We start from the raw sequence: 72,089 nt of genomic DNA, 5'->3' as shown, positions 1-72,089 counted from the left end.
TCTATTAACATAGAACTGCAATTGGTCAGTTAAGGGATAATAGTTAATTGGTTAAAGTACTGGTCACTTACCTGTAATTGGTCAGAAAAGGTAAATTTGGATACCTTGAAGTTTGCAGTTTGCCTATAAAGGAAGAAGAGGATGTGAGCCCCGTTCAGTCAGCGGGAGCAGAGGAAGAAGATTTTTGAAGATTTTCTCTTACCGGTGATGGAGTCGTTATTGCAGCAGCTGCTGGAGAGGGTGAACAGCACTGGTGGGGAAAACTGGTTGAAGCAATGCCTGTCGATTCTGCCTGAATCACTGGTTACTGGGACATCGGAACCGCCATCTTCGTCGCCTGCTAATGACGCTCTTCTGGCCCCCGTTAACCTGGGAAGTGACGCATCTTCGATCCGGCAAATCGGCGCAGTTGGAGGACTTGACCTCGGTGACGACTTCCGTGGTCGTCATTTCCGCTCGACGGCTGATGAGGGAAGCGTCAGTATAAGATCGATGAGGGTCTCTAAACGTCCAAGGAGATTCGGTCCGGTCCCGGTTCCCCTTTCTGTTGCGAGAGGAGCAGCGAAGAAGGGGAGGGATGATGTTCCGGTGGACGGTCTGCGGACGGCAGTTGCTTCCTGTTCAACATCGGTCCTCCCAGCTCCTTCTTCGTCCACGGTGATTCCGGTTGTTCAACGGTCGCCTTCTCCTGGTCCTGTGGTCACTGGTGGCGCAGGTCTTGAAGGTGAGCAACGGTCAAGTGTGGTGATGTTAGAAAATGCTTAACATGTTAAAGTCTTTTTGTGATAAATTGTTGCCTAACTGTAATGTTGCTAATAATGCTTGTTTGGCTAACAATGTTGATATTATGGTTCCTAATTTACAGAAAGTATGGGGTGATTGTCATGAGGTGTTGGTTCCTGTTAGGGAGGAGGCTGGTTTTAGTGGTGAGGTAGCGGGTGTTTCTGTCCCTTTACCTTCTATGGCTGTTCCTGCACATTATTTTAAGGAGGCTTTACCATGTGGGTTTCCATCTGAAGGATAGTGTGAAAGAAAAGATTTGGAGTGGAGTGGGGATTATGTTGATGTTTTGTCCTTATTGCCTAACTTTAAGCCTTCTAAATTTGACAGTGAAAAGAAGCCTGAACTGTGCAGCGGTTTGTTCCAACATTTGGAAATTATTTTAGAGGCTTATAAGAGTTTTCCTGGTTTAGGTTGGTATGGATATGACGAGTCTTTCCGTCAAAAACTCTCTATTTATAAGTCTCTTAATTGGGGAGTTAAGGACGTTGGGCTATGGATTAATCTTTTGTTGCCACAAAAGCCTGTTTCTTTTCCTAAGTCTGGGTCTATGGGACAACATCGTAAAGGTGTATGTTTCAGTTTTAATGATGGCCAATGTAAATGGCCTCATAACTGCAGGTTTAGGCACGAATGCTCTTTTTGTGCTGGGTCTCATCCTGCTAATAAATGTTTTAAAAAGACTTCGGGTGTTGTAGTTCAAAATCCTAAAGATAGTCTTTTTCTCAAAAGCGAAAACTCGGATGAGCTTGGTAAGAATGTTACCATGGCTACGCCTCTACCCAGACAGTAACAATGCTCTTTTGCTCTTTCTTTCAGGGCTTTGATTCAGGGTTTGTTCTCCCTTCTTTTAATGGTCCGGGTTGCTCTATACAAGCTAACCTGCCTTCTGTTGCTTCTTTTCAAGAAGTAGTAAGTCAAAAAATTAACAAGGAAATTGATTTAGGTAGGGTGGCTGGCCCGTTTGCTGATCCACCTTTTGTAGATTTTCGTATATCCCCATTGGGCATTATAGCTAAAAAAGAGCCTGGGGAATTTAGGGTAATACATCATTCCGGATGGTATATCATTAAATGATGACATTAGCCCTTATTTATGCACGGTTACCTATGCAACTTTTGAAGAGGCGTTGGATAAGACCACAATGGTGGGACATGTGGCTTTATTGGCTAAAGCGGATGTGAAGTCTGCTTTTAGGCTGTTGCCCATACACCCCAGTGCATTTAACTCTTTGGGTTTCTTTTTTGATGGTTTTTTACTACTTTGACAAATGTCTGCCGATGGGGTGCTCCCTGTCCTGCGCTTACTTCGAGAAATTTTCTACCTTTTTGGAATGGGTGGTATCTTATCGCTGCAATTCAAGTGCCATTTTGCACTATTTGGATGATTTTCTCTTTATAGGTTCTTCTGGGTCGTCCGATTGTTTACGTATGTTTGAGGATTTTCAGGTTGTTTGTTCTGAATTTAATGTTCCTTTAGCTGAAGGGAAGTCTGTTGCTCCTACGACTTGCCTTGAATTTTTAGGCATTGTCATAGATACAGTTCACATGGAATTTCGTTTACCTTTAGAAAAAAATTCAAAATTGAAATTACTTTTGAGTTATATTTTAAGTAAATATAAAGTGAGACTTTAGACTGTTCAGTCTCTTCTAGGTTTGTTGAATTTTACGTGTAGAGTGATACTTATGGGTAGGGTTTTTTTCTATAAGATTGTATAGGGCCATTTCTGGTTTAGTTGGGCCCCATCGTTTTATACGTGTTACTGCTGATATTAGGGAAGATCTGATAATTTGGATTAAATTTTTGGATGTTTTTAATGGTTCTTCCATGTGGCAAGAAAGTTTTTGTTCTTCTGTTGCACTTAATTTGTTTACTGATGCTGCTGGTTCCCATGGATTTGGAGCAATCTGGGATGGGCATTGGTCTGCGAGTGAATGGCATCCTGCCTGGGTTGCTAGTGGACTTACCTCTAGTATTGTCTTGTTGGAACTATTTCTGGTTGTTGTTTCATTGGAGTTGTGGGGCCCTTATTTTAACCACTTTACCACCGGAGGATTTTCCTGCTAAAAGACCAGGGGTTATTTTGCGATTTTTTACTGCGTGACTTTAACGGATAATCGCGCGGTCGTGCGACGCTGTACCTAAACGAATTTCCCGTCCTTTTTTTCCCACAAACAGAGCTTTCTTTTGGTGGTATTTGATCACCTGTTCGATTTTTTGATCACGCGCTATAAACAAAAAAAGAGCGTAATTTTTGCAAAAACAACAATATTTTTCACTTTTTTTTATATGAAATTCCCCCAAAAAAAAATGTAAAAATCAAAATTTTTTAAAATTTTCGGCCAATTTGTTTTACGCTACCTATGTTTGGTAAAAAAAATCGCAAAAAGCGTATTTTGATTGGTTTGCGCAAAAGTTATCGCGTTTACTAACAAAGGGAAAGATTTTTGTCATTTTTGGTGTTTTTTTTTTTTAACGAGTAATGGCGGCGATCTGCGATTTTTTTTTCGGTACTGCGACATTGCGGCGGACAGATCGGACCCTTGACTGACATTTTTGACACTTTTGGGGGTACCAGTGACATTACTGCAGTAATCAGTGCTATATATATGCACTGTTACTGCAAAAATGACACTGGCAGGGAAGGGGTTAACAGTATTGGACAGGGAGGGGTTAAGTGTGTCCTAGGGGCGTGATTCTAACTGTGCAGGGACAGGTCTACTAGTGTAAAAACAAAGATCAACAGTTCTACATAGTAGAACTGTTTGATCTTCACTTTTACACAGGGAGAACTGACAGGTGGCTTGTTTACACAAGCCGCTCTGTCTTTCTCCCGCTGTACCGGCGATCGTAGTGTGACCGGCGGACATCGGGTCCGCCAGTCACACTCCCGCACTCCTCCGTGAACGAGCCGAGGCGGGTGCGCGCCTCAGCGGGCGCGCGCCCGCCAGCTATTGGCTCTGGAAGGAGTGACAGGCGAACGACGTAGACCTACGTCACTCTGCCTGGCCGGGGCCGACTGCCGCAGTAAATATACTGTGCGCAGTCGGCAAGCGGTTAAGAACAAGCATATTAGTTTGCATTCGGACAACAAAGGTGTTGTATTTGCTGTGAATTGTCTGGCTTCTCGTTCTCTCACAGTGATATCTTTGTTGAGATATATAGTTTTGTTATGCTTGCGTTTTAATATTTGGCTTAAAGCTAAATATGTTCCTGGGTTATCTAATGATGTTGCTGATGCCCTTTCTTGTCAGTAGATGGACCGTTTCCATGCTTTGGTGCCAGGAGCGGATGTTGTGGGCCTACCTTGCCCTCCTCACCTTGGGAGCCTGGTATGAGTGCAGTTGATTCTGCTATTGTTAATGCGTTAGCTCCTTCTACATGGCGTGCTTACCATTCTTCTTGGGAATTGTGGCGTTCATTTCTGCTTGAAATGGATTTTGCCCCTAATTCCTTTCATGAGAAGGTTGTGCTACAATTCTTGAATTATATGATGCAGAAAAAATACTCCTACTCTCATATTTTGAAATCTATGTCTGGTATTTCCTTTTTTGCTAAATTAAATGGTGGTCCTTCTTTTATGGACTTTTTCTCTTTCAAAACTGCGTTGAAGGGATATCGTAGGTCTTTTGTTGCCCCTGATCAAAGGTTTGCGATATAGCTTTCCCTTTGGGTCAGCTTTGCTCAGCTGTTGATTCAGTTTGTTTTTCAGCATACGAAACTTTGTTGTTTAAATGCGCATTTTGTGTTTGTTATTTCGGCGCATTCCGAATTTCTGAGCTGTTGGCTTCTGCTACTCATGCTGCTAATGGCTTGTTTTTCTCGGATGTGTCTATTTTAGGCGACACCTTGCGCATTTTTCTTAGGCGCAGTAAAACTGATAGATTGGGTAAAGGCAATTGGGTGCCTCTTCGCAAATGTTCTTCAGAGAATATTTGTCCTGTTTTCTGGGCAACTTCCCTCAGTTTTTTGTGCATATTTCAGGTTCCCCTTTAACTGTTTATCAGTTTAACGCAGTTTTAAATCGCTGTCTGTCTTTTTTGCACTTAAGAGACCTGCCAATATCTGCACACTCTTTCCGCATGGGTGCTGCTACTACTCCAGCTAAATTTGGGTTCTCTTCCGGTGCTATTAAAGATATTGGCAGATGGCAATCGGATGCTTTTAAATCATATATCAAGCATGCGTTTAATTTCAGGTGCTCCTAAAGTGGTGTGGTTGATTGGCCACTCATACATTTATTGGGCCTACAGACGTGCTGAGATTCGTCCTTATGGAGTGCAATTGGGATTTTCTTCTTCTACAATTCAACTTTTTTGGTTCAGCAATAGGGGAATGTCGTGTAGGTGTCTAGCTGCCATTTTTAGGAACCTTTGTCAGAAGTGGCCTACCCCAGATATTTTTATTGTACATTTGGGGGGCAATGACTTAGGTTTTAGGAAATCAGTTGATCTTCTTTTGAATATTAAGGCTGATTTTTTGTTTTTTCATTCTATATTTCCTCAGTGTCGATTTGTTTTTTCTGAAATCATTCCCCGTCTCTTATGGTTTTCCAATGACTATTTGTTTTTGGAAAAAAGTAGGAAACGCATTAATAGAGCTATTTCCAAATTTTTACCTTCAATTTCTGTTTTTTCTTTTCGACACTCTGATCTTGAAGGTGGTCTTTTGGGATTTTACAGGTCTGATATGATCCATTTATCTGATATAGCTAATGACATTTTCAACCTGAATATACAGACTTGCATTGAGAAGGCCGCAGGCTTGGTGGTGGTGCCAAACACATGAATCATGTGTTTGGCTGGTGGAATGGTTTTTTGTTTGGTATTGGTGATGGGTAGTTTGAGCTCTTTGGCTAAACTACAATACATTTATGTGTGGAGTATGGTTGGTTCGAGCTCCTTGGCTGAACCATGTTAAACATGTTGTATTTAAAATTTTAAATAAATGGCCCGGCCAATCAACCAGCAAGTCTGTAGTCAGGTCTTTTTAATTAAAAAAAAAAAAAAATGTGTGTTATTGTATTGACGTTCAAGCCTACAGCACCATGAAAATGCAGATGGGGTCCAGAAGTACCCAATCAGCATATATGGGGCTGTGGCTTGACACTAGTTAATTAAAATTTGTCAGTTTTTTAAGGTAAACAATTGATTGGTCTAACATAGAACTGCAATTGGTCAGTTAAGGGATAATAGTTAATTGGTTAAAGTACTGGTCACTTACCTGTAATTGGTCAGAAAAGGTAAATTTGGATACCTTGAAGTTTACAGTTTGCCTATAAAGGAAGAAGAGGATGTGAGCCCTGTTCAGTCAGCGGGAGCAGAGGAAGAAGATTTTCCCTCCCTCCCACCCTGAATTCGTCGCAGTCATTTATGTTTCCGGAGTTTCAAGTGTTGAGAATGGTTTTTAGTTTGGTTTTGGTGATGGGTAGTTTGAGCTCTTTGGCTAAACTACAATACATTTATGTGTGGAGTATGGTTGGTTCGAGCTCCTTGGCTGAACCAAGTTAAACATGTTATATTTAAAATTTTAAATAAATGGCCGTCGCCAATCAACCAGCAAGTCTGTAGTCAGGTCTTTTTAATTAAAAAAAAAAAAAATGTATGTTATTGTATTGACGTTCAAGCCTACAGCACCATAAATCAAGTGCTTGTAAACGCTCCTCATAAATTAGGTCCTCCAACCCCCTAATTAGCTTAGTTGCCCTTCTTTGAACTTTTTCCAGCTCCAGCACATCCTTTCTGAGGATTGGTGACCAGAACTGGGCAGAATACTGCAGATGTGGCTGGACCAGCGTTTTATAAATTGATAGGATTATAGTTTTATCTCTGGAATTTATCCCCTTCCTTATGCATGTTGCCGCACCTTTCTGGGAGAGGCTTCTGACCAGGCAGACTGGCAACTTTCAGCCCAGGGGGCAAGTACAAACCAGAGGCCCATGGTGCAGCGACTCCGCCCCTCCCACTCTCTCTCTCTTCCCGGCCTCCTCCTGACCCCCATTCCAGGCTGAAGCTCCTCTCCAGGTACTTTCTATTCACCCGCAGGCTGAATCCGGGTTCCTGACCTGGCCAGCAGGGGGCGACTGGGAGGAGCTGGGACAGCTCGGTTGGGGCTGGCCAGGGGAGAAGAGTCTCAAGTGGGGCATGGAAGCGGCCTCTGCTCAGACACAGTTTACACCATCCATGCTGGGGGGTGGGGGAGGTCTGCGCTCTGTCCTTGTCTTCATCCCGCTTGAGTAGGTCAGCGGTGGGGAATCTTTACTTCTCTTCACCAGGAATCCTTTAGGCATGTCTGTGGCAGAAGCGGTGCAGCCTTTTTACAGGACATTAGAGCGGCCCAGGGGGCAATTGCCCCCCTGCCCCCTGGCCCAGTCCTCCCCTGCTTCTGACGTCAGCGAGATAGGGGGGATATCCGGCCTTTTTGCTGGAGTACCAGGAAGTCAATCAATCCGTGGCTGCAGGTATTTATATGAATGCCTTGTCTGAAAGAGTGAGGGTTTTTTGTATCTGTGACATTCGATCTGGGGGTAAACTACTTCCCATATTTCCAGCTGCCTTTCCCTCCATATAGACTTGAAGTAGCCAAAGGATCAGTAATGCCTGGTTGTTTGTTTATTGCACATTGAGAGTTCAACAGAATGACTACATTTAAATGAGCAGCGTTTTTGAGTGCCATCCAGTGGATGTTGTGGGCCCCTTCAGTCTGTTTTATCTTGATATATGTAAGTAAACTCAAGTAGCTAATTTATGATAATCTGTGAGCCAATTTGCCAAAAAATGCCTCTGGGCCCTATTTGATATGATGCCATAAACAATACAGGTTTAACCTTTAGTTTGTTGGCCTCTTACCTCGTCTGCAGGGGACCTGGTATATGGACTTTTCTCCTGGTGTGCGCGGTCCCACTGGTGTGCGCGGTCCCAGGTGACAAACTCACTTTCACCACCAGATTGACCTCAGTGCTCTCTACAGTCTACAGGTATGGAGATATTATCTAGGAATCTCTGCATGGTTAATTAAGCTCAGCCTTTTGCTCCGTGTATTTGGAATTGCTATACACTGTATCTATGTATATGTTGATCTTCCTTGTATTCATTGTAGTTAAAACCCATTCGGTGACTTACCACGGTGCTGGTTCAGGCTCCACCTACTTTCCTTAGCCATGCATGTGCATTAGGTCGCGCACTCGAATTAGACCTCCCCATAGGAAATCATTGAATAATATGGGGATTTCGGCGATGCTGGAGCCCTCACATAGTGTGGCTTACTGTAGCGCTCAGGCGGGGCACAGCATGAGGAGTGCCGCACGGGCCGGCGGTCCTTTACTGATTCCGGATGCTGGATGCCTGCGCCCCCTGTTAAGTTGTGCCCTAGGTGGCTGCCTAGGTCGCCTTACAGGTAGTGCCGGCTCTGACTGCATTTCTGTTTGTTCAATAGTAAAATTCCTCACACGTTTCCCTGAAGAAGCCGAAACAGCGAAACCGGTTGGAAACAAAAGCGCAGTGAATGATACAATGTTTGCACATTAAACCTTTGGATGTATAGAATATTTTTATACTGCTTTTGATAAATAAATGTTTATATATTTTTTTAAAAATCTTTTGACATTGTGTCTGAGCACCTTAAAAGTCCTGCACCCCATACCTTTTTGATCCATATCCCTGACTAAGGCCCTTCTCCCCCAATCACTCAGGTTGGCCGGGCGGCACACTCTAGGAATGGTCCTGGTGGTTCCAAACATCTTCCATTCACGGATTATGGAGGCCACTGTGCTCCTTGGGACCTTCAATGCAGAAACTTTTCGGTACCCTTCCCTAGATCTGTGCCTCGATACAATCCTGTCTTGGAGGTCTACAGACAAATCCTTGGACTTCATGGCTTGGTTTGTTCTCGGACATGCACTGTTAACTGTGGGACCTTATATAGACAGGTGTGTGGCTTTCAAAATCATGTCCAATCAACTGAATTTACCACAGGTGGACTCCAAACAAGTTGTAAAACATCTCCAGGATGATTAGTGGAAACAGGATGCACGTGAGCTCAATTTTGAGTGTTGTGGAAAAGGCTGTGAATACCTATGTACTTGTAATTTTTTCATTTTTTATTTTTAATAAATTTGAAAAGTTTTCAAACAAACTTCTTTCATGTTGTCATTATGGGGTATTGTTTGCTTAATTTTGAGAATAATAATACATTTAATCCATTTTGGAATAAGGCTGTAACATAACAAAATGAGAAAAAAAAATGAAGTGCTGTAAATACATTCCAGATGCACTGTATTGCGTTGTAGTTTTTACCTTGTTTACAAGGTTGCTCTCTTCTTTTTATATTTTTCTTTTTTCTCATTCCTTTTCTTTTTTCTCCTTATTGTTGGGGAACATTAAAAGGGGCATGGGCTATAACTATGTCACATTTACACCTTTGGTGAAGTATTTTCATTCCTGCTTTATTGTGTAATATGCAACATGCTTATAACAAGAGAGTGCGTATGTTGTCTATTGATCCATCCAACTATACTGATATTTGCCAGAAACAGTCCTACTCCTTGGTTTTATACTGTGCCTTTTTTACATTGCATGTATAGCTTTGAACACATGTGTAGGCCATTTCCTTTATTTTGGTATTTTTTTTGCTCTGTATGAAAACTTTAATAAAAATAATCTGACTCAAAAATATAGAGATGTGAAGATTGACCACCAGAGGGAGCTCTACAGTTAACTCATTCAACTTCCCTGTTTAACCAACCGCTGTTCTAAAATATTAGTCATACAGGGAGTGTTCAGTTGCTCCGAGAATTAATACAGCATGTGTTTGCAAATTATATTTTGGCCTGCTTTTATTTTAACTTTTATTTAATCAAAGATTATTTATTATCTGACAATTTAAGCATTTCTCTTGTTTTTACTCTTCAAAAACAAATGCATTAAAGTTTGCACATGGTAATTAATGTCCAGATTTATTAATTTGGTTTAGGTGTTAAAGTGAGTGTGTAAATGTGAAGTTTAGCCTCAAGACAGCCCAGTTTCTTTTGCTGAAAGCAGGTGATATTTAGCTCCTGAGAAGGGTAGATAAAGTCTTCTTATGAAGACAGTGGCGGCTGGGGGGGGGGGGGGGGCGCAAACAGAAAAATGTAATAGGCATTGCTTTGTGGCAAAAAACGCTGTCAAAAATTGCGTGACTTTGAGGTCGCAAAAGTGTGAAAGGGGCCTTCAGTAATTAAGGTATAGTGTGCCCCCTTTTAATGCAGAGAGACCAGCGTGCCCCCTTTCAATGCACAGTGACCAGCGTGCCCCCTTTCAATGCACAGTGACCAGCGTGCCCCCTTCAATGCAGAGATCAGTGTACATGCCCCCAATGCAGAGACCAGCATACATGCCCCCTTCAATGCAGTGACCAGCATACCATTCCCCCCCCAATGCAGAGATCAGCGTACATGCCCCCAATGCAGTGACCAGCGTACATGCCACCAATGCAGTGACCAGCGTACATGCCCCCAATGCAGTGACCAGCATACATGCCCCCAATGCAGTGGCCAGCGTACATGCCCCCAATGCAGTGGCCAGCGTACATGCCCCCAATGTAGTGACCAGCATACATGCCCCCAATGCAGTGACCAGCATACATGCCCCCAATGCAGAGATCAGCGTACATGCCCCCAATGCAGTGACCAGCATACATGCCCCCAATGCAGTGACCAGCGTACATGCCCCCAATGTAGTGACCAGCATACATGCCCCCAATGTAGTGACCAGCGTACATGCCCCCCATGTAGTGACCAGCATACATGCCCCCCATGTAGTGACCAGCATACATGCCCCCCATGTAGTGACCAGCATACATGCCCCCAATATAGTGACCAGCATACATGCCCCCAATGCAGAGATCAGCGTGTGTGCCCCCAATATAGTGACCAGCATACATGCCCCCAATGCAGAGATCAGCGTGCATGCCCCCAATGTAGTGACCAGCATTCATGCCCCCAATGCAGAGATCAGCGTGTGTGCCCCCAATGTAGTGACCAGCATACATGCCCCCAACGCAGAGATCAGCGTGCATGCCCCCTTACTTACCTGGAGCAGCAGCGGCGGCGATCGGCTTCTCCTCAGTCCCCCAAACGGCGGCTTCTCCTCGGTCCCAGTGGCGCGTCTCCTCCAGTCCTTCCGCTCCCGCCTCCTCCTCGGCCAATGGCATGGCGTATCTGATGCGCTTCCTGATTGGCCAGGAGGAGGATCGATGTGACAATAGCAAATTTTCATTCGCTATTGTCACACAATGGGTGGGCACGGGACGCACTGCTCTGCGCCCCGGGTCCACCCTTTGCATCGCCCTATTAGAGCCTCTGGCTCTAATCAGGTGATGCAAAAAAAAAATCCCCATTGAACTTCATGTGTTCAGGGCCCCTGCATGCAGATTAGGGGGCCGGACGCATGGATGGGGGCGGCGCCCCTGCGCCCCTAACAAACCGGCCGCCACTGTATGAAGACCTGGCCTACCAGACTAGAACATCAATAAGTTAATCCTATTTATCAACTCAAGTTTACTATTATGTTAAATCCCTGAAATGTGTGTGTAAATTTAGTTATCCAAGATGAAGTCAGTATTTGAGTGCTTTAGGTTTTGGGGCTCCTAGGTGTGCTCTGCAATATTTCTGATGATATATACACTATATTGTCAAAAATATTGTGACGCACGCACATATACCTTATACCGTGAGGTCAGGCACTGATGTGGACGAAAAGGCCTGGCTCACAGTCTCCACTCTAATTCATCCCAAAGGTGTTCTATTGGGTTGAGGTCAGGACTCTGTGCAGGCCAGTCAAGATCCTCCACCCCAGACTCGCTCATTTATGTCTTTCTGGACTTTGCTTTGTACACTGGTGCACAGTCATGTTAGAACAGGACAGGGCCATCCCCAAACTGTTCTCAGAAAGTTGGGAGCATGAAATTGTCCAAAATGTTTTGATATGCAGAAGTCTTAAGAGTTCCCTTCACTGGAAATAAGGGGCCAAGCCTAACCCCTGAAAAAAAAAACAATCCCCCCTTCACCAAATTATTTGGACCAGTGCACAAAGCAAGATCCGTAAAGACATGGATGAGCAAGTTTCTCTTCCAACATCAGTGCCTGACCTCACAAATTCGCTTCTAGAAGAATGGGCAAACATTCCCATAGACACACTCCTAAACCTTGTGGACAGCCTTCCCAGAAGAGTTGAAGCTATTATAGCTGCAAAGGGTGGGCCAACTCAATATTGAACCCTACGGACTAAGACTGGGATGCCATTAAAGTTCATGTGCTTGTAAAGGCAGGTGTCCTAATACTTTTGACAATATTGTGTGTATATATATATATATATATATATATATATGGTATCTTACAAAAGTGAGTACACCCCTCACATTTTTGTAAATATTTTATTATAACTTTTCATGTGACAACACTGAAGAAATGACACTTTGCTACAATGTAAAGTAGTGAGTGTACAGCTTGTATAACAGTGTACATTTTCTGTCCCCTCAAAATAATTAAACATACAGCCATTATTGTCTAAACTGCTGGCAACAAAAGTGAGTATACCCCTAAGTGAAAATGTCCAAATTGGGCCCAACGTGCCTCCCCATTGGATCAGCTGGGGACACTCCCTGAGACTAGATGAATCACACACTGGGCAAACTGAGTAGACCTAACTACAAATCCTGCTCCCTGATAAGCAGAGTGCATGAATAATTTGCCTGCTGCTCTTCTGGTAAGCAGAGAGAGCCAAAAATACACTCTCTACCTAGCACCTGACTAGGAGGGTGCTACATATGTATGTATGTATGTATGTGTGTGTGTGTGTGTGTGTGTGTGTGTGTATGTATGTATGTATGTATGTATGTATGTATGTATGTATGTATGTATGTATGTATATATATATATATATATATATATATATATATATATATATATATATATATATATATATATATTGTATTCTGATAAGGCTTTGTTTGTGCTGACTCCCATCCTGTGTGCGGGCTTCTTTTGTTATTGCGACTGCATCCACCCCAGACTGGGCAACCTATATAGGTGCATGTAGCTGCACGGACACAGCTGCATGTAGTTGCATATCAAAATTTGACATGCAGGTGAGAGCGGATGCACAGCTCCAAGCGCAGACAGTGTACGTTGGGATCCATGCACACATTTCTGCCTGCATGTCAAAGCCTTAAAAGGCATGTTTATGCTGCTGGGAGGCACTTAAAATCTGCGCAAATCTGAGCATCTGAATGTGTGGAGAGATGGATGAGTGGCCCTGGACATAGACAATTTGCCTCCAGGCCTGCTCATCTGTCCCTGTATACATGCAAACACCCAGATGTGTAGTAACACATGTCACTGTCACTGATTTATGCAGTGTAGGACCTGTTGGCTAGGGACACAGATAAGAACAGCCCTTTCACGATATACAGGCCTTGGAGCCAGTATGAACAAGGCCTAAACTTATTCTATGAAGTGATTACACCTACAGCAGATGCCATTTAGAATGTGAAAAATAATTTGAAAACTTGAAAAATGTCCTTACCCCTCTGTACCAGTAAGCAGTGTTTCGGGCCTCTTTTCAAACAATTATCCTCCAGAACTGTATTTTCAGCTTTCTGCACAGCACCTGGCACTGTAGATCATTGCCCAGTGCTCAAAAAAACATGTACCAACCATAAGCCTGTATAGGAAGGTGGGCAAGGCATGAACATGTGATTAGATTTTATATTTTGTTTTACCTCCTCAATGTTCCATCAACCCTAAATTAATTTCAAGGTCGTGGCGATTACATTGACTGCGACTTTGATGATCAGGCAAAGCAGAAGGTGCAGCTGACCTACAGACAGGAGATTTAAGTGATGAAAGATTTCTCAACAGCACACTGATTTATTATCTACTTGGGCCCCATATGATGCACAGGATGTTTATTGTAAAGGTGAACTAACCCTTAAATGTTTTGCTGCAGCCACTAATAGTTCTTCTGTCTTCTGTGGCTGCTCTAAGAAATTCTGATCCAGGAAATTGAGCCAACTGAGCTTAAAGGTTCATGAAGGATTTTTCTTTTTCCTGTAAGGCAAAATTGGCAATAGTTGTATAGTTGTCTTCCTCCAGCCCAAATCCGCAGGCCTTGAGAGGTTTAACTTGACTGATGTAACACTAACTGTACGCATACATTATTTAAATCGTTTATGAAAGTTTGGTTCATCTGTAAAAATACTTATCTTCTGTAGTCAGAAGGGAAAGTGACCAGTGGATGTTAAATCTTCATTTTATTCAGTCTCAAGTTAAAGCATCTCTCTGTTTTTCCAGGTTTGCTACAGATTCATTCTACTTCACTGTGCAGTACCCAAAGGGTTTTGTTATAACTGATATCACTCTCACTGCTGTTGGAGGAAGAGGCCCCTTGTGGCCTTGAAACATTGCTTCCTTCTGTTGGTGACATTATAGTAACCTGTTTGTTCATCCAAATACAGTGTGCTGGTGATATGAAAATTTGGCTTATGGTTATAGTGATTGTAAAGGCTAAACTTTTTTTTTTTTTTTAAATAAAATAATAAACATGTTAAGGTTAAAAAAAAAAACCTTTTGCCTTTAGAACCACTTTAAAGTGGAGTTCCACCCTAAAATTTGACTTTGGTCCATCTTCTTGCTCCGGGTCACCTGAAAAACAAATGGATAAGGATAATCGCAATTCTTTTTTTTTTTTACTTACCTTGTTTTAGAAGATAATATACTTACCTTACTTCCTCTTCCTCCCTCTGCGGCCACGGCCCGTCGTCACTTCCTGGCTTGCAATGATTCCTGGGAGCTGAACGTCATCGCTCCCAGGAATCAATGCGCCCGCACCGGCCCCGACGTCAGTTCCGGTGCAGGCGCGTCATACGTTGCTAAACAGCTTCTGGGCATGCCCAGAAACTGTGCAGGGATGACGCTGCAGCCCCGGAAGTGACGGCGGGGCTGGTGCAGTGCATCGTGGGACCGAAGAGGATGGAAGAGGACGCTTCAGCTGCCCACACCTGAGATGGCAGCGCTGGACAATACATTTTCAAGGTAAGTATTTCTTCTAAAAGGTAAGTGCAACCTGGGAGAGTTCAGAGGCTATCCATTGTGGAATGCACTATCCCTGACTGTCCCAGGGGTATTTTTATGTTGTTTTTTTTTTGTTTTAGGTGGAACTCCGCTTTAAGCTTTGGTGGCACCATCCATCATTTCACCACAGCACGGCACACTCCTATGACTGGAGCTCTTTTGATTTACAGTTTGGGGCTTCTTTAATAGCTGAATCCAGTGACATGAAGGGTCTCTTCCTGTAGAAGGCATTAATTATTGTGTGACAACTGATTTTAGGACTCTGAAAGCCAAGTCCTAGTGATTTCAAAGGTTAGAATTGAGCACCAAGGGAGGAAACTCTACTCATTTCATCTACCTCCACTGATTTGATTTTCCCAACCACCTCCAGGGCAGTTGCATACAGCTCCTCTCTTCCTTCTTTAGCTTTCTTTTGTATTGCTCCTCTCTTCTGCCTCCAGCACTTACCAGTACTGGTCCTCTTATCCATTTCCTAAGCTTTTCTGGACTACATCCCTAGTGCTCCACCAATAGCCTCCATCTGTACTACTCCTGCCCCCTACCTACAGCATGGCTCCTCTATTACTTCGCTTCTCCCCATGCTACTGAATGGGTCTTTACTTTTGGTAAGGTTTCATAGGCTTTTTGTTTACGTTAGGGTTCAGAAAGCGCATTTGTTACTTGTGGCAAATATACTTTAAAGCACGTTGCTTTAAAGAATACTTATAATGAGAAAAATATAGACTGACATTCCTGCCCACCTTTTGATACAGCTAGTTTCTGGCTGTATTCTTATTTGAATTCCCTCCTCTCCCAGAAAAAGTATACAGAAAATAACTTTATGACCAGAACAGGATCATGTGACTTTCTGTTTTACAGTATATAAAATGCCCTCCAAGGTTTGAGCAAATTTAATGAAATGATATTTAATCTTATAAACTTGAAACATAACTAAAGGCAACTTTGTTTTTGTTTTTTTTAGTTATGTATAGGCTGGGAGGGATTATAACACCTGTCCTGATTACCATTATCATCAAAAGTAATTCAAAATTTTAAGCACAGAGCAAGGCCCATAAAGACATGGATGAGCGAGTTTGGGGTGGAGGAACTTTACTGGCCTGCACATAGTCCTGACCTCAACCCGATAGAACACCTTTGGGATGAATTAGAGTGCAGACTGTGAGCCAGGCCTTCTCATCAGTGTCTGACCTCAGAAATGCACTTCCGGAGGGCGTGGCCGAGCAGCGGATGTAGCCGGACGTGTGTAGCTCCCGCTCCGCCGAACATCCTGTATTATCATCCTTCTGGACACCCGATCGGCTTGCATTTTCCTCGCATCCGCACCTCTGTGACCCCCGGAGCACCCGGAATACCCGGTGAGTCATCCTGCCCGCTGCACCATGTCATCTCGGCAGACGACAGGCCGCCATGCTCCGGACCGCCAGGCCCAAGATGGCGCCCAGCCGCAGCGAGGCTCACAGAAGCCTTCCTATAAAGAAGCTGCCCAGAAGCTCTTCTCAAAGCCTGCCACGAAATCTACTCCTAGTGTGGCGACCGCTCCTGCTGCCTCCTCTGCCCCGCAGTCGGATGCCGATGACACTGCCCCGCTGGGGGACATTTCTGCACAACTCTCTGCCTGGGACAATGCAGGTAACCCTCAGTCTCCCTCCCCTGTGCTTGATGCTAAGCCCACCCTGAGGGACATAATGGCCGCAGTTACAACCTGCAACACCTCTATTGTGGCTCTCACTGTGGAGCTGAAGGGAGTTAAGACTGAAATCACTTTTATAAGACACAACATGCAGAAGCTCAGGGAGCGTACTGCGGCTGTGGAAGGCAGGGTCAGCTCCATTGAGGATGATTTACCCCCCCTTCAGAGGGAGGTTAAAAATACTGCGCTCCTGGCTGCTCAGCAGGCAGCCAGGTTGGAAGACCTTGAGAATCGGATGAGACGTAACAATGTGAGGGCTATTGGCATTCCGGAGCGGGCTGAGGGGAAGAACCCTGTTACATTTATTGAAAATTGGCTGCTGGAAACTTTTGGCCAGGAATCTTTTACTCCCATGTTCTCAGTGGAAAGAGCGCATCAAGTCCCCATGCGCCCCCTCCCTCCTGGAGCACCGCCCCGCACTTTCATCTTTAAACTGCTTAATTACAAGGACAGAGATGCTATCCTGACCAAGGCCCGTGGCCTACAAGACAAGTTGGTGATGGACAATTCCAAAATTTCTCTTTTCCCGGACTACTCGGCGGAGGTGCAGAGGCATTGGGCGAAGTTTGGGGAGGTGAAGATGAGATTGAGAGCGCTGAACCTGCAATACGCCATGCTTTATCCTGCTAAGCTGCGAGTGGTGGCGCGGGACGGAGTGAAATTCTTTGATAGCCCAGCGGCTGCGGCACAGTGGGTGGAGTTGGAGGGAGGAGCGCATCGCCCTGACCGGTCTCCACGTCCGGGGGCTCCTTGAAGTCTGCCTTGGGGCCTAGCTGCGACCTGTTTTTACTGTTGCTGATCGGGTGGTCCCTGCGATACCCTTCTATGGGCGGAAGCTGCCCTATATGCACGGATTATCACCTTTGTTGGTTTTGAATGCTGTTCTTGTGGAGACTGCTATGACAGCTGCGTCTCCCACCGTTCTCCCCCCTATGGGTCCTGGTTGGATGGACTTTGCTGATGACCGACGCTCACCAAGCCATGTTGGCGGTGGGCGCTCTGAGGATCCCCGACCTTCTGTTGACTGTTACCCCTTGGCACCCCTGTTTTTTCCTGATCTTCACCACCTTCCTCACCACTGGAGATGACTGTTGCAACCTTGCTGTCCTGGGGTGGGCCTCCTGCCCTAATGCCTGGAATATTATCTGTGCCTACTGGAGACTTGGACTGCCCCTCCCTTTTCGAAGTGCCTGGCTGATGCCCCCCTTTTTTTGAACATGCCTTTTTGCCCCTTTTTGATGTCCTAAGATGCGGTGTACTACATTACTCTGAACTCCTTCCATGTCCATTCTGCCACTTGCTATACAATGACTGATACTTTATGCTTTGTTTCCTGGAATGTGCGTGGCCTGAACAACCCGCTGAAGAGAACTGCTGTTCTACGAAACCTGAAAAGACTGCAAGCGGACGTGGTTTGCTTACAGGAGACCCACTTAGCTGCTGATCCCCCCCCCCCCAGTGTGGCCCCTGGCTTATATCCCCATCAGTACCATTCTAGTTTCTCTACGTATTCTAGAGGTGTGAGTCTGTTGATACGGTGGGGGGTTAATTTTGCCTGCTCCTCGGCCTATGTTGATCCAGAGGGTAGATTTGTGTTGTTAGTGTGTACTATTGGAGGACTGTCATGTGCAATAATTGCAGTGTATGTGCTCCCGCCGTTTTCGGCTGGGGTAATTGGTTTCCTGGCGGAGAGGATTGCTGGTATTCCGGCGGTCCCTCTGCTAGTAATTGGTGACTTTAACGCCACCCTGGATCCCCATTGGGACAGGTTCACCCCTCGCTCTGAGCCCCCTCAGTCGACCGGTAATGGGTCTCCCTTTGCTCGGTTGATGGGGGAGTTGGGACTGACGGATGTTTGGCGGATGGGGCATCCGGGTGACCAGGTGTACTCTTGCTACTCGGCTGCAAGGTCTGGCCTCTCCCGCATTGACCTGGGGTTTGGCAATCCGGCCCTCTTGCCTCTGGTGGTTGGGGCTGAGTATGGGCCGAGATTGGTTTCGGACCATGCTTCGCTCCGAATCAGCCTGTCCCTGCCGTCTAGGTCGGGGAGACCCCTTTGGAAACTGAACCCTTTCTGGCTCACGCTTTTTCCTAGTCCTGACCCCATACCTGATTTACTAACTTCCTTTCTGGCAACTAATTTGGACACGGCTGAACTGGGGGTGGTGTGGGATTCTGCGAAGGCCTTTCTGCAAGGGCAGTTTAGTTACCTGATAAATAACATTAAATCCTCTACTAAGGCATGGGAGACTACCGTACTGGATGAGGTGACTAAGGCGGAGGCGGCTTATGTTAATGACCCTTCGGAGGAGTCTCAACGCTCCTGGCTAGCAGCTCAGTCCCTCTCTAAGACGGTGGCTTTACAGCGGGCTGAAAACAAGCGTTTTTTTCTACAGCAGAAACATTTTGAGGAGGGGGAGAGTACTGGTCATGTGTTGGCTATGCTGGTTCGTTCCCAACAGCCGGCGGCTTTTATTACCGCTCTGAGGGACCCTTCGGGTGTCCTGTTGAGTTCCACTCCTGAGATCTCTAGGACCCTGCAAGAGTTCTACTCGGATCTATACTCTTCTAAGGTGTCGGCCCCCCAGCAAGTGGTGGAGGACTTCTTGGACGCTTGCGACTTGCCGGCGCTCTCTGCCCGGGAAGCGGAGGGCCTGGATGCTCCTTTAACTGCAGATGAGCTCCTCATGGCACTGAAGGCCGCTCCACGGGGCAAATCTCCGGGCGTGGATGGCCTGCCATCTGAGGTGTATGGGCGGTATTCTGAACAGCTGGTCCCCGTGCTCTTGAGGGTGTTCAATGACTCTATGTGCGAGGCTATTGTGGTCTTGATTCCCAAACCTGGTAAGGATCAAATGCTAGCTGACTCTTATAGGCCCATCTCCCTATTAACCTCGGACGTTAAACTCCTAGCTAAAATACTGGCCACTAGACTGTCTGCGGTTGTGCAGAGCATTATCCACAGGGACCAATCGGGCTTTATCCCCACGAGAGCTACGGCTTTGAACCTGCGGCGCCTGTTTCTTAACCTCCAGCTCCCTGTGGATAATCCTGGCAATAGAGCAATCTTTTCACTAGACGCAGCTAAGGCCTTCGACAGTGTCGAATGGCCTTACCTCTGGGCGGTGCTGAGGCGTTTTGGTGTGGGGGACACCTTCATTAATTGGGTTAAATTGTTGTATGCCAATCCTAGAGCCAGACTTAGGGTCAATGGGGACCTGTCGGAACCCTTCTGCTTGTTCCGGGGCACTCGGCAGGGGTGTCCGCTTTCGCCCCTGTTGTTTGCCATGGCATTGGAGCCGCTTGCGGCTCGTATCCGGACTCACCCGGAGATTATTGGCTTCCGACGGGGCCCTCATGTGGATGTTGTCTCTTTATACGCCGACGATACCTTACTTTATTTGGGGGACACGGGGAGGTTGCTGAGCGAGGTCATGAATTTGATTTACTTTTTCGGTTCCTTCTCCGGGTTCTCTATAAACTGGGATAAGTTGGTTCTTCTGCCTCTGGACCCTATCACGGCCCCCCTGCCAGAGAGTGCTAGGGATGTACGTGTGGTTGACCAGTTTAGATACCTGGGTGTCCAGGTGACCCCAGATGTCGGCCATTACTTAGAACTTAACCTAGTGCCCCTGCTTCATAAATTTCAACTTAAATGTACAGCTTGGTGTAAACTCCCTCTGTCGGTGGCGGGAAGGGTCAATCTGGTTAAAATGATTCGGGCTCCTCAGCTCCTCTATGTACTCCACAATGCCCCTCTCTGGATTCCGAGGCGCTGGTTTCTTCGCGTGGAATCCTTGTTTCATGATCTAATCTGGAAAAAAAGGGTGGCCCGTATTAGACTTACTACACTTCAGATGAGTAAAGACTGTGGGGGCCTGGCGGTCCCTAACCCCAGGGTGTACTTTCTCGCCTCCCAGGTTCAGCACCTGGGTGGTTGGGAATTGCCTGATCCTTCTGATCCCATCCGTGCTCTCCTGGTTCCCCCTGACTCACCGTACACTGCATTTGCGCATTTGGAAGCAGGTTTCACGCACTTGCGGGCCTCGCTCCCGACTATCAGACTTCTCCTCACTTTATGGCACTGTGTGCAAAAAATGCGGCGAATACAGGGGTTCTTCCATGGTACTTTACTGTGGCGGAACTCCAACTATCGGGAGTTGTCTGGGTTGGAGGGAGTGGGGTGCTGGGAGTCACGGGGCCTGGTATTCTTTGCACAGATTTACCGCAGGGACGGGGTGTTGAAGTCTTTTCAGGAACTTCAGCATGAGTTTGACATCCCTAGGCAGTTATTTTTTAGATATCTTCAGTTGTGACATGCTATAGATATCCAGTCACGGACGGTCCCCCTTAGACTAGCGGAACACACTCTGATGACGGATGTTTTCAGGTCTACTGACAGACGAGGTATGATCTCTCGGGTTTACCTTACTTTGTTGGCTGCCATACAGGACCCGGCCTCTCTTCCGGCCCGAGTCGGGTGGGAGAGGGACTTGGGCCCTATTGATGGGGAGACATGGGACCTGTGTCTCGCCTCGATACCATTGGTCTCAGTGTCGGCATCGCAGAAGGTTTCCCACTTATTTTTGTTTCATAGGGCATACTGCACTCCGGTTCAGCTGTTCAAATGGGGGCGTAGGGGCAGTGATACCTGCCCCAAATGTAACAGGGACCAGGGAACGCTGATCCATATGCTTTGGAGGTGTTCCAAACTGTTTAGATATTGGGGCGAGGTTATTGACTCTATATCCAGAGTTTATCATTTTACATTGGCCAGAGATCCGATTGTGTGTCTACTTGGGGCGCTGGAGGATGAAACGTTAACCCCTCATGCCCATACGGCGGTCCTTAGACTGCTCTATGTGGCGCGCAAGCTGATTGGTAGATATTGGATTACCTCCAGGGTCCAAACGACGGCGCAATGGATTGAACAAGTTAATAATTTGTTGATTAGAGAAAAAGTTACCTACCAGCATCATAGGGCACATAAAAAGTTTTCCTCCTTGTGGCAACCATGGTTGGATGATCCTACCCGGGCCCCACCCCAGCTGGTGATGGAAAGGCTCTTGATGGGATAAGTACGGTGTATCTATTGCTTGTGATATGTTCTGTTTTACTTTGCTCTCCAGTGGTGCTGTCTTCCCCTTCCCTTTCCCACCCTTAGTTTCTTTGTTTGTTAGTTTACTACTCCTGATCCTACACATTGTGTTTACCTACCTGTAAGTGTTATGGTTACCTCAACAGTTTTGATGTGATTGAGCCACGATATTTGCAATGTGTTCACTCTACTACTATCGCACTTTTTGGTACCTGTGCCCTGCCTGTATGTATTGATCGATATTTTGAACCTTTCTGCATTGGTTGTATATCTTGTATACCAGTTATACTTTGTACCTTCTTCTGTTACTGTTTGCACTTTGGAATCATTTATGTGCTCAATAAAAGTTTATTTTCTTGGGAAAAAAAAATGCACTTCCGGAAGAATGGTCAAACATTCCCATAGACACAAACCTTGTGGACAGCCTTCCCAGAAGAGTTGAAGCTGTTATAGCTGCAAAGGGTGGGCCAACTCAATATATACCTGTGTGTGTGTGTGTGTGTGTGTGTGTGTGTGTGTGTATGTGTATATATATATATATATATATATATATATATAATATTTTATTGTATCTTTTCATGTGACAACACTGAAGAAATGACACTTTGCTACAATGTAAAGTAGTGAGTGTACAGCTTGTATAATAGTGTAAATTTGCTGTCCCCTCATAACTCAACACACAGCCATTAATGTCTAAAAAAAGTGAGTATACCCTACGTGAAAATGTCCAAATTGGGCCCAATTAGCCATTTGCCCTCCCGGATGTCATGTGACTCGTTAGTGTTACAAGGTCTCAGGTATGAATGGGGAGCAGGTGTGTTAATTTTGGTGTTATCGCTCTCTCTCCCTCATACTGGCACCTCATTGGAAAGAACTCTCTGAGGATCTGAAAAAAAATAATTGTTGTTCTACATTAGGATGGCCCAGGCTATAAAAAGATTGCTGAGACCCTGAAACTGAACTGCAGCGCGGTAACCAAGACCATACATCGGTTTACCAGGACAGGTTCCACTCAGAACAGGCCTCGCTTTGGTCGACCAAAGAAGTTGAGTGCAAGTGTCCAGTGTCATATCCAGAGGTTGTCTTTGGGGAAATAGACGTATGAGTGCTGCCAGCATTGCTGCAGAGGTTAAAGGGGTGGGGGTCAGCCTGAGAGTGCTCAGACCATATACCATACACTACATCAAATTGGTCTGCATCGTTGTCGTTCCAGAAGGAAATAGTTTCCAAAGGCGATGCAAAAGAAAGCCTGCAAACAGTTTGCCGAAGACAAGTAGACTAAGGACATAGATTACTGGAACCATGTACTGTGGTCTGATGAGACCAAGATAAACTTATTGGGTTCAGATGGTGTCAAGCGTGTGTGGTGGGAGGTGAGGAGTACAAAGACAAGTGTGTCTTGCCTACAGTCAAGCATGGTGGTGGGAGTGTCATGGTCTGGAACTGCACTGGGAAGCTACAGTTCTTTGAGGGAACCATCAATGCCAACATGTGCTGGGACATACTGAAGCAGAGCATGATCCCCTCACTTCAGGGACTGGGCTGCAGGTTAATATTCCAACATAATAACGACTCCAAACACACCTCCAAGATGACCACTGCCTTGCTAAAGAAGCTAAGGGTAAAGGTGATGGACTGGCCAAGCATGTCTCCAGACCTAAACCCTAGTGACCATCTGTGGGGTATCCTCAAATGGAAGGTGGATGAACGCAAGGTCTCTAACATCCACCAGCTTCAGGCAGGCCCATGCAGTGCTGGTAGAGTGAAGGATAGCCCCACTTCTATGGCTAAGTGGGGTTTACCCATGATACATGTCTTATAAAGTACCCTGGATTTGTTTTGGGACAGTCTACTATGCTAAGGCTGACTTCTCATCGCTACAGAATGTGAGAGTGATGTCCCCATAATATGAATATACTAAGCTGTATGCTAGCTATTGATATCCAAAGAATAAATGGAATGTTATAGTTCATATCGGTGTAGCTATTCCAGTCTGGAGCTGCTTCCATCTATTGGCCTCTGGTGTCTGCATTTCAGCACATGTGGTCCATCTGGTCTTTGATGCAGTGGGAAATATCAGTCTGTTTTGGTCTCTGGCCCTGAGGAAGCCTTGCTGCGAAACGCATCGGCTTGCTGAGGACCCCTAGACCATGCAATTATAGAGACCACTACCATCTATTGATACATTAGTATCGGCACTCCCAAGTGAGAGTATATTTCTACACATGCGTTTTTTCTTGTGTGTTCTTTTTATTATATATCTATGTGATTTTATCCTTTCTGATTTAATAAACATGTATTTTATGCAACCATTGTGTTAGAGTTGTGATCCTCCCCTTCCCACTGGCCTTTTTCAAAGCCCCATCTTTCTCTCTCTTTTTTTTTATACAATTATGTGATTAGGGGTATGGGCCATCTATTATGGTAAATTTTTGTTTCTATCCACCAGCTCCGTGATGTCGTAATGGAGGAGTGGAAGAGGACTCCATTGGCAACCTGTGAAGCTCTGGTGAACTCTATGTTCAAGGGGGTTAAGTGCTGGAAAATAATGGTGGTCACACAAAATATTGACACTTTGGGCCCAATTTGGACATTTTCACTTAGGGGTGTACTCACTTTTGTTGCCAGCAGTTTAGACAATAATGGCTGTATGTTTAATTATTTTGAGTGGACAGAAAATTTACACTGTTATACAAGCTGTACACTCACTACTTTACATTGTAGCAAAGTGTCATTTCTTCAGTGTTGTCACATGAAAAGGTATATTAAAATATTTACAAAAATGTGAGGGGTGTACTCACTTTTGTAAGATACTGTGTGTGTGTGTGTGTGTATATATATATTCAAAAAGTGAAACTTACGGTATATATTTTATATAGATGCATTACACACCAAGTGATATATTTCAAGCATTTCTTTCTTTGAATTTTGATGATTATGGCTTACAGCTAGTGAAAACCCAAAATTCAGTATCTCAGAAAATTAGAATATTACATAAGACCAAAAAAAGGGTTTTTAATACAGAAGCCCTCTAGAATTTCCTGGTAGAGGGCTGCGTTGACTTTGCACTTGATAAAACCCAGTGGACCAACACCAGCAGAGGACATGGCTCCCCAAATCATCACTGACTGTGTATACTTCACCCTGGACCTCATGCAACTTGGATTATGTGCCTCTCCACTCTTCCTCCAGACTCTGGGACCTTGATTTCCAAATGAAATCAAAATTTTTCACAGTCTGTGATCATTTGGAGAGCCATGTCATCTGCTGGTGTTGATCCACTGTTTTTTTTTTTATCAAGTCCAAAGTCAGCGCAGCCCTCTAGCAGGAAATTCTACAGCACTTCATGCTTCCCTCTGCTAACCAGCTTATGGAGATGCTGATTTAATTTTCCAGTAGGACTTGGCACCTGCCCACACTGCCAAAAGTACCAATACCTTGTTTAATGATCATGATATCACTGTGCTTGATTGGCCAGCAAACTCACCTGACCTAAAACCCATAGAGAATCTGTGAGGTATTGTCAAGAGGAAGATGAGAAACACCAGACCCAACAATGCAAATGAGCCGAAGGCTGCTGTCACAGCCACCTGGGCTTTCATAACACCTCAGCAGTGTCACAGGCCAGAGGCGTAACTAGAACCTTCAGGGCCCCGGTGCAAGAAACCATGAAGGGCCCCCTTGACCCCTGGGACGACCAAGCCCCATGCGTCACACTTGTACACCTGGATAGAAGGGGCGGCGGCGGCATATAGAGGAACTGATCCCCTACATTTTCTTCCTGCAGCAGAGGGGGGATTGGTTCCTCTATATGCCGCCCCTGCCGCCCCTTCTATCCAGGTGTACAGGGGTGAGACATGGACCCCCTGGAGCATAGGGTTGGAATGAGTCGCAGCGGTGGTGGTAGTGATGAGAGGATGCAATGGGATGAGTGGCAGCGGTAATGGGGGGAATGGAATAAGTGGCAGCGGTAAAGGGATGGTGTGACAGTACTAACCGTCACTATGTGTGACGGATCACCTTGTCCCTGGATTGTAAACCCCTTCGTGTCATTTTCCTATGAGTTTGGGACATTGCCCTTTTATTGCATTTTATTTCCCCTTTATTCATCCTCTGAACAACTGAAGATGGCATGACTCATGGCATTGAGTTAATGTAATGTAATGCTACAGCCCTTCTCCCCCCATACCCCCCTCCTTCCTGTTTCTGTGTCTAATTGTGTGGATTCATGACACAGACAATGGTCTGGACTGGAGACATCTCTCCGCAGGGGGTGTGCATTAGGTTATCTGTAGCCTGTTTTAAAGTACAAATGTTCAGTTCTCATTGGTTGGTCCTTGTCCCCTTCCTCCCTTTTGGCAAGGCTAAGGGGAGTGCCCCTTAGCTGTGTGTAAAACTGTATGTCTTGGAATTTAATAAACAGTTCTTGCTTAGACTCACAACATAGAGTGTCACCTCATGTTTGTGGGAGAAGGCTGTACCAGCTCTATCTCCCTTCGGCTTGGATCGCTAAATCCCTAGCTCTGGTAAGAGCAGTTCCTGCTCCACTCTACAGTATCCCTCCCACTAGGGGGAAGAGAACATCTCTGGCGGCGAAACCCCTCTTTCCATGGGGGCAACCGCTACAACTGGTGGCAAGTGGTGGGATGGTTCTTTTCCCCTAGAGGAGATGCTACAACTGGTTCCAAGAATGGAATGATCAGATGGAGAATCGCTACGGAAACTTGAAGAGGTCAACCTTGAAAGATTTGTTGGAGAACCGTGGCCGACCAACAAATAACCATACCAAAAAGCAACTACTGGAAGAGCTGATTGAAATGGACCGAAACGACGATGTGACTGAAGCAGTAGCCCCAAACCTGGAGGATGAGTTGATGCGGACTGTGCGTATGCGGTTGGCGTTGTATGGACCCAATCCCCCTGCAGACATAATTTCCCAGGTGATGAACGCCGCTATCGCTGAGAACTGGGAGAAACTACAATGCCAGTTGCGCATGGCGGAGATCCAGAGACCAGTGAGCCCAACTGTGGAGAATGCTCCAGCCCTAACAGAACGGAAAAAGGTACCCTTCACAGCCTTTAAGAGCTTCCGGGAATCGGAGGGGGAAATAGATGGCTACTTAGCTGACTTTGAAAGACAATGTGCCTTACACAAAGTACCCACAGACGAATGGGTCACCATCCTGGCTGGGAAGTTAACAGGTAGAGCTGCCGAAGCCTTTAGAGCTATAACTGATGAGGAGATTCACCTCTACCCAGCACTCAAGGAGGCTTTGCTTGCCCGGTACTCAGTCACCCCCGAGGCGTATAGGATACGTTTCCGGGAGTCCAAAAAGCACAGCGGGGATTCCTACACAGAGTGGGCCTGCCGTCTTTACAGAACAGCCTCCCTCTGGATTACCGGTTGTTAAGCCATATCAGGAGAGGATGTGTTACAGCTGTTTCTATTGGAACATTTTTTCAATACCCTGCAGCCAGAGAGATACAGGTATGGATTCGGGATCGGAGACCGCTCACCTTACCCGAAGCAGCTCGTCTGGCTGATGAGTATATTGACTCCAGAAAAACGGAGCAACCCTCCATAAGACCTGCTCCAGGACCAGTGGCACCAACCCGAAACCCAGGTACCTGTAATCGCCCACCACCATGCTTCCAACAGCAACGCCAGGTACAGTGCCATCGGTGCAAACAGTTCGGACACTACCAGAGAAACTGTGACCAGAGAAGGAACCACGATTCATGGCTTCGAGCAGGACCACCTTCCCCAGCACGGACATCCGTCCACTACTACCATGGCCACAGGCAGCAACAACCTAGCCTCAGACCAATGCTCAAGCCCCGGATTCCCAATCTTGGACCACCCCTACCACAGAGAGGGGGGGACTCCTCCAACTCACAGGCACGCAGATACCAATCCCGCAGTGGGGTACAGTGCTACAGGTGCAAGCAGGTTGGGCACTACCAACGAGACTGTACCCAGAGCAGGGACCAAGCTGCATGGATCCGACCAGGGTCACCCCCTCCAGTAAAGACAACGGTCCCCTACTATCACACAGAGGCTCCCCCAGTCATGCCAATATTCAAACCCACCGAGGAGCAATTGGGTGCCCTTCACGAAGCTAACCCAGTGAAAGCCGCTACAGAGAACCGACAGCACCATTGCCAATCTGTCCAGTTAAACGGAAAGCCTGTGCGAGGTCTCTGAGACACGGGAGCCACTCTCACTTTGGTCAAGCGACATTTGGTCCCAGATGCCGCCCGAACTGGAGGTTCAGTAGTGGTACGGGTAGCAGGGGGAGGGGTGCACTGGATACCCATTGCAAGGGTCCACTTGAATTGAGGTGCTGGGTCAGGTCTGATTGATGTGGGGTTGATACAGGAGCGCCCCACCAACGTCTTACTGGGGAACAACCTAGGCCACTTGACCTCAGCGTTGCTGCCGGTCCAGATCCCAGGCCCACATCACGGAGACCTACTTACATTCTGAGGTCCAGACGCTTGAATGTTTGGATGGGGTGCGATCATATGGGATAGGTTTTGGTTTGGGAGGAGGGGGCCATGGCCGATTTACTTGGAACTCCCTGGATTGACTCTTTGGGACTTGTTACCCGACTAACTCAGGCACAGACCAGTTGGAGGTCTGGTACCTGGATTAGTCTACCTTTGGGGGGAAGAGATGTGACGGTACTAACCATTACTATGTGTGACGGATCACCCTGTCCCTGGATTGTAAACCCCTTCGTGTCATTTTCCTATGAGTTTGGGACATTGCCCTTTTATTGCATTTTATTTTCCCTTTATTCATCCTCTGAACAACTGAAGATGGCATGACTCATAGCATTGAGTTAATGTAATGTAATGCTACAGCCCTTCTCCCCCCATACCCCCCCCCTTCCTGTTTCTGTGTCTAATTGTGTGGATTCATGACACAGACAATGGTCTAGACTGGAGACATCTCTCCACAGGGGGTGTGCATTAGGTTATCTGTAGCCTGTTTCAATGTACACATGTTCAGTTCTCATTGGTTGGTCCTTGTCCCCTTCCCCCCTTTTGGCAAGGCTAAGGGGAGTGCCCCCTAGCTATGTGTAAAACTGTATGTCTTGGAATTTAATAAACAGTTCTTGCTTAGACTCACAACATAGAGTGTCACCTCATGTTTGTGGGAGAAGGCTATACCAGCTCTATCTCCCTTCGGCTTGGATCGCTAAATCCCAAGCTCTGGTAAGAGCGGTTCCTGCTCCACTCTACAGCATCCCTCCCACTAGGGGGAAGAGAACATCTCTGGCGGCGAAACCCCTCTTTCCATGGGGGCAACCGCTACAGATGGCATGATTGGCAGCTGTGGGGGGGGGGGATGGGATCAGTGGCAGTAGTAGTGGTGGGGTAGATGGAATGGGATGAGTGGCAGTGGTGGTGGTAGTGGTGGGGGGATAGGATGGGATGAGTGGCAGTGGTGGGCAGATAGCATGGGATTAGTTGCAGAGGTGATGGTGGGATGGAATCAGTGGCAGCGGTGGTGGGATGGGATGAGTGGTGGTGGTAGTGGTGGGGGGATGGGATGAGTGGTTGGTGGTGGTAGTGGTGGGGGGTTGGGATGGGAACAGTGGCAACGGTGGTGGTGGTGGGGGTGGGATGCGATCAGTGACAGCGTTGGTGGTGAGAAGGGTGGAATAAGTGACAGCGGTGGTGGTGAGAAGGGTGGAATTAGTGACAGCGGTGGTGGTGAAGAGGGTGGAATTAGTGCCAGGGGTGGTGGTGAGGGGGGTGGAATTAGTGACAGCGGTGGTGGTGAGGAGGGTGGAATTAGTGACAGCGGTGGTGGTGAGGAGGGTGGAATTAGTGACTGCGGTGGTGGTGAGGGCAGTGGAATTAGTGACATCGGTGGTGGTGAGGGGAGTGAAATTAGTGACAGCGGTGGTGGTGAGGGGGGTGGAATTACTGACAGCGGTGGTGGTGAGGGGAGTAAAATTAGTGACAATGGTGGTGGTGAGGGGGGGTGGAATTAGTGACAGCGGTGGTGGTGAGTGGGGCGGGATTAGTGACAGTGGTGGTGGTGAGTGGGGTGGAATTAGTGACAGCGGTGGTGGTGAGGGGGTAGGATCAGTGGCAGCGGGGGTGAGGGGGTGGGATTAGTGACAGCGGTGGTGGTGAGTGGGGTGGGATAAGTGACAGCGATGGTGGTGAGTGGGGTGGGATTAGTGACAGTGGTGGTGGTGAGGGGGGTGGGATTAGTGACAGCGGTGGTGGTGAGGGGGGTGGAATTAGTGAGAGCATTGACTGTTTTGTCGAGTGGAATTAGAGACAGGGGTGGCGGTGGTGAGGGGGGTGGAATTAGTGACAACGGTGGTGGTGGTGAGGAGGATGGAATTTGTGACAGCGGTGGTGGTGAAGGGGGTGGAATTAGTGACAGCGGTGGTAGTGAGGGGGGTGGAATTAGTGACAGTTTTGGTGGTGATGAGGAGGGTGGAATTAGTGACAGTGGTGGTTGTGAGGGGTGTGGAATTAGTGACAGTGGTGGTTGTGAGGGGTGTGGAATTAGTGACAGTGGTGGTGGTGGTGAGGGGGGTGGAATTAATGACAGTGGTGGTGGTGGTGAGGAGGGTGGCATTAGTGACAGCGGTGGTGGTGAAGGGGGTGGAATTAGTGACAATGGTGGTGGTATTAGTGACAGCGGTGGTGGTGGTAAGGAGGGTGGAATTAGTGACAGTGGTGGTGGTAAGGGCGGTGGAATTAGTGACAGCGGTGGTGGTGAGGGGGTAGGATATGTGGCAGTGATGGTGGTGAGGGGGTGGGATAAGTGACAGCGTGGTGGTGAGGGATTACTGACAGTGGTGGTAGTAGGGGGGTGGGATTAGTGACAGCGGTGGTGGTGAGTGGGGTGGAATTAGTGACAGTGGTGATGGTGAGTGGGGTGGAATTAGTGACAGGGGTGGCGGTGGTGAGGGGGTGGGATTAGTGACAGCGGTGGTGGTGAGGGGGATGGAATTAGTGATAGGGGTGGCGGTGGTGAGGGGGGTGGAATTAGTGACAGCGGTGGTGGTGGTGAGGAGGGTGGAATAAGTGAAAGCGGTGGTGGTGAGGGGGGTGGAATTAATGACAGCGGTGGTGGTGAGTGGGGTGGAATTAGTGACAGCAGTGGTGGTAAGCGGGGTGGAATTAGTGACAGCGGTGGTGGTGAGGGCGTGGAATTAGTGACAGCGGTGGTGATAGTGAGGAGGGTGGAATTAGTGACAGCGGTGGTGGTGAGGGGGGGTGGAATTAGTGACAGCGGTGGTGGTGAGGGGGTGGGATTAGTGACAGCGGATGTGGTGGTGAGGAGGGTGGAATTAGTGACAGCAGTGGTGGTGAGAGGGGGTAGTGACAGTGGTGGTGTCATTCTCCCCCCTCCACCTCTGCCTCTTAATGATCCCCCCACCACAGATCTCATTCCTATCTGTTGTAGAGGTGATGGGGGAATAGGAATGAGATCTGTGGTGGGGGGGGATCAGTAATAGGCAGAGGTGGTGGAGGATGGGATCAGTTGCACTAGCAATATGTTACTTACCTTGTCAGTCAGTCCATTCCCCCTCAGCATCCACTACACGTGCCTCCATGGGGTATCCTTACAGAGGGGAGAGCTCCTCCCCCTATCTCTATTGGTGTCAGCTGGTCAGCTGACTGTTTTTTTTTTATCTCCTACTCCTCCTCCCTACACGGCTTCTCTCAATCCCTGGAGAGGATAGGCGGTTCTCCAGACTCCTGTGCTCAGCTCCGCCTCCCCTCAGCGGCCAGCCACACCCCCCACACGGCAGAATGAATAAACAAAGGACTGAGGAACGGACTTACAGTGGTGGAACTCCAGGGCCCAGTCGCAACAGATGAATGCCTCCATGGCATGCTGCATTGATGCAGTAATTCATGCAAAGGAGCTCGACCAAGTATTAAGTGCATACTATACTGTACATGGACATACTTTTCAGTAAGCCAACATTTCTGTATTATAAATCCTTTTTTTTATTTATTTTTTTATTGGTCCCATGTAATATTCTAATTTTCTAAGATATTGAATTCTGGGTTTTTACTAGCTGTAAGCCATATTCATCAAAATTAAAAGAAAGAAATGCTTGAAATATATCACTCTGTGTGTAACACATCTATATAAAATATATGAATTTCACTTTTTAAATTGAATTACTGAAATAAACAAACTTTAGCTGTTTGGAATTATGTGCACTATTATCATGTTTGCATAGAGTATGTTAATTGTGTGGTAGTATTGGAATCAGTAACTTTATTTGAAAAAGCGCTTCACTATATTGACTTATTGAGTTACAATTTTGTATTGGTGGTTTAACAGATGTGTGAACATCTTTTTATTGAGAGATCTAGAGAGGCCAGAGCAGCGCAGAGGTTCTTACACATATTTTACACTCTTAATATATTTAAAGGTTTCAGTCACATCCCCCCCCCCTTTGCCTTTATTCCTGTACGTATTAGGCTCCTGAAGTCTCACCTGATATGTTTTAAGTTAGTCTGTGATAAATATAAATTTTATACAACTCTTTGATTCCTCTTACTATCCAATCCATGGTAGAACGTTTTCACCATTTTCCAAGGTTGACTCCAATATGCATGTATCTATATGATGTGAGACGGAAACCTATTCATATAATTTTTAGTTGGTTCAACAATACTGCTGCTTAAGCTGGATACACACTATCCAACTTTTGTGGTTAGATTTCCTTCATATTTACCTTTTCTATGTAGTGCAAGGGCCTGCCAGATTGCATACAAATTGAAAGTGTTTAGGTTTGACCTCATATTATATGGTTTTGGTAAGTCTAAAGACAAAAGTCTTCAGAAAATCTGAAGGAAGCTGAATCTCTTTTGAGTGTGGGAGTAGAAAAGTACATATTGATCAGACCATTCATACAGCTACAATAGTAATTGCTTTATTCATTAGAAAAATTTAAATCTTGCATAGTATACATAAGTTTCTGTGTGAGTTGCTCTTATAAAACTTGTTAAGCATCTAATGTCTTTTTGCTGATATTAGTACATATAGTTGTATATTTCAACTGTGCTATACATAAACTGATCTAAAAAAAGAAAAAAATATTTTATATATGGCATCCAGAAGGTCAGTACTAACAAACTTCAACCTAGGGTAATTTGAGTCAAATACAATATTAAAGTGTAAGTAAAGTCAAGACTTTTTTTTTGTTTTGGATAGTGTAAGGTATGGTTAAGACCCCTGTCAGGTCACAGTGATTTCCCTGGACTTTTTAGTCCCAGAGATGGAACGGGAACTAAGAGGAAAACTCTCCAAGGGGAAAGGGGAAATCCCCTCTCATGCAGTTGTCACCTAAACAGGTGTTCCCATGGAAAGATTTCTACCCACTGCCTGTTCCTGTGTGGATTTCCTACCTTTTGTACTGAAGACAATGGTCATTAGGAAAGATATAGGAGGCAGATCTCTCAGGTGGAGGGGGAATAACAATAAAAACAATGCAGTTTTACCACTGTCAAACTCTATCCAAGACTAAATAATGGGCTTTGCATACACTTTAATATTCCACTAATTTACAAACAACAGTGCACTCAGTTAGAAAAAATTATTTGCTCCCTAACTTCTGGGTCGTATCCTGGCCTTTAAAGGCGTTTTAAACCCCAAACCAAAAATGTAATATATTGCAGCTTACCAGTCATCAGATCTGGTGGCTGCATTTGATTAATTTTTTTTAGACCCCCTCCCGTTTTATCCTGGTGATCTGACCAGTACCACAACTCCTGTGTTAGAGTGCCTCCACTCTGGATGAAGGAGCAAAGAGGGCACCTTTGGAAAGCAGCATTGTTAATCTGGGTGGTGGGGAGTATCAGATGCTCTGGCAAATTTAGATTCACTAACAAATTGAAGCTGAACTCCATCTAATGGCTAGTCTCAACTATCCAACCAGTTTGTTCTGTTGAAAAACAACCGATTTGCTGGCCAGATCACCAGGTGAAAATACAGGAAAGAAAGGCCAAAATAGAAAACAAATGCAGCCATCACATCTAAGAATTGGTAAGCTGCATCATAATGAATGTTTGCTTTTGAGTTTAAGGGCCCATTCACACAGGTGGACCAATTGGTCTGCCTGTCAGTTTTTCAGGCAGACCCGATCAGACCCTCTATTATCCTCTATGGGGCGGCAGGTGTCAACAGACATATGTCTGTTGACACCCGCCGACATTTCATCCAATCCTGTCCAACAAAAATGGAGATTCGTTCTTTTTTGGATCAGATTGGATGACAGTCGGGTGTAAACAAACAGGTGGACATCCAACTGTCCATAGAGGAGAGTGGGCTGTGCGCTTTGCATAAGCGGAGCAGACAAGGACCAGTCATCCACCTGCTAAACAGACAGACTGCAATAGAATCCACCCTGTGTGTAAAGGGCCTAATACCATTTTTTTATTTTTTATTTATAGACACATAGAAGTTTGTATATAAATATAATTTTTAGGTCTGGAACTGCACAGAACTAAAATATTATACGGTAGTAATGGTGAAGGTTAAGTTGGCAGGACACAAAACTTCTCCCTTTGTGTTGATATGACTGTCTTTGATCTGTGTGGTCGTATTCCATACTGACACTTTAACATGAATATCTTTACATGTCAATACTTCACAAAAAATATCTATACTACCATCATAGGAGTAACGACCTTTGCAGTCTACAACAGGTTCCTCAGCGACAGAGACCTTTGCGCCTACTGTCTCTATACTCTTAAAAGATGGGTTCTGGGGAACATATTTAGGTAGAGTACAATTAAGTTCCCTTATTTTCACGAGCTTTACCAGTTTTCCCTGAAGATGCAGTGGCCCCTCGCAAACTATATCTGAAAGTTGAGTCAAATCTTGATTGTCAATTATCCAGTTTCTAAAATTATTCAATGAACAGTTACACCACCAGAGATTGTTTTGAAGATTCAGAGATATCAAGTTGTATAATCCATCAAATATATCTCCTGGAAGCGTGGTCAGCCTGTTGTTCTGTAGACTGATGGCAGCGAGATTAGTTAAATTTTTGAATGTGTTTTTATCAATAATGCTTAAATGGTTGTCTTCAAGGTAAAGGTGAGTGAGAGACTCAAGACCAAAAAAAGCTGTGTTCTGTAACTTTTCAATTAAGTTTATAGACAGAACTAAAGTTTGAAGTTTGTCTAGGCTTGAAAAAATACGTCCAGGAATGGTCTTCAGTTGGTTCCCACTCAGTGACAGAAGTATTAGGTTTTTCAAATCAACAAAAACTTCAGAAGAAAGAATTTGAATGTGGTTTCTTTCAACAGTTAACCATGTTAGGTTGTGCAATGTGGAAAATGGACTAAAATTTAGATGTTTTATTGAGTTGGAACTGAGGGTTAACTTCTTTAGGGATGTCAATTTTCCAAAAAGAGAATGGTAAATCTTGCTCAAATGATTCCCATTTAGTGTTATCTCAGTAAGGTTTGTTAACATATCAAAGGTACCGTGACTGATTTCGGTTATGTGGTTGTTGTTCAGATGGAGAATACGCAAGTTTACAAGGGGTTTAAAAAGATCAGCAGACAATTTTCCAATTTCATTAGAACCAAGATTTAGTTCTTGAAGGTTCACCAGTGGATCGAACAGTAAGGAACAAAGATGTGATATATTGTTACCTTGTAATGCAAGTATTTCCAGTTGTGTGGTCTTTTCAAAGAATCCACAAGGGATAGTTTGGATGGCATTGTGTGTGATGGTAAGTTTTCGAAGTTCTGTGAGTTCATTTAGCATCCCAGGTTTCAGATCTGAGAGCGGATTAGCTGAAATTTCCAAGTTGGTTAAATGAAGCAGCCCCTTAAATGCATTCGGGTTGATAATATTTATAAAGTTGCTGATAAAAATGATCTTTCTTAAATTTCTATATCTTGCAAAGCCTTCACTTGCCAATGTATTTATGGATGTTTCCAAAAACACAAGCTCAGCGACATTGGTGGGGATATCGATAGGGATCTGCATAATTGCATCACCAGAGCAGAAAACTTTAACTTCATTAAAGCAGTTACACTTAGATGGACAACCCATTGCAAATTGTGAAAAGGCATCAAGCAATCCACATAGAAAAAGGATTCTCGGCAGCATGTTTTCTACCTAAAACAGATTCACAGAATAAATATTTGGGTTAATTTATTGTACATAAATTATGGACTAGCTTTACAAACTTGCACAACAGCACTTCTTTAGTAAGGCCCTAAAAAAAATGAAATTCTAATTTTGAACAGGATATATGCAATAATTTGTTATTAATACACGTTCCAATAAAATCCAATAAAAACAGAGGGAAAAATTAAAATTTAGAGCTATTCTTTAGCACAGGAGAGGAACCATGAAGCGGTGCAATATAGCGAGTTCAGGTGTCATGTGGAATGTACAAAGTGCAGGGGTCAGAAGTATGTCAAAAAGTATGTAATGCACATGGGACACCAGGCAAGAGAAGTTGGGCATGTGCATCACACAAGTGATGCCCATGGTTCAGGTGCTATTGGATGATCTTATCCCCCATACATACCCACACCCAAGAGCCCAGAGATGAGAGCCAACAGAATTTAGGGATGTGTAAATGAAGGAAGGGGATGTAATCCAAACACAGGGACTTCTCATGGAAACTGGGGCTCTCAAGGAGAGTGAATATACACATTCACGTATAGACTGACAAACAGACCTACACATTTTCACACAGACAGACACACTCACATACAAACAGACACGCATAAACATGTAGCATAGCACCCTACAGGTAGGTGCTAGGTAAATGTATAGTGGGCCTTGTCTGCCTAACAGCAGGGCTGTGATTTATTTGGCTAGGGAGTCAGGGCTTCCAGATGTGCCTGCTGAGGGGAGAAGTATCCCCACTGGCTCCTGTGAGAGGCTTCTAATAGGGCAGTGTGGGAAGCCCAATCAGGGGACACATCCCAGCTTGTAACGACCCAAAAGGCAGATTATGCTGCAAAGGATTCTGGGAGTGGGTATTAGTCTGGGGGGAAGTGCGTGGCACGGTGTCTTTGGCGGGAGCAGTCCTTGAAAGGAGAGTGAGGCTTTCTCTCCTCCTGTCTGAGGAATGCGGATGTCTCAGGGTGCCGAGAGCCTGCGGAGAGAGAGAGGGGTCCAGTCCCAGGAAAGCCTACACAGGTCGTGAGTACTGAGGATTGCCCCTGGGGGTCTGACTGAAGTTAGAGGGGACCACTCCTGAAGAGGTTCTGGGATCCAGTGTCAGCTAGCTGTAAAGGGGGTACCTAGGTTGAGGACCCTGAAGCTACAGAGGGGGTACATAGTCAGTGGACCCTGAAGAGTTCAAGATTAAAGGGGGCACCTGCAGTGTGGGCCCTAAATTGTACAGAGCATGCCAGTTAAAGTGACAGCTATACAGAATTCTACTATATACTACCTCAAGCTGTGTCAGGCGGGGGAAAGTATTCAGTGACTTTCATAGTACAACAGTGTCAGGAGTTCTACTGTTCTCAGTCTTGGATCTTCTGGACTATAAGTCGAGGATTCAGCACTTCTTCTGTTTTACAGAATATTCTCAGTGTCAGTGAGCGTTGGCTGGCGCCAGCTGGCGTCAAGGAAGCGCCAACGGGCATTTCAGAAGCAAAGTCCCAATTGTAATTAGTTCAAGTCTCAAGGAGTATCCCACTAATTTCTTTCTCCCATCCCATCCCCTTTATTCCAATAAAAAAACCACAAACAAAGTTGCCGGAGTTGTCGCTGCTTCAGTTATCACACCCAGGGTCACAGCTCACATGGGCTGGAGAGATTACCGGTACTAATGGAAGACCCACATCAGGCCTAGAAACCTTGCTACATACAGATTCACACACTTACATACTGACAGACACTCACACAGACAGGCACACTAACATACAGACACAAACACTTGAGAAAGTTGAATGGGTGGTCTGGCCCCCAGTCCCCCCCCCCCTATAACCAATGGCAAGTGGGAGGGGCCCACAAATTTTCATCCTACTCTGGAGTTTAAGGGCTAATTCAGGAGGACGGTGAGCCCTGTCCTCTGTGCAGAGCCACATTTTGTTGTGTCTGCATCCCCCCTCAGTGCTGCATGCAGGCAGCCCATAGAAATGGGTGCAGATGCAGAAGCTGCACAGACACAGTCGCATGCCAAAATTTAACATGCTGGCAGGAACACGTGCACAGATCACCAATCCAAATTTTTTTGCGCTACTGGGTCCGAAAAGCTGCTACGTCTGCACCCACTTCTATGGGCTTCCTGCATTCAGCTCTGCGGGGGAGGGCAAAATGCATATCTGCATGCAGTACGGGGCTCATCATCCTTCCGAATGTGCCTTATATGGCCCATTTCCAGCCCCCATCAATGGCAGTTGAGCAGGGCTGAGAATTTTGCTCCGCTTCACAATTTTAATGGGCAATTTCTCCCCCCAGTCCTCTCCTTCTCCAATCAGTGGCTGGTGGGCGGGGCCCTAAGTTTCTCTTTCTATTCCAGAGTTTGCCAATCCAGGTGAACCTGGAACTTGGGCTCCCCTGCTGATCTGACAGGATCCAGGGCCAGTAGAGGAGAGCTGCTTATACCCCTTTATCAGTGGTCCTGTGAAAGTGCAATAAGATAGTAAAATGTGGTGGCACATTTGAACACTTTAATTGCTTGTGACAGTGTGCCCATTGCATCATATAGTTGTTGGTAGTGTAATTGACCTGTTATCCTTATACGGTTTCCAGAAAACAAATTCCCTTTTTGGATTAATCATTCTCTTAACTCTGAAATGGCTAGTACGTCCAAAATGATTGTTTTAGTTTGCAGTAGATGTTGAAAATGCAACCATTAAATATTTTCTTATACTGTATCTGCCAGTGACAGCTCTCTGCGATATCATGCCTGCACACTTGCTGTGGTTTTTATTTAATACTATGAAGAATTCAGAAGGAAGATTATGAATACTGCAAGGTGTATTGGAGTACAGAAAACTTCTGGTTGTGTAGTGGAATACAGGCTTGAACTCTGACAGACTGATCCTGTTTTGGTGTGTAATTATGCGTGCTTATGAACATTTACAGACATATGGCGTGCATAAGCTTATGAGTGTAAACTCTTTCTACTGGCCAAGATATTAATTTATTCTAGCTGCTTGGATGATTTTTCGCCCATACGCATGCGTTTATGCGCATATGTTCATATATTATGTTAGTAAGCTCCTCTCCAAACGGGAGCTTGAGGCATGTTTTTTTTCTGCTTCAGTCTACTGCTCTAAAATATGAATCTAAATGCCAGAATATGTGTGGACACATGTAGCTGCATTCAGAGGAAAAAATAAATATATTTTACAAGCAACGCTTTTTCTGCCAGCATGCATGAGGCTTAATATTTATTTTTGTTACTTGTTTTTGTTCTGGAGCGAAATGCTTTTGTTAAATGTATTCTTTAGTAATATTCACATTCTTTTCATTCTTCTTCCTGCCATCATTAAACCTTCCCTAGCTAAAATTTCTAACATTTTCGTACAGTTATTTTCTTGAATTTAGAAAATAAAATGATTTATTGAACTCAGGATAATAGAAAGTATAATATTGGAAGCAGGAAAGACTAATCTGTGAAGTTGGACTGAAGTAAACTAAAGCTGGGTATACAGGTACCGAAAGTTGGTTTGTTCAGCAGGAACTGGCCGAATTTTGATATGTTTGTACCACTGTCTGTATATTTGACAGAACAATGGACTTTATAGGCACCAGACAACATCAATTCAATAAAAAAAACTATACATTTTATTACAAATTATTCTACAACATAAAAAAGAATGAAAATATGTGTATATAAAAATCACAGTTATCTGCTAAATAAGATATACTAGTCACACCCACTACAACACCAAGAGGGCCTTATGACCACCATGATGCGACTACCAGTAACCAGGCAGGCATGGTGTAGCTTGATGTAGCTCTACATGTTTTGTGCTACTGCGCTTCCTCAGGACCTTAAGCAAGTACTAATTTAACATAGCAGGTTGGAGAACTATGTTGGTGAATTAAAAGCCATCAAGGGGCGTAATACCAAAAACCCCGTCCAGCAGTCTCAAAGCAAGGTATGCCAGAGGGGTAAGGAGTAGTGAGTGGTGGGGAATAGTGTTGAGCGAACACGGACTGTATTATTCGTGTTCGTACCGAATAATTGGATTTTTTGTACCCGTCTGAACACGGACACGGACACTTTACTGTATGTTCGGGTAAAACTCCGTGTTCGGTCGTTTTATTTCCGGGTTTTGCATGCTTTGGCGCTCTTTTCATGGCGGGCTTTCAACAGCCAATCAACAATCGTTTAACTGGTGTGCCTTAAGCCATCCCAGCCATGCCTGCAAATGTCTCAGTAGCTGTGATTGGCCGTCTGAAGCATGTGACCAAGTCTTTATAAGTTCGAGGCAGCCGCAGCGGCGTCATTATGCTGCTTAGATTCAGGGACAGAGCACACATCAACGTGCTGGCTGCTGATTAGGGAAAGATAGGCAGGAAAAAACCATTTGTGTCCGGATAGAATTGAGGGACAGGTCGGAGTGTTTAGGCAGGGCGAGTTGTAGGCATTTTAGGGATAGAGTCTGCTGAATTATATAGGGTCAGTGTCTTCTACAAACTACAATCGATATTGCTGTGTGGGGGGTGGGGTGAATCTGCACTCAATCCTGATCTACGATCTCTTCTCAATCCTGTTAGGGACAGAGTCTGCTGAATTTTAGGGAAACTGTGTTCTACAAACTACAATCGATATTTCTGTGTGGGGGGTGGGGTGAATCTGCACTCAATCCTGATCTACGATCTCTTCTCAATCCTGTTAGGGACAGAGTCTGCTGAATTTTAGGGAAACTGTGTTCTACAAACTACAATCGATATTGCTGTGTGGGGGGTGGGGTGAATCTGCACTCAATCCTGATCTACGATCTCTTCTCAATCCTGTTAGGGACAGAGTCTGCTGAATTTTAGGGAAACTGTGTTCTACAAACTACAATCGATATTGCTGTGTGGTGTGGGATTGGAGATAGGCAGGTGTCAGTGATCCACATCCATTTTTCTGTGTGTGAGCTGCAGTGAACACAATCTTTTTGGGCTGCAGTGAACACAATCTTTTTGGGCTGCAGTGAACACAATCTTTTTGGGCTGCAGTGAACACAATCTTTTTGGGGTGCAGTGAACAAAATCTTTTTGGGGTGCAGTGAACACAATCCTTTTTGGTGTGCAGTGAACACAATCTTTGTGGGGTGCAGTGAACAAAATCCTTTGTGGGGTGCAGTGAACACAATCTTTTTGGGGTGCAGTGAACAAAATCCTTTTTGGGGTGCAGTGAACAACATCCTTTTTGGGGTGCAGTGAACACAATCTTTTTGGGGTGCAGTGAACAAAATCCTTTGTGGGGTGCAGTGAACACAATCTTTTTGGGGTGCAGTGAACACAATCTTTTTGGGGTGGAGTGAACAACATCCTTTTTGGGGTGCAGTGAACAAAATCCTTTTTGGGGTGCAGTGAACAAAATCATTTTTGGGGTGCAGTGAACACAATCTTTTTGGGGTGCAGTGAACACAATCTTTGTGGGGTGCAGTGAACACAATCTTTTTGGGGTGGAGTGAACAACATCCTTTTTGGGGTGCAGTGAACAACATCCTTTTTGGGGTGCAGTGAACACAATCTTTTTGGGGTGCAGTGAACACAATCTTTGTGGGGTACAGTGAACAGAATCTTTGTGGGGTGCAGTGAACACAATCTTTGGGGGGTACAGTGAACACAATCTTTGTGAGGTGCAGTGAACACAATCTTTGTGGGGTGCAGTGAACACAATCATTGTGGGGTGCAGTGAACTCAATCTTTGTGGGGTACAGTGAACACAATCTCATACTGAAGGTTTGAGGGTGCTGCCTGTTCCATACTCCCCCTACTCCTCATCTAGCCTTTTAGGGGTACAAACAATAGTAATTGGGGCCTAGTGTGGTTGTGTACGTGTGATATACATACACTTTTTTGGGATCATATTTTCTATTCCGCTATTTAATCAAAAACCTCTGGGGATCAGTTAAATTGGGGGATAGTCTGTGTTGGTACGTGTGAGAGAGATCCACCTTTCCAAGTTGTTGGGGTTCATCTCATACTTCTGAAGGTTTGAGGGTGCTGCCTGTTCCATACTCCCCCCTACTCCTAGCCTTTTAGGGGTACAAACAATAGTAATTGGGGCCTAGTGTGGTTGTGTACGTGTGATATACATACACTTTTTTGGGATCATATTTTCTATTCCGCTATTTAATCAAAAACCTCTGGGGATCAGTTAAATTGGGGGATAGTCTGTGTTGGTACGTGTGAGAGAGATCCACCTTTCCAAGTTGTTGGGGTTCATCTCATACTTCTGAAGGTTTGAGGGTGCTGCCTGTTCCATACTCCCCCCTACTCCTAGCCTTTTAGGGGTACAAACAATAGTAATTGGGGCCTAGTGTGGTTGTGTACGTGTGATATACATACACTTTTTTGGGATCATATTTTCTATTCCGCTATTTAATCAAAAACCTCTGGGGATCAGTTAAATTGGGGGATAGTCTGTGTTGGTACGTGTGAGAGAGATCCACCTTTCCAAGTTGTTGGGGTTCATCTCATACTTCTGAAGGTTTGAGGGTGCTGCCTGTTCCATACTCCCCCCTACTCCTAGCCTTTTAGGGGTACAAACAATAGTAATTGGGGCCTAGTGTGGTTGTGTACGTGTGATATACATACACTTTTTTGGGATCATATTTTCTATTCCGCTATTTAATCAAAAACCTCTGGGGATCAGTTAAATTGGGGGATAGTCTGTGTTGGTACGTGTGAGAGAGATCCACCTTTCCAAGTTGTTGGGGTTCATCTCATACTTCTGAAGGTTTGAGGGTGCTGCCTGTTCCATACTCCCCCTACTCCTAGCCTTTTAGGGGTACAAACAATAGTAATTGGGGCCTAGTGTGGTTGTGTACGTGTGATATACATACACTTTTTTGGGATCATATTTTCTATTCCGCTATTTAATCAAAAACCTTTGGGGATCAGTTAAATTGGGGGATAGTCTGTGTTGGTACGTGTGAGAGAGATCCACCTTTCCAAGTTGTTGGGGTTCATCTCATACTTCTGAAGGTTTGAGGGTGCTGCCTGTTCCATACTCCCCCTACTCCTAGCCTTTTAGGGGTACAAACAATAGTAATTGGGGCCTAGTGTGGTTGTGTACGTGTGATATACATACACTTTTTTGGGATCATATTTTCTATTCCGCTATTTAATCAAAAACCTCTGGGGATCAGTTAAATTGGGGGATAGTCTGTGTTGGTACGTGTGAGAGAGATCCACCTTTCCAAGTTGTTGGGGTTCATCTCATACTTCTGAAGGTTTGAGGGTGCTGCCTGTTCCATACTCCCCCCTACTCCTAGCCTTTTAGGGGTACAAACAATAGTAATTGGGGCCTAGTGTGGTTGTGTACGTGTGATATACATACACTTTTTTGGGATCATATTTTCTATTCCGCTATTTAATCAAAAACCTCTGGGGATCAGTTAAATTGGGGGATAGTCTGTGTTGGTACGTGTGAGAGAGATCCACCTTTCCAAGTTGTTGGGGTTCATCTCATACTTCTGAAGGTTTGAGGGTGCTGCCTGTTCCATACTCCCCCCTACTCCTAGCCTTTTAGGGGTACAAACAATAGTAATTGGGGCCTAGTGTGGTTGTGTACGTGTGATATACATACACTTTTTTGGGATCATATTTTCTATTCCGCTATTTAATCAAAAACCTCTGGGGATCAGTTAAATTGGGGGATAGTCTGTGTTGGTACGTGTGAGAGAGATCCACCTTTCCAAGTTGTTGGGGTTCATCTCATACTTCTGAAGGTTTGAGGGTGCTGCCTGTTCCATACTCCCCCCTACTCCTAGCCTTTTAGGGGTACAAACAATAGTAATTGGGGCCTAGTGTGGTTGTGTACGTGTGATATACATACACTTTTTTGGGATCATATTTTCTATTCCGCTATTTAATCAAAAACCTCTGGGGATCAGTTAAATTGGGGGATAGTCTGTGTTGGTACGTGTGAGAGAGATCCACCTTTCCAAGTTGTTGGGGTTCATCTCATACTTCTGAAGGTTTGAGGGTGCTGCCTGTTCCATACTCCCCCCTACTCCTAGCCTTTTAGGGGTACAAACAATAGTAATTGGGGCCTAGTGTGGTTGTGTACGTGTGATATACATACACTTTTTTGGGATCATATTTTCTATTCCGCTATTTAATCAAAAACCTCTGGGGATCAGTTAAATTGGGGGATAGTCTGTGTTGGTACGTGTGAGAGAGATCCACCTTTCCAAGTTGTTGGGGTTCATCTCATACTTCTGAAGGTTTGAGGGTGCTGCCTGTTCCATACTCCCCCTACTCCTAGCCTTTTAGGGGTACAAACAATAGTAATTGGGGCCTAGTGTGGTTGTGTACGTGTGATATACATACACTTTTTTGGGATCATATTTTCTATTCCGCTATTTAATCAAAAACCTCTGGGGATCAGTTAAATTGGGGGATAGTCTGTGTTGGTACGTGTGAGAGAGATCCACCTTTCCAAGTTGTTGGGGTTCATCTCATACTTCTGAAGGTTTGAGGGTGCTGCCTGTTCCATACTCCCCCTACTCCTAGCCTTTTAGGGGTACAAACAATAGTAATTGGGGCCTAGTGTGGTTGTGTACGTGTGATATACATACACTTTTTTGGGATCATATTTTCTATTCCGCTATTTAATCAAAAACCTCTGGGGATCAGTTAAATTGGGGGATAGTCTGTGTTGGTACGTGTGAGAGAGATCCACCTTTCCAAGTTGTTGGGGTTCATCTCATACTTCTGAAGGTTTGAGGGTGCTGCCTGTTCCATACTCCCCCCTACTCCTAGCCTTTTAGGGGTACAAACAATAGTAATTGGGGCCTAGTGTGGTTGTGTACGTGTGATATACATACACTTTTTTGGGATCATATTTTCTATTCCGCTATTTAATCAAAAACCTTTGGGGATCAGTTAAATTGGGGGATAGTCTGTGTTGGTACGTGTGAGAGAGATCCACCTTTCCAAGTTGTTGGGGTTCATCTCATACTTCTGAAGGTTTGAGGGTGCTGCCTGTTCCATACTCCCCCTACTCCTAGCCTTTTAGGGGTACAAACAATAGTAATTGGGGCCTAGTGTGGTTGTGTACGTGTGATATACATACACTTTTTTGGGATCATATTTTCTATTCCGCTATTTAATCAAAAACCTCTGGGGATCAGTTAAATTGGGGGATAGTCTGTGTTGGTACGTGTGAGAGAGATCCACCTTTCCAAGTTGTTGGGGTTCATCTCATACTTCTGAAGGTTTGAGGGTGCTGCCTGTTCCATACTCCCCCCTACTCCTAGCCTTTTAGGGGTACAAACAATAGTAATTGGGGCCTAGTGTGGTTGTGTACGTGTGATATACATACACTTTTTTGGGATCATATTTTCTATTCCGCTATTTAATCAAAAACCTCTGGGGATCAGTTAAATTGGGGGATAGTCTGTGTTGGTACGTGTGAGAGAGATCCACCTTTCCAAGTTGTTGGGGTTCATCTCATACTTCTGAAGGTTTGAGGGTGCTGCCTGTTCCATACTCCCCCTACTCCTAGCCTTTTAGGGGTACAAACAATAGTAATTGGGGCCTAGTGTGGTTGTGTACGTGTGATATACATACACTTTTTTGGGATCATATTTTCTATTCCGCTATTTAATCAAAAACCTCTGGGGATCAGTTAAATTGGGGGATAGTCTGTGTTGGTACGTGTGAGAGAGATCCACCTTTCCAAGTTGTTGGGGTTCATCTCATACTTCTGAAGGTTTGAGGGTGCTGCCTGTTCCATACTCCCCCTACTCCTAGCCTTTTAGGGGTACAAACAATAGTAATTGGGGCCTAGTGTGGTTGTGTACGTGTGATATACATACACTTTTTTGGGATCATATTTTCTATTCCGCTATTTAATCAAAAACCTCTGGGGATCAGTTAAATTGGGGGATAGTCTGTGTTGGTACGTGTGAGAGAGATCCACCTTTCCAAGTTGTTGGGGTTCATCTCATACTTCTGAAGGTTTGAGGGTGCTGCCTGTTCCATACTCCCCCCTACTCCTAGCCTTTTAGGGGTACAAACAATAGTAATTGGGGCCTAGTGTGGTTGTGTACGTGTGATATACATACACTTTTTTGGGATCATATTTTCTATTCCGCTATTTAATCAAAAACCTTTGGGGATCAGTTAAATTGGGGGATAGTCTGTGTTGGTACGTGTGAGAGAGATCCACCTTTCCAAGTTGTTGGGGTTCATCTCATACTTCTGAAGGTTTGAGGGTGCTGCCTGTTCCATACTCCCCCTACTCCTCATCTAGCCTTTTAGGGGTACAAACAATAGTAATTGGGGCCTAGTGTGGTTGTGTACGTGCGAGATACATACACTTTTTTTGATCATATTTCCTATTCCGCTATTCAATAAAAACCTTTGAGGATCAATTGAATTGCGGGATAGTCTGTGTCGGTACGTGTGAGAGAGATCCACCTTTCCAAGTTGTTGGGGTTCATCTCATACTTCTGAAGGTTTGAGGGTGCTGCCTGTTCCATACCCCCCCTACTCCTCATCTAGCCTTTTAGGGGTACAAACAATAGTAATTGGGGCCTAGTGTGGTTGTGTACGTGCGAGATACATACACTTTTTTTGATCATATTTCCTATTCCGCTATTCAATAAAAACCTTTGAGGATCAATTGAATTGCGGGATAGTCTGTGTCGGTACGTGTGAGAGAGATCCACCTTTCCAAGTTGTTGGGGTTCATCTCATACTTCTGAAGGTTTGAGGGTGCTGCCTGTTCCATACCCCCCCTACTCCTCATCTAGCCTTTTAGGGGTACAAACAATAGTAATTGGGGCCTAGTGTGGTTGTGTACGTGCGAGATACATACACTTTTTTTGATCATATTTCCTATTCCGCTATTCAATAAAAACCGTTGGGGATCAATTAAATTGCGGGATAGTCTGTGTCGGTACGTGTGAGATCCACCTTTCCAAGTTTTTGGGGTTCATCTCATACTTCTGAAGCTTTGAGGGTGCTGCCTGTTCCATACTCCTCCTCCTCCTCATCCATCCTTTTAGGTGTACAAACAATAGTAATTGGGGCCTAGTGTGCTTCTGTACGTGTGAGATACATACACATTTTTTGATCATATTTCCTATTCCGCTATTCAATAAAAACCTTTGGGGATCAATTAAATTGCGGAATAGTCTGTGTCGGTACGTGTGAGATCCACCTTTCCAAGTTTTTGGGGTTCATCTCATACTTCTGAAGCTTTGAGGGTGCTGCCTGTTCCATACTCCTCCTCCTCCTCATCCATCCTTTTAGGTGTACAAACAATAGTAATTGGGGCCTAGTGTGTTTCTGTACGTGCGAGATACATACACTTTTTTTGATCATATTTCCTATTCCGCTATTCAATAAAAACCTTTGGGGATCAATTAAATTGCGGGATAGTCTGTGTCGGTACGTGTGAGATCCACCTTTCCAAGTTTTTGGGGTTCATCTCATACTTCTGAAGCTTTGAGGGTGCTGCCTGTTCCATACTCCTCCTCCTCCTCATCCATCCTTTTAGGTGTACAAACAATAGTAATTGGGGCCTAGTGTGCTTCTGTACGTGTGAGATACATACACATTTTTTGATCATATTTCCTATTCCGCTATTCAATAAAAACCTTTGGGGATCAATTAAATTGCGGGATAGTCTGTGTCGGTACGTGTGAGATCCACCTTTCCAAGTTTTTGGGGTTCATCTCATACTTCTGAAGCTTTGAGGGTGCTGCCTGTTCCATACTCCTCCTCCTCCTCATCCATCCTTTTAGGTGTACAAACAATAGTAATTGGGGCCTAGTGTGCTTCTGTACGTGTGAGATACATACACATTTTTTGATCATATTTCCTATTCCGCTATTCAATAAAAACCTTTGGGGATCAATTGAATTGCGGGATAGTCTGTGTCGGTACGTGTGAGAGAGATCCACCTTTCCAAGTTGTTGGGGTTCATCTCATACTTCTGAAGGTTTGAGGGTGCTGCCTGTTCCATACCCCCCCTACTCCTCATCTAGCCTTTTAGGGGTACAAACAATAGTAATTGGGGCCTAGTGTGGTTGTGTACGTGCGAGATACATACACTTTTTTTGATCATATTTCCTATTCCGCTATTCAATAAAAACCTTTGAGGATCAATTGAATTGCGGGATAGTCTGTGTCGGTACGTGTGAGAGAGATCCACCTTTCCAAGTTGTTGGGGTTCATCTCATACTTCTGAAGGTTTGAGGGTGCTGCCTGTTCCATACCCCCCCTACTCCTCATCTAGCCTTTTAGGGGTACAAACAATAGTAATTGGGGCCTAGTGTGGTTGTGTACGTGCGAGATACATACACTTTTTTTGATCATATTTCCTATTCCGCTATTCAATAAAAACCTTTGAGGATCAATTGAATTGCGGGATAGTCTGTGTCGGTACGTGTGAGAGAGATCCACCTTTCCAAGTTGTTGGGGTTCATCTCATACTTCTGAAGGTTTGAGGGTGCTGCCTGTTCCATACTCCCCCTACTCCTCATCTAGCCTTTTAGGGGTACAAACAATAGTAATTGGGGCCTAGTGTGGTTGTGTACGTGTGATATACATACACTTTTTTTGGATCATATTTTCTATTCCGCTATTCAATAAAAACCTTTCTAGGGCAAGATCTTAAATTACAGAAATATGAGGAGACCGTCAAATAAGGGCCGTGGCCTGGGTCGTGGTGCTGCTGGTAGAGCTCCTGTTGCAAGGAGAGGACATGGTCGATCTGTGCCAGCTACACGCACAAGTGAAACACCTTCCTCAAGTGTGAGTAGGCGACAGAACCTGCATCAGTATTTGGTAGGGCATCAAACGCCCCTAGAAGTGATGAGGCCAGAACAAGTTGAGGCGATAGTAGATTGGTTTGCTGCTGACAGTGCCTCCAGTTCCTTCACATTGTCTCCCACCCAGTCTACTGCAGAAAGGTCAGAGTTGGCACCTGCAGCCAATGTCCAACCGTCTTTCACCTCACCCCCTTGCAAATCAGGCCAGCAGTCTGAGCCCCAAGCCATACAGCAGTCTCTTATTCTTTTTGAGGACTCTGTCAGCAGGGTTTCCCAGGGTCATCCACCTAGCCCTGCCCCAGAAGTGGAAGAGATTGAGTGCAGCGATGCCCAACCACTTATTCCTCAAGATGAGTACATGCAAGGATCATCGCAGCACGTCTCCGATGATGACGAAACGCAGGTGCCAACTGCTGCGGCGTTCAGCATTGTGGAGACCGACAAGGAGGGCAGGGGTGAAGACTGGGTGGAAGATGATGTGGAGGACGATGAGGTCCTCGACCCCACATGGAATGAACGTCATGCAGGTGAACTGAGTAGTTTGGAGGAAGAGGCGGTGGTCGCACAGAGCCACCAGCACAGCAGAAGAGGGAGCAGGGTGCAGAAGCGGAGCGGCCGTGCCCTAGACACTACGCCCGCTACTGCCCAACGCAGCAAGGGAACGAGCGCACCAAAGTCAGCTCAAAGGAGTTCTCTAGCGTGGAAGTTCTTTAGAAAATGTGCTGATGACAGGACACGAGTGGTTTGCACCCTGTGCAATCAGAGCTTGAAGCGAGGCATGAACCTTCTCAACCTGAGCACAACCTGCATGATCAGGCATCTAAGTGCAAAGCACGAGCTGCAGTGGAGTACACACCTTCAAAACCAAGAAACGTCTCTGGCTCATCCTGCTTCCTCTTCTGCTGCAGTCTCGGCCGCTCCAGCCACATCTGTAGTGATACCGGCACCTGCCACCCCGCAAACAGACGATCTGTCAGCAACACCACCACCTGGGTCACCAACAACCATCTCCACAATGTCCCGTGGAAGCGTTCAGCTTTCCATCTCCCAAACACTTGAGAGGAAGAGGAAGTACCCCCCTACCCACCCGCGATCCCTGGCCCTGAATGCCAGCATTTCAAAATTATTGGCCTTTGAAATGCTGTCATTCCGTCTGGTGGAGACGCACAGTTTTAAAAACCTTATGTCGGTGGCTGTCCCACAGTACGTCGTGCCCAGCCGCCACTACTTTTCCAGGCAAGCCATCCCTTCCCTGCACAACCAAGTGGGGGAAAAAATCAGGTGTGCACTGCGCAACGCCATCTGTGCCAAGGTCCACCTAACTACGGATACGTGGACCAGTAAGCACGGTCAGGGGCGTTATATCTCCCTAACGGCACACTGGGTAAATGCAGTGGCGGATGGGCCTGAGGCGGATAGCAATTTGGCGCATGTCCTTCCACCACCGAGGATTGCAGGGCGCTTCAGTTTGCCTCCTGTTCCTAACTCCTCCTACTCCGCTTCCTCATCCTCTACCGCCTCCTCATCCGGACAGCGTAACACCTTCACCACCAACTTCAGCACGGCCAGGGGTAAACGACAGCAGGCAGTTTTACAACTTGCCTGTTTGGGGGACAAACCACACACCGCGCAGGAGTTGTGGAGGAGCATGGAACAGCAGACAAATGAGTGGTTGCTGCCAGCGAGCCTCAAGCCCGGCCTGGTGGTGTGCGATAACGGGCGAAATCTCATAGCAGCTCTGGGCCTAGCCGGTTTGACGCACATCCCTTGCCTGGCGCATGTGCTGAATTTGGTGGTGCAGAGGTTTCTTAAAAACTACCCCGATATGTCAGAGCTGCTGCAGAAAGTGCGGGCCGTTTGTGCGCACTTTCGGCGTTCTCACCCTGCTGCTGCTCGCCTGGCAGCGCTGCAGCGTAACTTCGGCCTTCCCGCTCACCGCCTCATATGTGACGTGCCCACAAGGTGGAACTCCACCTTGCACATGCTGGAAAGACTGTGCGAGCAGCAGCAGGCCATAGTGGAGTTTCAGCTGCAGCACGCACGCGTGAGTCGCTCTGCGGAACAGCACCACTTCACCACCAATAACTGGGCCTCCATGCGAGACCTGTGTGCCTTGTTGCGCTGTTTTGAGTACTCCACCAACATGGCCAGTGGCAATGACGCCGTTCTCAGCTTAACTATCCCACTTCTATGCCTCCTTGAAAAAACAATTCGGGCGATGATGGAAGAGGATGTGGCACAGGATGAGGAGGAGGAGGAGGATGAAGAGGTAACATTTCCAAGGCTTTCAGGGCAGTCATTCGCAAGGGGCTCCGAGGGTGGGTTCCTGCACACGCAAACGCCAGGGACGCAATTGTCCAGCAGGGGCACAGTTCTGGAGGATGAGGAGGATGAGGAGGAGGAGGAGCTGGAGGAGGAGATGGAACCATGTTCACAGCAGGGTGGCACCCAGGCCAGCTCATGGCCATCACTGGTGCGTGGCTGGGGGGATACAGAGGACACGGACCATACACCTCCCACAGAGGACAGCCTTTCGTCGCCTCTGGGCAGCCTGGCACACATGAGCGATTACATGCTGCAGTGTCTCCACAACGACCGCCGAGTTGCCCACATTCTAACTTGTGCTGATTACTGGGTGGCCACGCTGCTGGATCCCCGTTACAAGGACAACGTACCGTCCTTAATTCACTCACTGGAGCGCGATCGCAAGATGCGCGAGTACAAGCGCACGCTGGTAGACGCCATGCTGCTGGCATTCCCATCTGACAGCGGGGCCACAGTGGAAGCACAAGGCAGAGGAGGAGGAGGAGGAGGTCGCCAACGCAACCAGGGCACCGCCAGCACCTCAGAAGGCAGGGTTAGCATGGCCGAAATGTGGAAAAGCTTTGTCAGCACGCCACAACAAACAGCAGCACCAGCAGCTCAGATGGAACGTCTTAGCAGGAGGCAGCATTTTACCAACATGGTGGAGCAGTATGTGTGCACACGCCTACATGTAGTGAATGACGGGTCTGCCCCCTTCAACTTCTGGGTCTCCAAATTGGGCACATGGCCTGAGCTTGCCCTTTACGCCTTGGAGGTGCTGGCGTGCCCTGCAGCCAGTGTATTATCTGAACGGGTATTTAGCACGGCTGGGGGCGTTATAACAGACAAGCGCAGCCGCCTGTCCAGAGACAATGTGGACAAGCTCACGTTCATTAAAATGAACCAGGCATGGATCCCACGGGACTTTTCCGTACCTTATGCAGAATAGCAATGGATACCGACCTTACCCACCCATTGTTCCATTTTTGCTCTTTCTCACTCTTTTGGGGTGTACCCTCATTTAAAATTTGTGAAAAGAAGCAGTGTTGGCTACCTCGTCCTCCTCCTCAGGGCCAGATTAATGTAGGGTCTATTGGAGCTGCAGCTCCAGGCCCCTACCTTTTATATAGGCCCCGGGTTGGCCATATTCACTGTTACCGCTCTTCTGTCACTTGTAAACACAGAAGTCTGGCTTCTATGCTCGCTTCCCCAGGCAGCACCCTCAGAACCTCCCCACACAGCGTGAAGGCCGGACAAGGAGGGACAGTTGGCGATGCATGGATGTGTTTATGGGCTTCAGAGACAGCATCCCATGTTGAATTAGGCATGCATGGCTGCACCCTTCCTCCTCTGGGTGCATGGCAAGGCACGGCCCTAAGGCCCTTCAAAATCCTCAGCACCAAGCCCATGATGCTGTTAATCCGGCCCTGGTCCTCCTCCACCGCCGCTTCCACCTACACCGCCCATAGGTGTGCGCAGCCTATTGCATTAAGGTGTGCACCCCAAAGTTGAAATACACATGCATGTGTTTGCCAGCAGGGAGAGTAATGTATCGGGGCCATGTACCTGTAGGCAAGGAGAAATAGAGCAGAGCAGGTCCCAGGGAGATCTTTCCCATCTCCTCACTGGCAATGCTATGTGCCCTAGGTGATTAGGGTGTGCCCAGGCACACCCAGCACACCCTGTGCGCACGCCTATGTCACCGCCACATCCACCACCACCTCAACCTCCCTCCTACTCCATATGGGCCTCGTCCTTCAGAGATGAAGAAGAACATTGTTTTATTTTTCTGTTTTTTTTTGTTGTTTTAAGTTATTTCCCTATCCACATTTGTTTGCAGAGCACTTGCCATGCTCTTAATTACGTTTTGCTGCCATTTGCAGCACTCTAGCCCTTTCCTTTGGTGTTTTAGAGCCATTTTAGTGCCTTAAAGTTCGGGTCCCCATTGACTTCAATGGGGTTCGGTGTCCGGGAAAAGTTCGGTAAAAGTCCGGGACACGGACCCGGACTTTTTTTTAAAGTTCGGCCGAACCCGTCGAACACGGACATCTAGGTGTCCGCTCAACCCTAGTGGGGAATTAGCTCAAATTTAGTATGAAGTAAGGGCTCTAGGTTACATAGTTAGTGAGGTTGAAAAAAAGACACCAGTCCATCCAGTTCAACCTATGATGAGTGTGTGTGTGTGTTTATGTCAATAGTACCTCAAATACCCCTGTATGTTGTGGTCATTAAGGTGCTCATCTAATCGTTTTTTGAAATGCTTTTCGCTGATATCACTGCTTGTGGAAGAGAGTTCCACATCCTTACCGCTCTGACGGTATAGAACCCTTTACGCAATTTAGGGTTAAACTGCTTCGCTTCGAATTTTAGCGAGTCCTTTTATATTCCCTTTCACTGAATAGTTTGTTCCCTATGCTAGGGTCACCAGTACGGTATTTGTACATTGATATTATATCCCCTCTAAAGCGTCTTTTCTCCAGAGAGAATAAGTTCAATGCTTGTAGTCTTGCCTCATAGCCGAGATCCTCAAGTCCCTTTATTAGCTTTGTTGCCCTTCTCTGGACTCTCTCCAGTTCCAGCACAGCCTTCCTGAGGACTGGTGCCCAAAACTGGACGGCATACTCCAGATGCGGCCGGACCAGAGTCTTGTAGAGTGGGAGAATTTTTGTTTTATCTCTGGAGTGAATCCCCTTTTTAATACATGTCAGTATTCTGCTGGGTTTGCTTGCAGCAACTTGACATTGCATGCCATTGCTGAGCTTGTCGTCTACTAGGACCCCCAGGTCCTTTTCCATCTTAGATTTCCCCAAAGGCTCTCCCACTAGTGAGGAACTTGCGTTCGTATTTCTGGCACCCAAATGCATTACCTTACATTTTTCAATGTTAAACCTCATTTGCCATGTAGATGCCTATCCCATTATTTTGTTCAGGACATCTTGTAAGATTACCATATCCTGCGTAGAAGTTATTGCCCTGCTTAATTTAGTATCGTCCGCAAATACGGAGATTGAGCTGTTTATTCCATCCTCTAGGTCGTCCCAGGTCAGGTCCTTGGGGGACCCCACTTTCCACACCAGACCATTCCGAGTACTCACCATTCATCACTACCCTTTGGATTCGTCCCTGGAGCCAGCTTTTAATCCAGGTACTCACTTTATGGTTCATACCTACATACCTTAGTTTGTACAGTAAGCGTTTGTGGGGAACTGTGTAAAATGGCTTTGCAAAATTTAGATACACCACATCCACAGGCCTTCCTTTATCTAGATGGCAGCTCACTTCTTCATAGAAGGTTAATAGATTGGACTGGCAAGAGTGATTTTTCATGAATCCATGCTGATTTCTACTAAAGATACAGTTTTCATTACTAAAGCCTTTTATATAGTCCCTTATCATCCCCTCCAAGATCTTACAGGCTATTGATGTTAGGCTAACCGGCCTGTAGATATATCTTGGCCCTTTTTTAAATATTGGTACCACATTGGCTTTTTTCCAATCGTCTGGTACCATTCCCGTCAGTAGACTATCCATAAAAATTAGGAACAATGGTCTGGCTATCACCTGGCTGAGTTCTTTAAGGACCCTCGGGTATAAGCCATCTGGTCCCGGTGACTTATTTATGTTAAGTTTTTCAAGTCTAGTTCTGATTCTGTCTTCTGTTAACCATAAGGGTGCTTCCTGTGACATATTATTAACTTTAATATTACAAGCTGGGTTAATGTAGCCCCCCAATACCTTTGTGAAGACTGAGGAGAAGAATTTATTTAGCACCTTCACCTTCTCTCTGTCCTTTGCAGCCAGATTCCCTTTGCCATCCTTTATGGGGCCAATGTGTTCTGGTCTCACTTTCTTACAATTTATATACTTAAAAAATGTCTTGTTTTTCTTTTTTTTTTTACTCTCTTCCACTATGTGCATTTCATGTTCTATTTTAGCCACCCTAATTTCGCTCTTACATTTCTTATTGCATTCTTTGTAATTTTAGAATGCTGCCAATGACCCCTCAGCCTTGTATTTTTTAAAGGCCTTTTCTTTAGTTTTTATATGCATTTTTACATTGGAGTTTATCTACCCAGGGTTTATTTTAGCTCTTTTAAACTTATTCCTTGTTGGAATGCACTGGCCAATACCTTTATTTAGTATGCACTTAAAGCACTCCCATTTTTCCTCCGTGTTGTTTGTTCCTAGGATTTTATCCCATTTAATAGCATCTAGCATAGAGCGCAGTTTAGGGAAATTGGCTCTTTTGAAATTCAGTGTCCTTGTATTACCCTTGTGTTTCCTATTTCTATGATTTATACTGAAACTAATTGACCTTTGTTCACTGTTTCCTAAGTTTCCCCGTATTTCTACATCCGCAGTCAGGTCTGTATTATTCATAATCAGTAGGTCTAGTAACTCATTTCTCGTTGGTGCGTTCACCATCTGACCCATGAAATTGTCCTTCAAAACATTAAGGAAATGGCGAGCCTTAGATTAATCCATGGTTCCTTCTGCCCAGTGTATATCCGGATAATTGAAGTCCCCCATTATAACAACAATTCCTATCCTTGCTGCCATTCCAAGCTGTGATAGGAGGTCCACCTTCCCCTCCTCCCTCTGGTTGGGGGGCCTATAGCATACACCCAATATTACTATCCCCATAGTACCTTCCCTTTTAAGCTCTACCCTCAGGGATTCCACCTCCTACCTAGCTCCATTTTTTATATCGTCCCTCATATTCACTTGCAGATTGTTCTTGAAATAAAGACATACCCCTCCTCCTTTTTTACCCTCCCTATCTCTACGATAAAGGGAATACCCCTGAATGTTTGCCAGCCAATCAGGAGAGCTGTCTCAGGTCTCCGAGATTCCCACAAAGTCAAAATCCTCATCATACATTAACAGCTCCAGTTCTCCCATCTTGTTGGCCAGACTTCTAGCATTGGTATATAAACCTCGTAATTTTGTCCGGTTGCATACTGTATCCTCGATAGATGTTTTGAGGCTGCACTGTCAATTTACCTTGGGTTTTGGAATTCTGGTCACCCTACCGCTAATGCCCCCAATAATGCCAGCTAAATCATGCTCCCCGCTGGCTAATTCTACATCTGGACCCCCCCCCATCACCTAGATTAAAAGCCCCTCTAACTTTTTGTCTATCTTCTCTCCCAGTACGGCTGCACCTTCCCCATTTAGGTGCAGTCTATCCCTACTAAAGAGCCGGTAGCCAACTGAGAATTTGGCCCAGTTCTCCAGGAACCCAAACCCCTCTTTACTACACCAGCACCTCAACCACTTGTTAACTTCCCTAATCTCCCGGTAATATAGAAATTCCCTAATCTCCCGTTAATATAGAAATAATTGTATGGAACAATCATGGAATGCAGGATGTGCAGTTCCCTTAGGGGTCCCTTCAAAAGCATATAAACCAGGATCTTCAACCGATTGGTGTCTCCAAGATATGTCCATAGGGCAGGGCTCGACAAACCCCCAGGTCGCATTTGCGACTAGAATTAGCGACCTGGCGCCTGGGGTGCCCTGCAGGAGGTGTCCTGTCCCTTTTGCGCCCCCACCTCCCCCCCGAGTGCACGGACTTCCACGCCGTCCAAAAATTAAGGCCCCGGCTTTTCGGCCTTCTTCTGTGAGTGAGAGAGGCTTCCACTGGGGAACTGGCGCCCTCTTGTGGTGGCTGGGAGTAATGACTTTCCACTGCCTGTTCCAAATGCAATGAGAGGGAAGTTTTTGCAGGCTTCGTCTCTTTATCCAGTTACCTTTGCTTAAAGGTAAGTGGACAGGGAGTGTGGTTATTATTATTAATTTCTTTTTTAAATTAAAAAAAAAAATAATAATAATTTTTTCCTTTTTTTTTAATTATTAAAAAAAAATGTATTTTTCTTTTTTTTTTCAATTATTATTGTTATTAAAAAAAAATATATATATATATATATATATATATATATATATATATATAAAATCTTTTTTTTTTTTTTCCCCTCATCGCCATGCCACAGCCGAAGGCCCCTTTCACACGGGCTGTCTGATCAGGTCCGCCTGTCAGTTTTTCAGGCAGACCTGATCGGACCCTTCATTCTCCTCTATGGAGCAGTAATCTGCCGCCATCTGCTCCTGTCTGCCAAAAACAGACGGATGGTTGTTCTATTTTCTATCCATCCCGACCGTGGATCAGATCAGATGGCAGCGGATGGAAAGAGACAGTCTGTTTTCATCCAATTGCGCTATAGAGGAGAGTGGGGTTCTAGTCGTATTTATGTGTAAATTTATTATCCGTTTTATTAACTAAAGCTTGGTTGTTTAAAAAAAAAAAAAAAAACTGGCTCCTAACTTTTTTAGCTGGCTCCTAGATTTCAGGCAAATTTGTCAAGCCCTGCCATAGGGTATTAAGTATCTATGTAAATATTCCTCAAGCAGCTCATCAGCATCCCCCCAAAGCATCCACCGTAACTGTCTGCTCAATAAAAGTCAGCTTCTGTCAAATGGGCATGCAAAAAAAACAGTTTTCGATCAGTCTTTCCAGCCAGAGGTTTTTGACAGGGGATAAGAAGACAATAGCGCAGCGGGAGAGATCTCTGCATTAACATTGCTTCTGTGGATGCAGGGATTTGCGAGGTTGTTTTCCTTCGAAACGCTGGCTGAATGAATAAAAAAAAAAACTCAACATGTATACCCTGTTTTAGGGGTGCAACATAATGCACAATCTCCACAAAATATACTGTATATCCCAAAATAAGCACTGTTTATAGGGACTGTGTTAGAAGCAGGTCATTAAGGACTTGTGGTTGAGAGAACTTGTAGTTTTCAAACACTAGCCTGTGGCTTGTTGCCAAGCTGCGGTCTTTCTCCTGCTGCCTCTGATAGCTAGACTCTGGCTATCTGAGCAGACAGGAAGCCACAGCCCAAGAAGAGTGCACTGTGCTCCACTCCTGCCAGCTCCTGGAATGTGGGTGGGGTTGCCACTTCATCCCTTTAAACCCATACACATATTAATGAAACAAGTTCTGTGGCTAATTAAGGTGGTAATTTAACTCACTTGGTGTCTTACCTGTATTAAATTAGCCTCAGAACCTGTGCAGTTTTTGGGTTTAAGGGATGAGGTGGCAACCCTACAGGGGGGTAAATCTGGAAAGGGCCCTGTAGACAGCTCTGGATATCCTGGGCAAAGTGACACGCACCAGGCTCCAGCTTCAAGCCGAAGCTGCAACTAGCTAGAAGGAGCCTTGAAGCTTTACCCTCATTCCAGAAGCCAACAGAAGAGCAAGACAGGGCAGATCTTGACATGATATGTAAACTGGAGATTTCTTTTGATGAGTGCCTGTGCAAGCTAGAGATTGTGACATTGCAGTGAAGTCTGAGCTGCAGGCAGGAATGGATAAAAGAGAGAAGCTTGTTTGGTGAGCAAAGAGCTGACCGGAAAATACATAGATGCAGCCATCAGGTTCAGGTGAACTTCAGCCCACATGCTAGGTTGGCAGTGAAGCGTGCACTCTATTGCTGGGATGCTGTGTGTGTGTTTTTTTTTTTTTGGGGGGGGAGGGGGACTAGCTTTAGGTATACACTTACTTTTACATTCTCCTCCTGAGATTTTATTTTCTATTGTTGGAACCGCACACTGCCCTCACCCTGAAAACCTTTCTCTTCTGCCTGCCAGGCTCAGTGCTGCACCAGTAATCGCTCTTCTTTTATGGATTCCCAGTTTAAAATTGCTTGTTGTGTTCTGATTGGTTTGAATTCATGTGAAGAGTCCAGATACTGACACTGTGCATACAAAAATGTCTACTTCAGGGACTGTTACTGAGCAACATTACATTAAAAATGAGAATTAGAAATATGCAGGGAAGAAGAGTTGTAGCTTAAGAACTAATCCGATTTCACCGTTTATTCTAGAAAAACATTGAATACAAATTCTGATGGGCTGCTGTTGAGGTTTCCAAGGGTTTTTGACAAATATTTTTTCTACTTAAATTTAAGGTGAATTATTTTATCCATTCATTGGATGCAGTAGGTTTGACGTCAAACGCTAGTGTTTAGGTATTATGTTAACAGCTAAAGAAACTGGTAAACAGACATAAATAGAATAAAACAAACAGCATTCTTAGCAATCACAGAATTGTTCATTTGTTAACAAAAAAAAAAAAAAAGGAACATCTGCCTAATGAAAACCTATTATAACATATGAAAAGATTAAAAATGACGTACCGTTTTAACTGCAATCTGTGAAGCATCCACCCAGTTTATTGATCATTCAGACACTGAACTGACTCATATAAAATCCTACAACAGTAAGTAAAAAATATTACCAGGATCTGAACAAGCAGTTTTCACAGGGTGGGGAAACAATGTTTTTTTTCTTCTCTTATCATAATGTCAAAACAATTCCTGAAATAAGCCAATGTGTGTTCCTGCTGACTAATTTATAGGACAGCTTGACCGTTGTTTATGAACATGGAACTTTGCAAAATAGAAACTGCTGAACATGGTTTGAATGTAAGACAGAAAAGTCGACTATGGAATACAATGTTTTAATAGCAAAAGGCAAAATGATGCTTTATTTTGTAACTGACCAAAACAAGGACCTTTAAGCCCCGGTTCACACCGGGGCGACCTGTCAGGTGACCTGGTCGCCTGACAGGTCGCCGTAGGTCGCCTGGCATAGAGAAGCTGTGGACCTGTTCTAATAGGAGCGACACAAGTCGCTCCGACTTAGAAAAAGGGTCCGGAGCTTCTTTGGGGTGATCTGGAGCGACCTGCATTGACTTCAATGTTATGAAGTCCGTGCCGGCCGCTCCGAGGTCGCGGTGCGAGCAGCGCGCCGCGACCCGTGAGGTCGCCCCGGGAAGTCAGATCGCCCCAGTGTGAACGGGGCCTTACAGTGTTTGACAATGTTTTCAAATGACTTGAAACAACAGGACAGGCAAAAAAAAAAAATCAAACATGGTGGTTAGCATGGATAATGTAACAAGACACAAAAAAAAAAAAAAAAAAAGAACCAAAGGTATTTTCAACAGTGCATCCCAATGTTGGTCCAGGCAGGGGTGCTCAACCTTTTGAATAGTGCAGGCCACTTAAAGTGTTACTAAACCCAGGACCCTGCATTAATGGAAATGCAATTATTTTAGTAAATATAAATTTTCTCATCAGCACTATATAGCAGTCTTATGACTTATATCAGTGTCTGAGTAAATCTTGTAGGAGGAGTTTTCATTCCACTCTGACTGTCCTATGGGGCTGCAGGACCCCTGACCCTCTGTCTGGACAGTGATGATTGGGCCTGTGCTGATCACATGCACCCTCCCAAAAAAAAACATTTTTTCTAGCAATACACACCAAACTGAGTGTGTGCAGAGTGCCCCCAAGGCTCTGTTCTATCAGCAGATGGATTGGGGACTGTGGAGGAAGGGGGGATCAGAGAAGACAGGATCAAAAATAATTTTTACACAATGCAGGGGATAAACCCTTTAGGTTCCACAGTGAGTATAACAAGCATTCTTTACTGCATATACAGACTGATTTTACTGTTGTGGGTTTAGTAACACTTTAAGTTGGTAACCAGTCGCTGGCCATTGGCCACAATATAATGAATTGGTTCAGAATTATTATTTTTTATTCTGTATAGCATAATGAAGATTTTAAACAACAATCATAATCATTATTTTCTGTGGGACCAATCCCTGTTGAATTACCCACTGTTTATTCACAATGACAAAAATCTATTTTTTTTATCAACCAGATCACCATTATTCCCACTCTCATGATCAGGTGAGAGCAGCCAAAAATGCTCTGAACCAGTGTTGCAGCCTTCAATAAATTAGACTCTTGGCAGCTACCCCTTGCCAAAACAAGGATTATGGACAATCTAAACAAAAATACAAAAGACCAGGAAAGTGCATGCTCCCAGAATTACACCAAGCTCATCCCACATCTGTGAGAATCCACCTTTAGAACCGCTGTATGGATGCCACTAGATTTTATCTACTCGGCTAAAGGCTCCTCTCGCCATTTCTGTGTGTGAAGCTGGATACACACTATACAATTTTCTTTGGATTTTTTCATTTAGAATTACTAAAACCATATAATATGAGGTCAGACCTAAACACATTCAATTTGTATGCATTCAGGCAGAATTGCCATATATATTTGAAGGTAAATATAAAGGAAATCTACCCAAAAAAGTTGTATAATGTGTATCCAGCTTTAGGAAAGAAAGAGAAGAGCGGGGAGCCGGCCACAATAGCAGCTTGTGTATGACAGCCACTGGGATTATAGAGGACTGGCAATCATTCAGTAGAGAGGCATACACCTGAAGGAAGTCGCGCGGGTTGCATAGGTTTGAGGTCGCGGGCCACTTCGAACGGCTCCGCAGTCCAGGGGTTGAGCATGCTTGGCCTAGGGCAAAGCACATCAACAGGAATTTACAGCAATGCCATATCTACAGGTTATTCCTTGTTGCCATTTGCTGAATGAATGTTTTTTTCTATTTATTTAGTGCCTATTAGGCTAGAGAGCCCTATTTTTCAACAAATGCTTTGAACATTAGCAGGGACCTGGGTGCTTGTACTGAGTTGAATATACATACACTTCTCAAGGTCTAGTGTGCACACTACAAACATTGAGAATCACACCATAGCTACCCACAAGGGCTGTTAGACTTGACCAGAAAGGGTCACATTTCTTAATGAAAAGGGCTGGTGGGAGTTTGACAGGATTGAGAGGGCTTCTGGATTTCTGGATTCTTCTGGATTTCTCAAAATTAAAAAACAAAAAGTATAAAACTAGGATTATTATATGATTATTATATGATGTCAAGTTTTTACTGTATGTGAATGCCAATCACAGGCTCCTCTGGATTTCAAAAACTGGAAAAAGGCCAGGCATGATAAAAATTCCCTCTCTGCTTTCAAATTATTTTTAGCATTAATTAGGACAAAAATGATTGACTCGTTCAGATGGATTTTAGCACCCGTCCTCTGTGCATCTGTCAATTCTTTTTTTGGCAACTGCATCGGCCCCAAGCTGAGGCTGTATGGACACACCTGCATGTCAAAATTTGACAAATAGGCTGGACCAGGTGCATTGTCTCAAATGCAGACACAAGTTTTCAGGTTAATAGAAACAAAGCAAACAACTCCTAGAAAACTCAAACACATACAAAATAATATTTGTTGTAACACCAGAACATTGATCTGAAAAAATGTTTAAAGTGGAAGTAAACTTCCATCTGTAACTTGTACCTATAGGTAAGCCTATGATAAGGCTTACCTATAGGTACTGTAAATATCTCCTAAATGTGCAGCCAGTGACATCACGGGTGCATGAGCTCTGAAGGAACGGCCGAATGTCATTCATTCAGAGCTCTGTGTTGTGAACGGCGGCTTCGGCGCTTATGGACAGGCGTGACGTCATCGCGGATCCAGCCAATCAGATGGCTGGAGGACTCGTACCTGGAAGGAGGACGGGTGAACACGTTGGCCGTCTTAGCAGTAAGAAGCCACAGCTGGTGGGCTTTGTTCTAAGTTACTAAGGTAAGTATTTCATAATGAGCTAGTATGCGATACATACTAGCTCATTATGACTTTGTCTTACAGTTTTTTAATTTTATTTTTTTGGAGGTTTATAATTTCTTTAAGGCCCCATTCACACTAGTGCGACTTGTCCCGCGATTTTGGACCGCAAAATCGCATAACAAGTCGTTTTCCATTATTTTCAATGAGCCCCATTCATATCAGTGCGTTTTGAAGTCGCACCGACTTCAAAGTAGTTCCTGCACTACTTTGCCACGATTTTAATGCGTTTTGAGGCATATAGCCTTGCCATTGCTTTCAAAATTGCGTCAAAATCGCGCCGCGAAGTCGCGGCAAAATCGCTGTAAAATTGCGTCGCATTAGTGTGAAAGGGGCCTAAAGCTGCCTACATGTGAGGAAATACAAATGTACATTGTGTAGTACTACCCCCAATGGAGCCGCATGGTAATTTGGGTTTCTTTTTCTGTGCCTCGACTGCAAGAACAACCTCAGCCCCTCTAACACACCTGTGTTACTGCATGCACTTATAGGAACACAAGTGTAGATACTTTTAACTTGGCCATGAATTGTTAGCAAGAAATAGACACAATTTCGTTTAGTAGCAAATTAACTCAAAGTATAGATATGGGTTAGAATAAATGGTAGTTTGAGCATAAATGAACACAGAGGGTAAATTCAGACACAGGGGTTGATTTACCAAAGAAAATAGACAGGTGCACTCTGCAAGGGCATTTGCTCCAGAGCATAGTAAATGAGGCAAATCTTCACTTTGCAAAGAATACCCAATCACATGCAAGAAAAATTCCTTTTTTGCTTGCACATGGTTGGATAATGGAAGTCAGCAAAGTTTCCCCTCCATTATTAAGCTCTGGAGCAATTGCACTGTCAGAGTGTATATTTTTCTTTAGTAAATCAACCCCACAATCCACTAGACAGTATAATCACTATGCCAATGTAACTTAGAATACAGTTCTTTACCACTAGACCCATGTACCAGCAGTAAACAGTGCATATAAACATTACCTGTAATGTGAATAATGTGCACTCTGGGAGAATGGTTAGGATAAGATACAGTGTTCCTTAAGAGTTACCTTTTGGAATAAGCTATAGGTGGAGCTTTAAACAGGCAATCTTTAGTCCGAACCCCTTTAGCCGGCTAATGTTGGGGCCCAATGATATCATTGGTGTACATAAGAACAGTCACAAGCCTTGTGGAAGTCAACAGCCTTCAGGAAGCACTAAGGCTACTAGATGGCTGTATGGTCAGTAAAGGGCTCAGTCTCTGTAGTACTCCAGATCCAGCTCAGGCCACTATTATGCAGCATTGGTGGTGGACAATAGACAATGATGTGCACTCTTTGGCCTCCCTCACATAAGAAGGAAGTTGTGACCTGTACAGCCTGAGAAAATGTAGCTCTTTTCCCTCCTCCTGACAATCTCCCTCTGGAAAACGCAGTTCAAAAGCTCTTGATTACAGTAGCGTCGCTCTCCTCTGGACTACAGTTCCCACAATGCTGTGCTGTCTGACTCAGTCTATTAAACTTCTTGTGCTCAGCACTCTCTCCTCTTCCTGATATAGCTGCTAACCGCATAGCAGCTACAGAGAACAGTTGGAGCCAGCGTTTCTTTCACTCTCTGTTCTTAGCCAAGTACCTGACTACAAACGCAGCTCAAACTCAGTCAGAAACAGCTCATTCTGTAATAAATATATCAATCCACAATGATGGATGATTGTGTGGAGTAAAAAGATGCTTTTTCTATAAATGTCTAGTTCCATCCATATAATCCACAACTTAAAGTGGCTGTAAATCTTTGAAATGCAAAATGAACAAAGCATATCCTCATATAGTGTGTACTTGCACAAATTCAATGCACTTACTGAGGATCCTGGCTGCTTTCTTCTTCTGCTATCTGCATGAGTCACTTTGACAGTTTGGCATGACACCAGGCAATCTATAGTGGCGGTTGGCCCCACCAGCAGGTGATTGTCAGCCTTGATTGTGCTTATTTCCCAATATGGCTGTGTAGAGGGGGTGTGTCCATTTCTCCATTCAGGTGTCAGATTACACTCACCTCTCTGCTCTGTGCTGTGACACTGGAAGCTGAAGAATGCCATTTGATATGTGTACTTTGGAAGGCTCTAGAGAAGAGAGGGTTGCAGATAAACAGGTACAGATTATGTGGGAGAATTTGCTTTATTACTATGTATTACGTAAAGCTTCAGTGGTTTTATGTAAGAGCTCATTTTCCCTTTAAGGGCAACGTAAAGCTGGTCATATACGAGTAGAACATTCATATGAAAATTCCCAGTACATTTGATGATTTGAAGAATGTCATTCGAAAGTACTTCAAAATTTCATTTGCTTTTAACAATTGATTTTAGAAATGAAGTAACATTTGCAAATGAAAACCACATAAACTGTTAGAAATGTGTTTGAAAAAAATTCTGTCCTGCTCCTTTGAACTTTCTCCCAAAGTAATCACCTCATAACAAAATTTACAGAAAAGGGATACCCCAAGCCACCTATTGAACAGGCCTACAATACCTATCTTCCTGGAAAACCCTCAAAGAAAGAGCAGGACATCTCCAACTCCACCATCCGTTTTATAACCCGATTCCATGGTCAATACAGAAGTATGGAAAATATCTTTTCCAAACACTGGAACATCCTTAAACAAGATCCTTTTCTCTCCTCCAGTATCCGCGAGAAACCCTGTATCACGTACCGTAGAGCCCCGTCCCTTAAAAATAAAATTGCACCCAGACAGCTTAAGCCTCAAAAATCCAACCCCCTCTGCCTTATACCCCTTAAAGGCATGTTCCAGTGCAAAACATGCAAATTCGTCCAGCATGGTCAAAAGTCCTTTTCACACAAAGGAAAGACCTATCAGTTTGATAATTTCCACAACTGTTCCACAGACCACGTGGTATACTGTCTCACTTGCCCATGCCATCTCTTGTACGTTGGGCGTACCATCTGCCCTTTAAGACAACGGTTCTGTCGACACAGACGATTCATAGAGACAGGCTGTGACAAGCATAGTGTGCCCTGACACTTCTTAGAATTTCACCAACGATCCACCTCAGGCCTACGTGTCTGGGTGATAGAATCCATACCCAAAAACCTACCTGAAGCTGAAGGCTTTGCATTATTATGTGAACGAGAAACCTATTGGATTTATACTCTAGATTCACTCAGTCCTAACAGGTTGAACGAGGAACTAGATATAAATACTATCATATAATAACCTTAGTTATGTTTTGTTGTTTCCACCTCTAACGTCACATTTTACTATTACAGGTTTCGTTCCTTTTTTCATCTTCAGTTATACATACCCTCTCACAATTTTCTCTCCCTCACGACTACACGTAGTTAGTATGGTTTCCCCCCCCCGCCCCTTTTTCCCTTTCCAACACACCCTACCCCCTCCCCCCCTCTTTTCTTTCTTTTCTTCTTCTCTTTTTTCCCCCCCTCTCCCCCCTTCCCTCCCTCTTTCCTCCCCCCTCCCCCCTTTCCACTCCCCCTCCTTTCCCTTTCCCCTGTTTCGTTCCTCCCCCCCTTTCCTCCCCATCCCACCCACCCCTTAGCCATACATTAGTCCCAATTTGTTGTTATATCATACTTATTGTTAACTAGACATTAAGCCCGTTAAATTAACGGGCGCTAGAACATATGTGGTCAAACAGACTTGTTCCAGTTAAGTGAGAGCCTCTGTCTGCGTTCCTGTTGCCCTAGCAACGTCGGGGACATGCGCAGAGCTGACTGAACGGCTCTCGCTTATCTCGTTCTTTTTTTCTAACAATGCGAGAGCCGCATTACGTAGCCAGCTCTGCGCATAGCGTCCCTGTTGCCCTAGCAACATTGGGGACATGCGCAGAGCTGACCGAGCGGCTCTCGCGTGACATCGCTCGCCCAAAGCCACTTGTAACGCCCGCTGCTGCTTAGCAGTAAGTCCACGCGAGCGTGCACACGCCGCGTGCCAATGCGCACACCCGCCGCTTCAACAGTTTCGCCCGGTGTTCTATCAGATTTCCCTACCCCATCAGATTTCCCTACCTACGTCATTTCCGGTTGAGATCAGCTGTGGATTCCTCATGCAGCAGCTTGTAGCCACGTCACACATCCTATTGGGCATGCGCAGAATAGGTAGGGAATTATGATAGCATCGTAAAGGGTCAGACAAAAGTCCTAGTGTGCATGCGCCGGCGCATGCGCACCAACGGGTCGGGCAGTGGGATCTCTGATAACAAACATCCATCCGATCTCCATGACACACACTGCGCTGACCCAACAATGAGACAGTGGGCGTGCGCGTGTGGGTAGGGAATAGGATTGTCCCATTGTCAACTTGGCACAGTGTGTGCCATGGAGATCGGATGTATGTTTGTTATTAGAGATGCCGCTGCCCGATCCGTTGGTGCGCATGCGCCCGCTCATGCATAGTTAGGACTTGTGCCTCAGCCCTTACGATGTTATCAAAATTCCCTACTTATTCTGCGCATGCGCAGTAAGACGTGTGACGCGGCTACAGCTGGTGTATGACGAACCTGTACCGGAAATGACGTAGGTAGGGAAATCTGATGGGGTAGGGTTTTCTGACAGAACAGTATCCCCACTGGCTAACCGGTGTTGCAGCTGTAGCCAAGTCACACGTCTTACTGCGCATGCGCAGAATAGGTAGGGAATTTTGATAACATCGTAAGGGCTGAGGCACACCTCCATTTAGTTGGGTTTTGCCTTTACTTTTTTCGCTTTAGACACTTTTTTTCTGGCCATTCTGTCTTTTGACCATTAGACGGTGCTCTGTACACCACTAACTATATGTCACCAGTGGGGCGCTCTGTTCCTGGGTGAAGATGACCTCCAGCCAGCAGAGGGCGCTCCATATACACCCACACGCTCTGTGTTCTTCGGCCGTTGTTAGGGAAATCTGATGGGGTAGGGTTTTCTGACAGAACACCGGTTAGCCAGTGGGGATACGCTTAATGTAGAGGAGGGTGTGCTGTCACAGGCTCCAGCCTGTGGAACGCATCTTCTCCCGTCATTGGCCGGTGGTGATACGCATATCCTGAATGAGAGACCAGGCGGGACGTGCTGACTCTTCCTTGCGTGATGATTAAGTACCTCCGCCCACTCTCGCGTGATTGGTCTTTGCCAACGAAGCACCTCACCCCACTCTCGCGTGATTGGTCTTGGCCATCATTAGCACTTTCAGACACGCCCCCTCCTACACCGCAGTTCTTCTGTCCGAAGTCTCTGCGCTCCAAGTCCCAGCGGCTGTCCGTGGGGCACATGCGCAGTAGCGCAATCCCACGGACACAGGGACTGGACGCAGAGACACTTGGACTTTATTATATTAGATGCTTCTTGCCATGCAATCAATATGCTCTTTTTAGCCATACCCCTTCAACCCCCCCCCCCCCAATCATTCCTCCTGTTTGGCATGATTGGCCTGGACATCCTCCTAAATTCTCTCACCACCAGCCTATTATAGTATACTATCATAGTAGTTTACTTCATAGTACAGTATAGTATAGTATATATCTCCCTGTATACCTTGCCATTTCATTGCCCTTAGTTACAGTAGGTATTGGTATTGCTATTGTCCATTTCTCCTGCATTTACTGTACTTACTGTAACGCATAAATGTACATTATATCATGATTCTCTTTGAAATTGTTGTTATATACCCCGTTTATCTCTGTACAGATCGTTTTTGCCTCCATTAATATGTTTATACCGTAATATTTCAATTATCTCAGTTGCTTGTCATTGTTTTAGAATTGTCCCATTAGCATTGCCGCTTTTAGATCTTCATTGCTCCTTTAAATGTCCCGATACTCGCCCCCAGCAGGTGCCTACATAAGACTTCCTTTTAGAGATGGCCTGTTCACCCGAAAAAGGAGTGCGCATGCCCCGCCCGGGTTTTGGCGCAGACTCCGAAACGCGTCGTGAAGATTACTCCGCCATCTTGCTATCTCCATTGCTGACATCAGACGTCCTCCGGTTCCCGCAACATGGCCGCATTCCTCCGCCCGCCCAGACTCACACGGTCAGCTGGCCTGGCTGTCTGGATGTAAGGCCTCCCAGGACTTTGCGGACCCTCCTACTGCACCTCGGAACCGCCGCGACTGGACAGATGCTTTTATCCTCACTTAAATGTAAGTGACTATGTAATGTTTTGTATAATAAACCCCTACTTTGCACTCAGAGGCGCTCTTCCCTCTTTCTTATCCGATTTTAGAGCTGACTTCTCTCTTGCTGAATGAGCTTGCCCTGATTTGCGGACAGCCACCCCAGGTACTGGTCTCGATCCACGGACCTCCTACAAAGACTGCCATTATATGCACATGGACTAAATATCCCCCCTGTGCTTCTCCCTCTCCTTGTATACAGTACTGTACCTTAAACTACTTGTTTTTATCCATTTATGTTGCTATATGAACACCTAAACCCCCAAGCGCCTACATATCTCTGTCTTTGAACTTTCTTTGCACTGCAGTAAAAAATAAAAAAAAAAAAAGTCAAATTGACCTCACTAACCAGTAGAAAATCAAATGAACATTCTAAGGCCTCTTGTACATGATACACCTGTTTGAGCATCCACTTTTTCAGACGTCTTTTTTTTGTATGTGTTTGTGCGTATTTACGTGCATTTTCGCGTATGTGTTCACGCAAGAAATCTTACACTCGTGCTTTTGTTCTGCACAATATGTAAATAGGCATTTGTGCACATTTGTGCGTATTCGCGCATATTTGTGCACATTTGCGTTTATGAGGCGTAAATTACTGACCAAAAAAGCTGAATTTTTTTTTCCACTGAAGAATGCTGGGCGCTTGTTTATGTGCCTGTGTGCATAGGCACATTACAATTAATGGGCTGTATTTTAGCTCAGTAAAAAAAAAAAAAACTGTACTGAGCTTTTTCAAGCTCCAGTGTGCAAGAGGTCTTAAAGAGGTACTTCACTGCTCTTGAGCACCACAATTTTGAAAGACAAATCGTAATGTTGTTGGCAAAAAAGCAGAAGGAAAGTTACCCGTACAGATGTTATCTGCAATATACCTAAGAAAACATAAGGAAGGAAAGTTAGACTTCAGTTGGCTTTGCAATGAGCAATTACTTTTGAGTTCCCAGAATGTTGCATAATTCTTCAATATGAACTGTTTTTTAATCATAGGTCTTTTTAAGTTTAAATCCACTTTAAATAATGCTGGCTGCCCTTCTGCCCTGAAGACTGAGGACATCTACTACCAGAGCTGCATTTTTGTTCCACTTTAGCCCCAGAAATAAAAAGATTGTCTTGTGTGCGATGAGCAGTTGATATAATCATTTTTTAGTGGGTCTATCAAATACTAAAATATATTAAAGTTATAGTACAGTAACAATGGGCATGATTTTTAAAATCTTAAGCACATCTATAGTGCCCAGACAAGCACATCATATCCTTACTGTAGCATTTATGCACCTGTGATGTGTATATCTGTAACATAGTAGTTAAGGTTGAATAAAGACAACAGTCCATCCAGTTCAACCTGTGTAGGTGTGTGTGTGTGTCAGTGACGATAATCATTTCCAAAATACCTGTATATTGTGTTCTTTAAGACGCACGTCCAAGAGTCTTTTAAAAATATCAGTACTCCCCGCTGACACCACCAATTGTGGAAGAGAGTTCAACATCCTTGGCACTCTGACAGTGAAAAATGCTCTACGCAGCTTAACCACTTTAAGATTTGACCCCCTTCCTGACCAGGCCCTATTTTGCTATTTGGCACTGCGTTACTTTAACGGACAATTGCACAGTCATACTATGCTGTACCCTAATAAAATTGATTTCCTTTTTTTCCCCACAAATAGAGCTTTCTTTTGGTGGTATTGGATCACCTGTGCGATTTTTAATTTTTGCGCTGTAAAACAAAAAAAGAATGACAATTTTGAAAAAATAAACAATATTTTTCACATTCTGATATATAACATTCCCAAAAAAAAATTAAAAATCAAAATTTTTTAACATTTTAGGCCAATTTGTTTTCTGCTACAAATTTTTGGTAAAAAAAAAATCGCAATAAGCGTATTTTGATTGGTTTGCGCAAAAGTTATCGCATTTACTAACTACGGGAAAGATTTATGTCATTTTTATTGTTTTTTTTTTACTAGTAATGGTGGCGATCTTCGATTTTTTGCGGGACTGCGACATTGCGGCGCACAGATCGGACCCCTAGCTGACATTTTTGACACTTTTGGGGGCACCAGTGACATTACTACAGTAATCAGTGCTATAAATATGCACTGTTACTGTAATAATGACACTGGCAGTGAAGGGGTTAACCCTATGGGTGATCAAAGGGGTTAAATGTATGCCTCATGCTTACTGACATGTGGGGGGGGGGGGGGGGGTTCTGTGACATAGACAGAGATCGCAGGTTCAGCTATGCTGAATCCTGTGATCTCTCCCTGTCTGTCACTGAGAAGATCCCCCTGCTTTGTTTACTTAAGCAGGCGGGTCTTCTCACACTTTCCCTGACGATTGGGGAAGAGAGGCGGAGATCGCCTGTTTAGACACAGCGGGAGCGAGTCTCCGGCGGTGCACGTGCCCCACCGAGACCACTTGGAGTCCAGTGATGTAGGTCTACGTTGCTGGACCCAGGGGAGCTGCACTGCCGCAGTACGATTACTGTTGGCAGCCGGCCAGTGGTTAAGGTTGAACTGCTTCTCCTCCAATCTCATTGTGTGGCCCGTGTCCTCTTACACTCCCTGAGACTAAATCATTTTTTTCCTATGCTGGGATCGCCCTTGAGGTATCTGTAAATTGCTATCATGTCCCCTCTCAGACGTCTCTTTTACAGCGAGAATAAATTTAGTGCTTGTAGTCTTTCCTCATAATCAAGGTCCTCCAGTTGTGGCCGGACCAGAGTTTAATAAAGTGGCAGGATTATAGTTTTATCTCTGGAGTATATTTATTTTTTTATGCATGCTAATATTCTGCTGGCTTTGGTAGCTGCAGCTTGACATTGCATGCCATTACTCAGTCTGTCTTCTACTAGGGCCCCTAGATCTTTCTCCATCCCTTAATCCCCCAGAGGATCCCCCCTAGGGAGTAGTTTGCGTTTATGTTTTTAGCCCCCAAGTGTATTACTTTACATTTGTCCACATTAAACCTCATTTGCCATGTAGTTGCCTGCTCTATTATTTTGTTCAGGTCTTCCTGTAAGATTTCTATGTCGTGATGTGAAGTTATTGCTTATTTTTGTGTCATCTGCAAAAACTGAGATTGAGCTGTTTATCCAATCCTCTATATAATTTATGAATAAATTTAACAGAATTGGTCCCAGGACAGACCCTTGGGGTGCCCCACTTACCACTCCAGACCAGTCTGAGTACATGTTATTTATCACCAATCTTTGTACACTCCCCTCTAACCAGCACGCATGGTAAATTTAGCCATTGGTGTTGCTTGCGTTGAAATCTGCGTAGAAATCTGCTGCCCTCTGCTGTCTGTATTTGTAAATGCTGGGGCTGTTGATATACAGTAATATGTATGCACTTTCTTTCTCTGGGTTGTTGGATTGAAAACCCCAGAAGGAGGAAGTGAAGAGGAAAAAAAAGTCCACATGGGATTACTAGGCAAGTGCTCCTATGTTTAAT

At 45.1% G+C, this 72,089-nt stretch overlaps 1 protein-coding gene across 1 annotated transcript; it reads right to left on the bottom strand.

The window, feature by feature from the left end:
• Positions 1-34,051: 34,051 nt before the first annotated feature.
• LOC309551253 (uncharacterized protein) lies at positions 34,052-59,194 on the bottom strand. The gene is made up of 2 exons (XM_082251772.1): positions 59,122-59,194; positions 34,052-35,809 (listed from the first exon to the last, which is right to left on the bottom strand). Exon 2 carries the CDS (start codon positions 35,798-35,800, stop codon positions 34,187-34,189), a length of 1,614 nt encoding a protein of 537 aa, XP_082107898.1. The 5' UTR covers positions 35,801-35,809; positions 59,122-59,194; the 3' UTR covers positions 34,052-34,186.
• Between the last annotated feature and the right edge of the window lie 12,895 nt (positions 59,195-72,089).

The sequence above is a fragment of the Pelophylax lessonae genome (genome assembly GCF_965119305.1).
Source record: "Pelophylax lessonae genome assembly, chromosome: 3".
Lineage (NCBI taxonomy): Eukaryota > Metazoa > Chordata > Amphibia > Anura > Ranidae > Pelophylax > Pelophylax lessonae.
Note: the sequence above shows the minus strand (reverse complement) of the source record. Positions and strands in the feature narration are given on the sequence as shown.

Coding starts and splice junctions, on each gene's coding strand:
- LOC309551253 (XM_082251772.1), bottom strand. CDS start 35,800: ATGCTGCCGAGAATCCTTTTTCTATGTGGATTGCTTGATGCCTTTTCA.